We start from the raw sequence: 72,089 nt of genomic DNA, 5'->3' as shown, positions 1-72,089 counted from the left end.
AATCAAAAACGACGTCTTGGTGGCCCTGGACCGGCTGTACCAGCTCGTGAAAGAAGCTGAAACCGGGGCAAAAAAGGAGGCCGATGCCGATACAAGTAAAGGGAAACTAGTAGCAAACAGGGAGATGCCCGAGGACAACAAAGAGGCCACAAATAACTTGGCCGTGGCAGACACCGACACCTTCCTGTTAAAACTGGAAGAGCAAACCAGGCTCATCAAAGAAAACAATAGTAAAATGGATGAGCTGAAGGCCTCGGTGAAGACTCAACAGGAGACCCTCGAAAGGATGGTGACAACGGTGACATATGCCGGCGTGACAGCGGGACCGCCCAGTGCGGTCCCTAAAGTCAGACCGGAAGTAAGAGGCACCTTACACACCGTTGTCATCACCTCCAAAAACGAAACTGAAACAGGTGAGGAGGTCCTGGACAGAGTAAGAAAAGCGGCTGACGCCAAGGAGGGATGGATAAAGGTGGAAAGGGTAAGAAAGGCGAAGGACAGAAAGGTACTTATGGGATTCGGGACCAAAGGAGAGAGGGACAAATTCCGAGAAAGGATGGAGAGCCAGGGAGTCGACCTCAACGTCGAGGAAGTGAAAAACAAAAACCCGCTTCTGATAATGAGAGACGTGCTACAGATAAATAGCGACGAAGACATAATAAGGGCCCTCCAAAATCAGAATCGGGATGTTTTCCATGGCCTCGACGAAGAGGAAAGACACCTGGAGATCAAATACCGCAGAAAAGCAAGAAATCCACTAACTTGCCACGTCGTTCTAAGGGTATCCCCCACAATTTGGAACAGAGCACTTGAAGGAAAGCGCCTGAGGATAGATCTCCAGAGTATCCGCGTAGAGGACCAGAGCCCCCTAGTGCAATGCACGCGCTGCCTGGGCTATGGCCACAGTCGGCGATTCTGCAAAGAGCCAGCAGACCTGTGCGGCCACTGCGGTGGACCGCACTTAAGAGAAGCATGCCCGGAAAAACTCACAGGAGAAGCAGCAGCGTGCATAAATTGTACTCGGGCCAAAATGGAAAACTGCGCCCACGATGCATTTAGCAATGAGTGCCCAGTCAGGAGAAAGTGGGACACATTAGCCCGGGCATCCGTGGCGTACTGCTAAGGTGGCCCCGGAGAACAAAGGATACCAATGTATGCAGGCAAACCTCCAGCGCAGCAAACTGGCTACTACCGAACTCTTGCTGGAAGCCAAAAAGCGCAAAACGGCCATCGCGATGATTCAGGAGCCCTATGTGGGGAAGGAAGGAGAGATGCAGGGATATCCAGGGGTTAGGATCTTTCAAGACAAAAAAGTGGAAGAGGGACCTGTGAAAGCGGCGGTCATGATCTTCGATGATGATCTCGACGTCACACAATACCCTGACCTCACCACAAAGAACATCGTAGTGGTGAAAGCCCGAACAATAGCCTGGACAATAGTGATGGTGTCCCTGTACTTCGAGCCTGATAAACCCATGGTGGAATACCTTGAACACCTCAAAAAAGTGCATAAGGAGATGGGTCAGGTAAAGATCATCGCTGGAGGCGATTTCAATGCCAAAAGTACCTGGTGGGGAAGCCAAATCGAAGACGAGAGAGGGAAAGAGCTGAGTGGACTGCTAGAGGAACTAGAACTCCAGATCCTGAATACAGGTACAACTCCAACATTTGATACAATAAGAGGTGGAAAAAGGTACAGCAGCTATGTGGACGTAACATTTTGCTCTGTTGATACGCTCGAATTAGTCGAAAACTGGCAAGTGAACGAAGGCCTTACAAGTTCAGACCACAACGGTATTACTTTTAAAATAAACCTAAAACCATCGAAAGGAACTAACATACACAGAACAACACGCATTTATAACACGAGAAAAGCAAACTGGGAGCAGTTTCATGGGAAACTGACCCAAGCTTTGCAAGACACTCTACTCACTACACAACACCTGGAAAATGTACACAACACAGAACAAATAGACGAAATATTAAACAATTACACACAAGCCATTACGAACACATGTAAAAGTACTATACCAAACAAAAAGAACGCAAACACACTCACCTTGCCATGGTGGTCCCAGGAACTTGCAGAGAAGAAAAGAAGCGTAGCCACCAAAAAGCGCAGAATTCGCAATGCCGCGCCCATCCGGAGAGCAATGGTGATCGACCTCTACCTGAAAGAAAAAGAAGAATATGAGAATGCTGTACGAATTGCACAGACGGAGAGTTGGAAGGAGTTTTGCTGTAAGCAGGATCGGGAGGGAGTGTGGGAGGGGATATATAGGGTGATGGGAAGAATTACTAAGCGAGAGGAAGACCAGCTGTTACAGAACGAGGGAAAAACGTTGGATGAACGAGGATCGGTGGAGTTACTAGCCAGAACCTTTTATCCCGATGACAGCGAAAAAGAGGATACGATGAACCATCGTCGCATCAGAGACTTAGCGCAAAAAGTAAACGTGAGGCATCATGATGAAAAACATGACCCCCCGTTTACGCAGAGCGAGCTTAATGCGACGATGAGGTCATTTAATCCAAAAAAGGCACCAGGATCCGACGGCTTCACCGCCGACATATGCGTCCAAGCCATAAAATGTAGTCCCGACTTCTTCCTGGCACTATTAAATAAGTGCCTCGAACACTATTACTTTCCAAAGATATGGAAAGAGGCCACAGTGGTAGTACTCAAAAAACCCGGTAAGGAGTCCTATACTTTGCCCAAATCTTACAGGCCGATTGGGCTTTTGCCTGTCTTGGGCAAGATATATGAGAAGATGTTGGTGGCCCGCCTCAAGCACCATATACTACCAAAAATCAGTCCTAAGCAGTACGGTTTTATGCCCCAAAGAAGCACCGAAGACTCCCTCTATGACCTGATGCAGCACATACAAGGTAAATTAAAAGCAAGAAAGCTGCTTACCATGATATCACTGGATATAGAGGGAGCCTTCGACAGCGCATGGTGGCCTGCCATAAAAACGAGACTGTCAGAAGAAGACTGCCCGATGAACTTGAGACGGACCATCGACAGCTATCTAGAAAATAGGAAAGTAACAGTGAGATACGCTGGACAAGAATATAACAAAGGCACAAACAAGGGGTGTGTCCAGGGATCCATAGGGGGACCCATTCTGTGGAATCTCCTCCTGGACCCTCTGCTGAGAAAACTGGAGCAGAACGGAGTCTTCTGCCAGGCGTTCGCGGATGATGTGGTGTTGATTTTCGATGGCGACACGGCCCTAGACATAGAAACGCAGGCAAATGCGACCCTCGAACATGTTCGGACGTGGGGCATCGACCACAAACTGAAATTTGCTCCACACAAAACATGCGCAATGGTAATTACTAGAAAACTAAAATTCGATGCACCACGCCTGAGCATGGACGGGGTGAACATAGCCATGTCAAACGAAATAAAAATACTGGGCCTCACCATCGACCACAAGCTAACATTCAACCAGCATGTGGCGGGCGTCTGTAGGAAGGCTCTTAATATGTATAAAAAGTTGGCCCGGACGGCCCGTGTAAGCTGGGGGTTGCACCCGGAGGTCATCCGCACTATTTACACGGCGGCAGTGGAGCCGGTCGTTCTATATGCCGCAAGCGCGTGGGCACCCGCCGCCAAAAAACTGGGAGTGATAAAACAGCTTAACACCGTACAAAGAGGTTTTGCCCAAAAGATATGCAAGGCATATAGAACAGTCTCATTAAACTCAGCACTGCTGCTCGCTGGGATGCTCCCATTAGACCTCAGAGTTCAAGAGGCGGCTTCTTTGTACGAGGCAAAGAAAGGAGTGCCCCAGTCGGCACTGCTGGATCGGGAGGTAGAACGGATGTCTTCGGCCATGGAAGCACCCCACCCGGCTGAGCACAGCGACCTGGAAGTCATAAGTCTGGTAGACCAACAACAAGTAGACAGCTACAGTAATTACCAAGTTCGCATCTTTACGGATGGGAGCAAGATTGGGGGCAAGGTTGGGGCCGCGTTATCCATATGGAAAGGCGAAACTGAGATCAAAGCCCACAAACTTGCTCTCTCCGAACAATGCACAGTCTACCAGGCTGAGCTCTTGGCGCTGTGCAAAGCTACGAGAGAGATCACAGCGAGTAGGGAAAAGACATTTGGAATTTACAGTGACTCAATGGCGGCCCTCCAAACAATCCAAAATCGAAAATGTTTCCACCCTCTAGCAGTAGAAGCCAGGGATAACCTTCGAACCTCATCCCGGCAGGGCAAAATGGTAACCTTGCACTGGATAAAGGCTCACGCCGGACTGGAAGGGAACGAGAGGGCGGATGTGTTGGCAAAGGAGGCCGCCGTTGGGTCAAAGCGAAAACCAAATTACGACAGGTGTCCGGTTTCATTCGTAAAGCGAGCCATTCGAACGGCAACGATTGAGGAATGGAACCGGAGATATGTCGATAGCGACACCGCCTCTGGAACAAAATTATTTTTCCCGGACGCAGTAAATGCCTACAAAATGGTACGGAAAATACAGCCAACAGGTATAAGAACCCAACTGATGACGGGCCACGGCGGGTTCTCGGAATACCTACATCGATTTAAATGTAAAGAGAGCCCGTCGTGCATATGTGACCCCGCAGTCAGGGAGACGGTGCCGCATATCTTGCTGGAGTGTCCTGTCCATGACCAAATGCGGTTTGACCTGGAAATGAAATTAAACTTAAACTTAAAACTAGCAAATATGAAAGAGTTAATAACATCAGCTAACAGAGAGGAATTCTTAAACTATTGTGAAAAAATTTGTAAACAAGTAGCAAAACGAAACGAGAGCTCATAAATTATGTTTACATAATATAATGATTATATTAATGTTAAGCATAAAACTTTATATAATGCAATAAAAAATAGTACTAAGAACATGTAATAAATATAGTTTAAGGGAAATAGATGTAAGAAATGTGACAAAACTGTAAAACAATAAAAGATATGTGTATGAGAAATTGATTCACCCACCCATCCCGAATCTCATGAGAAATGAAAATAAATAAATAAATAGAATATATATAGTATAGATAGAGATAGAGATAGGTGGGAATCCCACCCACAAAAAAGTACGAAAGATGATGAATGCAAGAAAGAATTGTATGTAGAATGAAAGTGCGAGAAGCAAATAAGCGAGAACTGGCATGAAAGAGAAACCAGAAAATACAGGCTCCGATCATGTTGGAGGTAGAAGCATAGGAAAAAAAAAAAAAAAAAAAACCTAACCTAACCTAACCTTTTTTTTTTTTTTTTGACGGAGTGGGGAATGCTTTTACGCATCCCTCCCAGGCCTTGAGAAAGGCCATAATGGGGAGGGTATGTGGGACTCACTCTTTCGGCTCCCTCTCCTAGCGAGAGGGAGGGAAAGAGAATACCCACTAAACCCCACTCCGGCGTCTCACCCTCTCAGACGTTGTATGGGGGCATCATGGGCTCGCGCAGTCATTCTTCCATGATGCCCCCCGTCTCTTCCCGGCATTAGGCCGGGGAACCCGCAGCAAAGGAAGGGAGAATCAGGGACGCTTCTGATTCCCCCTTCAGCCGTGTAGGGCCGTGCAATGTGGGCCTTAACCCACTGGCCCTACCGAGGGAGGACGCGGTTCACCGCAGCGAACTGCGCGCGTCTTCTACCTCTTCGTCTCTGCCGAAGCGGGTGTGCGTCGGCCGCGTCTTCGCGCTCCCGCTCCGCTGCCTCCTTCTGCGAGATGACCTCCTCGCAGAAGGAGACTACCGCCTTCCATTTTCTCTCGCTGCCCAGCATGGCCGCAACGACGCTGTGCAGCGAGAGATCCGTCGTCCTTATTGCTGCCGTGAGAGTACGGCGCTCCTCATCCCAACGACTGCAGACCTCCAAGGTGTGTTGGGCCGAGTCATCAGGGTCACCGCATTCGTGACACTGGGGCCCTAATTCCCTCTTTATGTTGTGCAGGTAATGACCGAAGCAGCCGTGTCCGGTCATTACCTGCGTTGCCCTATATGATAGGGCCCCGTGTTTCCTCTTCAACCACTCCTCTATGTAAGGAAGGACTGCCCCTATGGTGCGTGTTCCATAGCGGGAGTCCTCCAGGCCGGCTTCCCATAGCTCTCGGAGCCTGTCCTTGGCCTCTCGGTCTGCCCGCTCTACCGCTTCTGGGTCCAAGTTCTCTCCTCGAGCCCTGGCCTCCGCCCTCAACACGTATCTCTCCGCTAGGACCTGGGCATCGAGCTCCCACGGAGGAGTGGATGCAAGGAGACACGCCGCCGCATGGGATACTGTTGAGTAGCCCCTAATTATTCTGAGAGCCACCACCCTCTGCGGCCGCCGGAGCAGGGATTTATTTGCACTCGACAGTCGGTCCGCCCAGATCGGGGCGCCGTATAGGGCCATACTTCTTACTACCCCCGCAAAGAGGCGGCGGCATGGGGCTCTCGGTCCTCCCACGTTGGGCAGCAGCCTACCTAGGGCGGAAGCCGCGCCCACAATTCGGGGAGCAAGTCGGATGAAATGCTCCCCGAAGTCCCACTTTCTGTCCAGGACCAGGCCAAGATATTTGATGTTGGCCTTGACCTGGACAGGTTCTCTATCCACTTGGATCGTCAAGTTAGCGGGCAGACACCATCCTTTTCCTCCGAAGACTATTGCCTCTGTCTTCGGGAGGGCTACGCTTAACCCAAGCAGGCGTATGCGGCCGATCGTCATTTCTGTGGCGACCGCCGCCCTCCGCAGGGTCTCCCCTAATTCTCTTCCCCGCACAGCCACCATTGTGTCGTCCGCGTAACATATGGTGGACATGCGGGGAAGCTGTGCCCCCCTTATGACCCAGTCATAGCCGATGTTCCACAGGAGAGGTCCTAAGACTGACCCCTGTGGAACGCCGCAGGCCATTTCGCGCTCGCGACGGCCCCCTCTCATTTCGTAGAGCACTACCCTTTCAGATAGGTAGTGCTCCACGATTGTCCTCAGGTATAGAGGCACTTCGTGGTACCGAAGTGCCTCCTTAATCACAGTATACGGGAGGGTGCCGAAAGCATTGGCGATGTCAAGTGACACCGCCACGACACCCTCTCCTCTTCCCGCCGCATCTTCACTAAATTCCCTCAGAGAGGAAAGTGCGTCCATCGTGGACAGCCCCGCCCGAAACCCGAACTGCCTGTCATTGATGTTCGGGCCGGTGTTTCTGAGGTGTTGGAGAATGCGGCCAGCGAGGATGCGTTCCAACATCTTTCCGACCTCGTCCAGGAGTACTATAGGCCGATATCCGGAGGGACTGTCCGGCGGGCGGCCCTCCTTCCTGAGGAGGCATAGCCTACCCTCTTTCCAGCATCTCGGAACCTAACCTAACCTAACCTAACCTAACCTAACCTAACCTTTTTTTTTTTTTTTTTTTATTATAGAGGGGAAATGCGTTACGCATACCACCCAGGCGCGGGGATGGGCCTGGGTGGTTATGTGGGACTCCCGTATAGGCTAATGAGGCCCACGGTATACCCACTAAAACCCCTCTTGGCCGACTCAACGCTATAGGGCGAGGTCACAGGGACACTGCGGCACTCTTCCGCAACCTCGCCAGCGGCCGTCCGGACTCCGGACACAACTCTGGAGGAAATTTAATCTTCCCCCTACCTCCCTAATTGCACGCCATTATTACGACGTGCTCGCCATCCCAGGGACCTTGTGTAGGCGACAGACGTCCCCGAGCCTATCGCCCACAGGAACCCTTAAGGGGGAAGTCGGCGGTCATATGCGAGCCGCCGCCGCCCCACGCGCTTGCGACGCATCGGCTGGGAAGCTGGATCGTCTTCCCTGCCGCGCTCCGCCATCTCTTTCTGCACCATGACCGCCTCGCAGAAGTCAAGCACAGCCTTCCACGACCTGTCGCTGTCCACCATGTTTCGGACCACGGAGGGCAGCGAGAGGTCTTGTCCCACTTCAGCGCTTAGAGTGCGGCGCTCTTCTTCCCAGGCTGGGCACACTTCTAGTGTGTGCTGGGCAGTGTCCTCCGGGCAGTCGCAGTGGTGGCATATTGCAGTTATTTCTCTTCTGGCTCTGTCCTTAAGATACCTCCCGAAACATCCATGTCCCGAGAGGATCTGAGTCAGTCGGAAAGTTAAGGCGCCATGTGTCCGGTCTAGCCACTTTTTAAGAACCGGGCGAACCGCTTCAATAGTCAGACGGCCTGCGCTAGGGTGCGCCAGCCTCTGCTCCCAAACCTCCACCATTTCCAGTCGAATGGCGTCTCGTCGTCCTAGAATTTCTCTCGGTGCTGGCAAGTCTCCATTGTGATGCGCCTCCTCGCGCCAACGGTAAACCGCTGCGAGGGCTCTCGCATCTAAATCCCATGGTAAAGTCCCTGCCAGCACACATACCGCTTCGAAAGAGATCGAGCGGTACCCTCTTATGGCTCTAGTTGTAATTGCCCTCTGAGGCGCCCTTAGTAGTGCTACCTCCTCTCTCTTTAAAATGTCGGCCCAGACTGGGGCTCCGTACAGGGCCATGGATCTGACGACCCCCATGTACAGCCGTCGACATGACGCTTTGGGCCCCCCCGTATTTGGGAGTATACGCCCTAGAGCGCCAGCTGCTCCCAGCAGCTTCGGCATCAGGCGCTGAAAGTGGGCGCGGAAATTCCACCGGCTGTCGAGTGTGAGGCCCAGGTATTTCATTGTGGACTCGACGCCGATCCGGGTTCCACCCACCACTATATGCGCATCCGGCGGTGGCGCGTTGCGGGGCCCGTGGAAGCACAAGGCTTCCGATTTTTGTAGGGCCACCTTTAGTCCCAATCGCCTGATCCGACCGACGACGTGAGCAACTCCTGCCGTTGACAGTATGGCGGCCTCCCTAAAGGTTTTCCCGCGAGCTGTCACCAAAGTGTCATCGGCGTAACAGGTGAGGTTTATGCCTCGCAGGTTTGCGCCTCTCAGGACCCAATCATATCCAATATTCCACAAGAGTGGCCCTAGGACCGACCCCTGTGGAACACCGCAAGACATTGGATATCTTGCCCACTCTTCCCGTCCCGGGTAAGTGACGGACCTGTCCGAGAGGTACGCGTCGACTGTCCGCCTTAGATATTCTGGTACCTGGTGGTACCGCAGCGCCTCTTTAACGCAGCCCCAAGGCAACGAGTTAAAGGCATTGGCAATGTCCAGGGACACTGCCAAGACTACCTCACCTCGGGACAACGCCTCGTCAGCGAGAGCCTTAACACGCTGAATGGCGCCCACTGTTGAACGGCCGCTGCGGAAACCGAACTGGCAATCTGCCACATCAGGTCCGACACGAGCGAGATGCTTGATGAGACGGCTGGCTATTATGCGCTCCAGGAGCTTCGCAATCTCATCAAGCAGCACTATTGGGCGGTAGGCAGATGGAGAATTTGCCGGGCGTCCTTCCTTTTTTATGAGAACCAGCTTGCCTGTCTTCCACTGCCGTGGAAACCTGGCTTGATGAAAGCAAGCTGAGAACATTTGCAGCATTCGTGATTCCAGAGCCTTACTGGCCAAGACCCAGGCGCGACCCGGTATGCCGTCAGGCCCAGGGGCTTTGTTTTTGGCCTTAAGTCTTAGCACAGCTGCTCCAAGTTCATCATCAGACACGTCGGATATCTCCTCCTCGTCACCTTCAATTTCAGCGGGGGGTGCCATTGCCGGCGGTGCGAAGTTATCGCAGGCCGGAAACAGCGCTTCCACCACATTTCGCAGTAGATCCGGCTCGAGACTTCGCGTTAGGGGGGGAGCCCAAGGGCGAAGTTTGTTTCGGACCATCTTATATGGTCGCCCCCAAGGATCGTTATTTAACATATCGAGCATTTCCCGATATGAGCCCTCCTTTGCCTGTTTTATAGCGATCTTCAGGCTTTTTGCACGCTCTCTATATGTTGCATATAGTTCTGTCTCCCGAGCAGGATCTCGGAGCCTGCGCCTTCGCTGATGACTATAAAGGCGTCTCGCCGCAACACATGACTCTCGGAGTTGCGCGAGCTCCGGAGACCACCAGTAGACCTGACGTTTAGGAGGAAGAGGCCTGGCTCGGGGCATCGCTGCATCGCAAATGTTCGACATTGCTTCGCCGAGCCATTTCGCCTCCTCGTCTACATCTATGGGATCCGCCGGAGTCGGGTTCCATGCCTGGACCTCAGCAGCAAGAACCAATGCCTCTCTGTCTAGGCGTTTTAGTGCCCATCTTGGACCGTCACCTGGCAGTGACTGACTAATTGGACCGCTCAGAGTACCTGGGAGTGTGGAGACCCTGAACTGTATGTAACGATGGTCGGATAAGGACTCTACACTCTCAAGTACCTCCCAACCTTGAATACGACGGGCCAAGGCAGCATTAACAAAGGTTACATCGACAATGGAACCACCCTGTTCTCGAACACATGTGTAGACAGAACCCCGATTGACAGCCACCAGACCAGCCGCAACTGCCCACTCCTCTAGTTCCCGCCCACGTACATCCGTTGCTGGGGATCCCCATACGACGGACTTGGCGTTAAAATCACCCGCAACAATCACGGGACGCGGATTACAGCGACCAATAACCGCTCCTACTTCTACTAGAAAGGCTTCAAATTCAGCCACACTCCTGTTGGGCGAGAAATAAACACTGACTACTGTGATGCCACCAAGAAGTGCGGCCACAAATCCCTTCCCTTTTTCCACCTTTTCGAAGGGCGGTGAGCCGGCAGCTGTTTGAGTTATAATCGCCGCCGTGCCATCGTGGTCCCCAGCCCAATTGTCCCTTTGGGGGATGTGGTATGGCTCAGAGAGGATAGCCACATGTGCCAACCACTGCGCCATGCTCTGAAACAGGAGATCCTGAGCATCGAGGCAGTGGTTGAGATTCACCTGCACAAATTTTAACGCCATTATTATGTGGTTTCCATTGGCGCTGCCTGCTCACCCTCGGCCGCATCAGGCGCGGGTTGGTGGACGGATTGCGAGGGGGCTCGGGAGCCATCGCCATTCTTCTTCCCCTTCTTATTGATTTTGGAAGCAGAGCACATCTTGCTTCCAATTGTGTGTCCTGCCGGCTTATTGGCCGTCGCGCAAACAGCGCAGTGCGGTGCGGCAGAGCACGTTGCAGCCTTATGGCCGGACTGGCCGCAGCGGTAGCACAGGGCACTGCGGTCCTCTTGAGCCTGACACTGCGCGCGAACATGGCCTGCTTCAAGGCAACGGAAACAACGCATAGGTTTTTTATCCAGCAGTTGGACCCTTGCCGATACCCATCCAACAATCAGTCGACCGCTGTCTGTCAACTTTTTAACCACCGTAATTGGGCAGCGGACCCAAATGGAGCCTAGGCCTGAGAAGTCCTGGCGGATTTCGCCACACTTTATTTGGTCTAAGTGGCACTCACCCACTTTGACTACGGCTTTTCTCACATCATCAGGCGTGACAGAGTCGTCCAGCCCTGAGATGCGGACTTCAGCGGTTTTTGTAGGCCTGGAGACTTGGACAACCTCATTATTTAATTTCTCCCTCAATTTATCAGCGAGAGCATCTGCTTTCTCGCTGCTTGTTGCCCCGGGGACCTCTATAATGGTAGCTCCTGTGACTGCTCGTTTGAACCGGACTCCCTCGATCTGTAGTTCCTTTAGGTCGATTTTAGATCTAGCCTCCTTAAGGATGTCCCCGTAGGTAGTTTTACCTCCATCAGCTTCCGGCTTTAGCGTAAGGACAATCGCCGCTGAGCGTGGAGGGCGTAGTTTACGTGCCTTCTTGGGGACAGCTTGCTGCGTTGGAGGACTTGTTGCCTTCTTTTTTATGCCCTTTTTAACCACCTTTGTCCAGGTCTCGTCCACGTTAGCAGGAGCAGGCGGTAATGGACGAGGCTCGCGCGGTGGTTCCGCAGGTTGAGCCGTCTTTTCCTTCTTCTTCTTGCCCTTCTTTGCTGCCGTTTTCTTCCCCTCATTCCCAGGAGCAGAAGATGGTTGCAGACCATTGGGTGCCTTCGATTTATTTAGCCCACTAGGTCCAGCGGTAGGTTGTACCGTCGGAGCTGGGCGAGGTGTTGCAGCCTTCCTGTTGTCCTTCTGAGATGCAGGTTGGGCCATCTTTTTTGTTTTGTCTGCGGCCAGCGGTGGCCGCACAGTCTTAGCTGGAAGGAGCCTGTCCTCTAAGGCTTCCAGGCGGGCGTTCACCATTGTGCCCACATTTATCATCATCGTGCGCTCGGCCTCCTCTTGGGACACGTTAGATGGTGCCACAAGCGACTGCTGCAAGGCCGGTGTCAACGGGGACGGGGCTGCTCTAGCGAGTCGCAGCTCATTTCTGAGTTCTTCATGTTCCTTTTGAAGGTCCGCTATTTGTGTTTGCAGACGGGAGACAGTCCGCTGTAGAATTTTGGTCTCATCCGTGGTGGTGCGTACTAGCATCACTTGGGCGAAATCAGTAATCGCAGTGGCCGCTTCCTTTAGCTTCCGCTGGTAGGTGCCCTTTAAGTTCCCGGACGTGGCTACCACTTTTTTAACCACGGCCACGCTATCAAGAACTTGCTTGTTAAGGTCCGACATTAGCTGGTTCTCTATCTCTGTACCAGACGCCGCACTTTGCTCCACAGTTGGCCGCATACGGATGGTCAAGTTTTCCAGCTCCGCCTCAGCCTTTTCCGCTTCTTGCAGACGGTATTGCTCCTTCGCCGCTTTGTAATCTTCTCGGGTCTTGGCCATACCCGCGTACTTGCCAGTGGTTATGGCGTGACCACGACCCCGCTTTGATGTGGGCTGCGTCTTTTTTTCCTCGGCAGTCCTGTCTGACTCCGACCCAGAACCGCTCAGATTGCGTTTCCGCCAAAGCCGTCGGCCACTGTCACTCAGTGAGTCGCAGCTCATGGCCGAGTCTGACTCAATTCGCTCATCTCTGTGCCAGTCTATCAAAGCTGACTCTTCTACATTTACCTCGTTTTCACCCCCACAGGCTTCCGTCTCTTTTTCTTTTACTGACGCAGTCTGCGACTGCGTGCAGCTATTCTTCGGAGCTGGAGAGTCACAGCGGGTTAAAGACACGCGGATGTCTGGGAGTGATCTCCGGCTCCTCAGTCGACTCCGTAACCCTGTACTCGTTGAGAGCTCCAAAAGTTCACCCTGTGCAGGAGTTACCGTAGTTGGCAACTCCGCCGTGGCTGCTCTAGAATCTTTTGGGGTCAATTCGCTGTCAGAACGACACTTTTCTTCTCGCGACGGCGAACCACCACCCCTCAGTCTCAATGCGCCCAAATTACCATTCGAGCACTCTCCCGCGTTCACGCCAAGGTCATTGGTGTTGGAGTACGACAACAGGTCGCAGTCCTTCACCACCCATTCGATCAAGTCCTTATTCCACGTAGCATCAATGTCCATATTCGTTTCGCCAAGGTTGTGTTCACGGAGACCGGCAACCTGCCGGCCTACGAGGCGATTGTTGCCCACCCCTGCATACGGAGGGCAGCCGGTCACCGAAGTGAGCGGACGGGATTCCTCCTTTTGGAGACCCGCCAGGGGACTTTTTTCGCAATCAGCCTTCATTGTACTTTACCAATGCTCCACATCGTCGTCTCTTTTTTCGGGGGTGAGCTCCCCCGCACGCTTGGCACTGGACTCCCTCCAGCCATGCATCCCATCGGCACGGTCCGCTCACCTTGGGATTGGGGATTTATTATAGTGGTTTTCTCCACGCAGCGCTACTCTCAATGAGCAGCGCCCCCGGCCCGCTCAGTGCGGGTTACGGGTTGCCCGACGGGGGGCCGAAACCCATCTAGCAGCCGCATGACTGTGACCGCCAGACCCGCCGCGCCGCAAGCCTTGAAGGCTCGCCATCCCACGCCACCAAGCGGCCGCTGGCCCTGAACCGGGCCCCGACAACAAACGATGCAAACGCACCACCTCCAAGACGGCTGCATCCCCTGACACCTCAGATTAGCTGAGGCATCTCGGGAGCAGCCATCCACAACAACACGGCACTAAAGCCAACGCAGGAGAAGACTCAACTGCCATAACCACTCTGTGACTGGTAGTTCGCAGGGGGAGAATAGCAAGCGCGCAACTGAGCGGCTATCCTCCCCCTCCCAGGGTGCACCACGAGGAGGTCTACCAATCCCGCACCCCAACCTAACCTAACCTAACCTAACCTAACCTAACCTAACCTAACCTAACCTAACCTAACCTAACCTAACCTAACCTAACCTAACCTAACCTAACCTAACCTAACCTAACCTAACCTAACCTAACCTAACCAGTCACGTGCCACTGGGCGTCGTAGCAGCATCGTTTTCGAAAAGCTCCGCTCTAAAAAATTCGTGGACGTGGACATTTTAGCCCGATCGGCCCCAAACAAAAACCGGCGTGTGTGGAACAGTGCGCGCTATCCGACGGATTGCAGTGTGTGAGTGGCGGACGTCCCAAAAAACCGCAAAGTTCAAAAAACAGTGAAAAGTGAGGTTAAGTTGAACTTTAAAGCTATCTGCAGTGCGATAGGAGATCGCAACACACAAGTGCGATACATCAACGGAAGCGCCGAATTAAGGTCTACACGCCGACATCCTCAGCGCCTCGATACCATCATCGGCTGAAGTACAATCACCAAAAAAACAAAAACCACGTGGTGGCGTGGTCAGCGATCCAGAGGCGTGCGGCAAAATCGGACAATACACAAAGAAGCGGCTTAGTACCTGGAGTGTTAAGGCATTTAGAACAAAATTTTTGGACCTTTCATCAGTGAGTAATTGACTTTTTAAAATTCAAAATTCAAATTGAAATAACTTGGAAACTTCAGTCAGACTGTATACTTTTTAAAGCAAAATCTGGTGCGCGCTAGCTGGGACAACACATCTGCGAAGTTTAAAAACTTTCTGGACCTTTTTAGTTAGAAAACTTTTAAGTTTTTCAAAATTTGTGAAAAATACCGATTGTGAATATTTTCTGTATTGGACCATTACAGCTTATTATTGTGTGTGATAGATGTGTATTTTATATTAATTTTAAAATTTTTTGCGCAATTTTACGTCAAGCGGTTCCGTAGATATTCATTTTTAACCCTTTTTTGGCCATAAATTCTAAATTAATAATAATTATAGTTTTTTCCCACTTAGTTTAGATATAGAACAGGTATTTCACCCCGGGAAAGCGGAAACGCGGACCCCGTAGCATTGAAATCGACCGGAAACCGAAAAATCGCCATTTTGTTTTTTCGGGTATCAAATTTCAAATTGTAATTTCTCGGTAACCGCTTGTCGTAGAAAGTTCGGATTTTCACCTCAGGTATTAACTTTAGGACAGAAACCAACTTTTCCTGGTTTCAGGTGAAAATCCTGAAAAAATTTTCTAAGTGTTGGGACCACTTTTATTTGACAGAGGGGATAAGGAAAATAGCAGGGAAGAAAACCCGAAATCTCTCCGGCCACTGGTTCCCGAGATATTGGCCCTCAAACATCAAGTTTGACAGTTCGGCGGCCATCTTGCCGTTTTTCGAGCTGCAATATCTCGGCAACCCGGGGGCCTGGAGACTCGCGGTTTCTTTCCTGGAGGATAGAGCAGGCACATCCACCACCTTCAATTCTTTTCAGGAAGTTTCGGGCGTTTTTGAGTCCGAAAATTCCTGAAAATTTTTGAGGCCTGAAAGTGGTCTCACGCGACAGTTTAGGTTAAGATTAGCGTACCAGCCCAAAATCCGGGTTTTCTGCGACCCCGGGAACGGGAGATATCAGCGGTCAAAGTTGAACTTTGACAGTTCTCGCCGCCATCTTGGGAAAGTTCAAACCACGATATCTCCCAAACGGAAAGTCGTAGAGGACCGGGGTTTTTTGCAGGGATATAAACACGAGCTCCACTGCGTGGGTACTCACACTTCAGAATTCTTCAGAGCTTTCAGGAATAAAAATTTTTCAAAAAATTTTTAGTCCTGAAAGTTAGCCCAGGGGATAGAGCTCGTCGAGCACAGTAAAACGAGCCCAGGCACGGCAAAATTGGGCCATCGGTTCCCGAGTTACAGTAAGATACCTGATTTGAAACCGGTTCTGGAGACCGATACCAGAAACTTTAAATCGCCACTGCTCGGGAACTCCTGGGACTAGGATAGCCGTGTTTGGTATCGCTGGAAAGGGCTCGGGGAGAGCTACCTCTTGAGCATAGAAATTTGGCTCTAGATAGAGCTCAAAAATTTTTTGTAAAAATTAGTCATATCTTAGATTTAAGTGATTTCTGTGTTTATACATACAGTCCTAGTAGTTTAATTTGATAGTAGAGTCTGCGACTCTACACCTGTAAAACAAAAATTTTGACTCTACATTTTTAATTTTCCTTTTATTTTTACTTATTTTCTCTTTTAATCTACACTGACGGTAAGTAAAATTACCAGAGCGCCGCCTCCCTTTTACAGAGGCGGAAAACAATTAGTTGACAACTATACTTTGAGTGTAGAGTGTAGTAAGATTAAGTATATTGGGTTGGTCCCTATTGACTGACACAAATACCTCGACATGATCCTCGGTAGAAGCCCGGTCAAACAGACGGGGGACTCAGCTCCCCCCAAACAAAAAACCCCGGAGAAGAGCGTGAGACGGAGCATAGGGGAGTGGGAAGCAGCGAGCAGCAGTGAAAATGGCCCCACTCAAGCCCCCAATGCCAGTACAACAATGCAGGCCGGCCAGGCAAAGCAAAACGAAGCTCTGGCACAGGAGAACAAGGTTACAACTATAACCACAGCCACCTTAGGCCTGAAAATGGCAAAATACGATAACTATATCACCAGCGAAAAAGCATACCGACGCACCTACAAAAACAAAAAAGGTCTACTCGAGCAGGACGGCAGAGGCCCGGGTCCTCCACGACATGGCGACCAAAAGCATAAAAGATGGGAAAAATGTCAAAACGTCAATCAAAAACGACGTCTTGGTGGCCCTGGACCGGCTGTACCAGCTCGTGAAAGAAGCTGAAACCGGGGCAAAAAAGGAGGCCGATGCCGATACAAGTAAAGGGAAACTAGTAGCAAACAGGGAGATGCCCGAGGACAACAAAGAGGCCACAAATAACTTGGCCGTGGCAGACACCGACACCTTCCTGTTAAAACTGGAAGAGCAAACCAGGCTCATCAAAGAAAACAATAGTAAAATGGATGAGCTGAAGGCCTCGGTGAAGACTCAACAGGAGACCCTCGAAAGGATGGTGACAACGGTGACATATGCCGGCGTGACAGCGGGACCGCCCAGTGCGGTCCCTAAAGTCAGACCGGAAGTAAGAGGCACCTTACACACCGTTGTCATCACCTCCAAAAACGAAACTGAAACAGGTGAGGAGGTCCTGGACAGAGTAAGAAAAGCGGCTGACGCCAAGGAGGGATGGATAAAGGTGGAAAGGGTAAGAAAGGCGAAGGACAGAAAGGTACTTATGGGATTCGGGACCAAAGGAGAGAGGGACAAATTCCGAGAAAGGATGGAGAGCCAGGGAGTCGACCTCAACGTCGAGGAAGTGAAAAACAAAAACCCGCTTCTGATAATGAGAGACGTGCTACAGATAAATAGCGACGAAGACATAATAAGGGCCCTCCAAAATCAGAATCGGGATGTTTTCCATGGCCTCGACGAAGAGGAAAGACACCTGGAGATCAAATACCGCAGAAAAGCAAGAAATCCACTAACTTGCCACGTCGTTCTAAGGGTATCCCCCACAATTTGGAACAGAGCACTTGAAGGAAAGCGCCTGAGGATAGATCTCCAGAGTATCCGCGTAGAGGACCAGAGCCCCCTAGTGCAATGCACGCGCTGCCTGGGCTATGGCCACAGTCGGCGATTCTGCAAAGAGCCAGCAGACCTGTGCGGCCACTGCGGTGGACCGCACTTAAGAGAAGCATGCCCGGAAAAACTCACAGGAGAAGCAGCAGCGTGCATAAATTGTACTCGGGCCAAAATGGAAAACTGCGCCCACGATGCATTTAGCAATGAGTGCCCAGTCAGGAGAAAGTGGGACACATTAGCCCGGGCATCCGTGGCGTACTGCTAAGGTGGCCCCGGAGAACAAAGGATACCAATGTATGCAGGCAAACCTCCAGCGCAGCAAACTGGCTACTACCGAACTCTTGCTGGAAGCCAAAAAGCGCAAAACGGCCATCGCGATGATTCAGGAGCCCTATGTGGGGAAGGAAGGAGAGGTGCAGGGATATCCAGGGGTTAGGATCTTTCAAGACAAAAAAGTGGAAGAGGGACCTGTGAAAGCGGCGGTCATGATCTTCGATGATGATCTCGACGTCACACAATACCCTGACCTCACCACAAAGAACATGGTAGTGGTGAAAGCCCGAACAATAGCCTGGACAATAGTGATGGTGTCCCTGTACTTCGAGCCTGATAAACCCATGGTGGAATACCTTGAACACCTCAAAAAAGTGCATAAGGAGATGGGTCAGGTAAAGATCATCGCTGGAGGCGATTTCAATGCCAAAAGTACCTGGTGGGGAAGCCAAATCGAAGACGAGAGAGGGAAAGAGCTGAGTGGACTGCTAGAGGAACTAGAACTCCAGATCCTGAATACAGGTACAACTCCAACATTTGATACAATAAGAGGTGGAAAAAGGTACAGCAGCTATGTGGACGTAACATTTTGCTCTGTTGATACGCTCGAATTAGTCGAAAACTGGCAAGTGAACGAAGGCCTTACAAGTTCAGACCACAACGGTATTACTTTTAAAATAAACCTAAAACCATCGAAAGGAACTAACATACACAGAACAACACGCATTTATAACACGAGAAAAGCAAACTGGGAGCAGTTTCATGGGAAACTGACCCAAGCTTTGCAAGACACTCTACTCACTACACAACACCTGGAAAATGTACACAACACAGAACAAATAGACGAAATATTAAACAATTACACACAAGCCATTACGAACACATGTAAAAGTACTATACCAAACAAAAAGAACGCAAACACACTCACCTTGCCATGGTGGTCCCAGGAACTTGCAGAGAAGAAAAGAAGCGTAGCCACCAAAAAGCGCAGAATTCGCAATGCCGCGCCCATCCGGAGAGCAATGGTGATCGACCTCTACCTGAAAGAAAAAGAAGAATATGAGAATGCTGTACGAATTGCACAGACGGAGAGTTGGAAGGAGTTTTGCTGTAAGCAGGATCGGGAGGGAGTGTGGGAGGGGATATATAGGGTGATGGGAAGAATTACTAAGCGAGAGGAAGACCAGCTGTTACAGAACGAGGGAAAAACGTTGGATGAACGAGGATCGGTGGAGTTACTAGCCAGAACCTTTTATCCCGATGACAGCGAAAAAGAAGATACGATGAACCATCGTCGCATCAGAGACTTAGCGCAAAAAGTAAACGTGAGGCATCATGATGAAAAACATGACCCCCCGTTTACGCAGAGCGAGCTTAATGCGACGATGAGGTCATTTAATCCAAAAAAGGCACCAGGATCCGACGGCTTCACCGCCGACATATGCGTCCAAGCCATAAAATGTAGTCCCGACTTCTTCCTGGCACTATTAAATAAGTGCCTTGAACACTATTACTTTCCAAAGATATGGAAAGAGGCCACAGTGGTAGTACTCAAAAAACCCGGTAAGGAGTCCTATACTTTGCCCAAATCTTACAGGCCGATTGGGCTTTTGCCTGTCTTGGGCAAGATATATGAGAAGATGTTGGTGGCCCGCCTCAAGCACCATATACTACCAAAAATCAGTCCTAAGCAGTACGGTTTTATGCCCCAAAGAAGCACCGAAGACTCCCTCTATGACCTGATGCAGCACATACAAGGTAAATTAAAAGCAAGAAAGCTGCTTACCATGATATCACTGGATATAGAGGGAGCCTTCGACAGCGCATGGTGGCCTGCCATAAAAACGAGACTGTCAGAAGAAGACTGCCCGATGAACTTGAGACGGACCATCGACAGCTATCTAGAAAATAGGAAAGTAACAGTGAGATACGCTGGACAAGAATATAACAAAGGCACAAACAAGGGGTGTGTCCAGGGATCCATAGGGGGACCCATTCTGTGGAATCTCCTCCTGGACCCTCTGCTGAGAAAACTGGAGCAGAACGGAGTCTTCTGCCAGGCGTTCGCGGATGATGTGGTGTTGATTTTCGATGGCGACACGGCCCTAGACATAGAAACGCAGGCAAATGCGACCCTCGAACATGTTCGGACGTGGGGCATCGACCACAAACTGAAATTTGCTCCACACAAAACATGCGCAATGGTAATTACTAGAAAACTAAAATTCGATGCACCACGCCTGAGCATGGGCGGGGTGAACATAGCCATGTCAAACGAAATAAAAATACTGGGCCTCACCATCGACCACAAGCTAACATTCAACCAGCATGTGGCGGGCGTCTGTAGGAAGGCTCTTAATATGTATAAAAAGTTGGCCCGGACGGCCCGTGTAAGCTGGGGGTTGCACCCGGAGGTCATCCGCACTATTTACACGGCGGCAGTGGAGCCGGTCGTTCTATATGCCGCAAGCGCGTGGGCACCCGCCGCCAAAAAACTGGGAGTGATAAAACAGCTTAACACCGTACAAAGAGGTTTTGCCCAAAAGATATGCAAGGCATATAGAACAGTCTCATTAAACTCAGCACTGCTGCTCGCTGGGATGCTCCCATTAGACCTCAGAGTTCAAGAGGCGGCTTCTTTGTACGAGGCAAAGAAAGGAGTGCCCCAGTCGGCACTGCTGGATCGGGAGGTAGAACGGATGTCTTCGGCCATGGAAGCACCCCACCCGGCTGAGCACAGCGACCTGGAAGTCATAAGTCTGGTAGACCAACAACAAGTAGACAGCTACAGTAATTACCAAGTTCGCATCTTTACGGATGGGAGCAAGATTGGGGGCAAGGTTGGGGCCGCGTTATCCATATGGAAAGGCGAAACTGAGATCAAAGCCCACAAACTTGCTCTCTCCGAACAATGCACAGTCTACCAGGCTGAGCTCTTGGCGCTGTGCAAAGCTACGAGAGAGATCACAGCGAGCAGGGAAAAGACATTTGGAATTTACAGTGACTCAATGGCGGCCCTCCAAACAATCCAAAATCGAAAATGTTTCCACCCTCTAGCAGTAGAAGCCAGGGATAACCTTCGAACCTCATCCCGGCAGGGCAAAATGGTAACCTTGCACTGGATAAAGGCTCACGCCGGACTGGAAGGGAACGAGAGGGCGGATGTGTTGGCAAAGGAGGCCGCCGTTGGGTCAAAGCGAAAACCAAATTACGACAGGTGTCCGGTTTCATTCGTAAAGCGAGCCATTCGAACGGCAACGATTGAGGAATGGAACCGGAGATATGTCGATAGCGACACCGCCTCTGGAACAAAATTATTTTTCCCGGACGCAGTAAATGCCTACAAAATGGTACGGAAAATACAGCCAACAGGTATAAGAACCCAACTGATGACGGGCCACGGCGGGTTCTCGGAATACCTACATCGATTTAAATGTAAAGAGAGCCCGTCGTGCATATGTGACCCCGCAGTCAGGGAGACGGTGCCGCATATCTTGCTGGAGTGTCCTGTCCATGACCAAATGCGGTTTGACCTGGAAATGAAATTAAACTTAAACTTAAAACTAGCAAATATGAAAGAGTTAATAACATCAGCTAACAGAGAGGAATTCTTAAACTATTGTGAAAAAATTTGTAAACAAGTAGCAAAACGAAACGAGAGCTCATAAATTATGTTTACATAATATAATGATTATATTAATGTTAAGCATAAAAGTTTATATAATGCAATAAAAAATAGTACTAAGAACATGTAATAAATATAGTTTAAGGGAAATAGATGTAAGAAATGTGACAAAACTGTAAAACAATAAAAGATATGTGTTGAAATTGATTCACTCACCCATCCCGAATCTCATGAGAAATGAAAATAAATAAATAAATAGAATATATATAGTATAGATAGAGATAGAGATATAGGTGGGAATCCCACCCACAAAAAAGTACGAAAGATGATGAATGCAAGAAAGAATTGTATGTAGAATGAAAGTGCGAGAAGCAAATAAGCGAGAACTGGCATGAAAGAGAAACCAGAAAATACAGGCTCCGATCATGTTGGAGGTAGAAGCATAGGAAAAAAAAAAAAAAAAAAAAAAAAAAAAAAAAAAAAAAAAAAAAAAAAAAAAAAAAAAAAAAAAAAACCCTAACCTAACCTTTTTTTTTTTTTGTCGCAGGGGAAATGCGTTTATGCATTCACCCCCGGGCTGGGGACGCCCATCGGGGGGGTGATATGTGGGACTCCCTCCTCCCGTAACTCCCTCTGCTAGTCAGAGGGAGGGGAGAAGAATACCCACTAAAACCCCTGCGGCGTTTCCGTCTATGCCGTAAGGGGGGTGCAACGGGGTCGCAAGCACGTCACCACGACACCCCCCGGCAGTCCTGGCCCGGTTAACGAACCGGGACTACACACCAGATTTGGGAAGAGTCAGCAAACGCATAACTAACTCTCCCCCCTCCCGTGCAAGGCAGTGTTATGCGGGTCCCCTACCCGCTGCCCTACTGGGGTATGGCACGGTTCCTAATGGCAAACCGCCTGCGCCTCCTCCCCAATCGTCTGCGCCGGATTGGAAGTGCATTTGGGTCTTCCTCCCGCTGCCTCTCCTCGGTCTCCTTTTGCGAGACAACAGTGTCGCAAAAGGAGACCACCGCCTCCCAAGATCTCTCGCTGTTCAACATGGCCGCCACAACGCTGTGCAGCGAGAGATCATCCGTCCCAATGGCAACCGCCAGCGCGCCACGCTCCACAACCCAGCGATTGCACACCTCCAGGGTGTGCTGGGCCGTGTCGTCCGTCTCACCACACTGATGGCAGGCCGGGGTAGGCTCGCGACGTATCATGTGCAGGTAGTGACCGAAGCACCCGTGTCCGGTCAATACCTGCACCAATCTATACCCCACCCTGCCGTGCGTCCTATCCAGCCATTTGTCTAGCGACGGGAAGATCGCCCCTATGGTGCGGGTTCCATAGGGGGAATCCTCCAGGTCTGCCTTCCATCTTTCACGGAGCCTTCTCAACGCCATTCTGCGCTCATTCCTTACTTCTTCAGGAGCAGGGAAATCACCTGTCTCTCTGCTCCTGATTCTCCGCCTATGCGCATCGGCGAGCACCTCAGCATCCAGTTCCCAAGGTGAGGTGCCCGCCAGTACGCACGCTGCCGCCCAACTTACTGTCACATAAGCCCTACAGACACGTATGGCAATAACTCGTTGGGGCCTCCGCAGTAGGGCTTTATTCTCCCGATTTAGTTTGTCAGCCCAAATCGGGGCCCCATAGAGGGCCATTGATCGGGCCACTCCGGCATAAAGCTTCCGGCAAGCGTGGGAGGGTCCTCCCACATTAGGCAGCAGCCTACCCATCTCCGAAGCTGCCGTCACTATTCGGGGAGCAATTTGACGGAAGTGCTCCCCGAAATTCCATCTCGTGTCTAGTGTAAGGCCGAGGTATTTTATATGGGGCTTCACCTTAACCTCCTCGCCTGAAATTCTAAGGGAGGCACCCTCGGGCACCTTCCATCCTCTCTTCCCGAAAACTATCGCATCGGTCTTCGGGAGGGAGACCATTAATCCTAAGAGGCGGATTCTAAGTATTATTAGGTCAGCCGCCACTTCCGCCCTCCGCAATGCCTCTCTCAGCTCCTTGCCTCGAATGGCCACCATTGTGTCATCAGCGTAACACATGAGGGCCATTCGGGGGAGTAGCTCTGCACGGATGGCCCAGTCAAAGCCAATGTTCCATAACAGGGGTCCAAGCACCGACCCCTGTGGAACACCGCAGGCCATCCGTCTCTCCAACCGTCCATTAGGAGTGTCGCAGACCACCACTCTATCTGACAGGTAGTGGTCAACGACCCGTCTCAAATATAAAGGCACCTCGTGGTATTTAAGGGCCTCCCGAATCACCGAGTATGGGAGGGTACCAAATGCATTGGCGATGTCCAAGGACACCGCAATGGCTCCCTCCCCTCTCCTTTGGGCATCCTCACAAAAGGCCCGAAGTGCCCCCAATGCGTCCATAGTGGACCTGCCATAACGGAACCCATATTGGCGGTCCGAAAGATTTGGACCCGTCTGATGTAAGTGCTTATTGATCCGGGAAGCTACTATGCGTTCGAGCATCTTCCCGGTTTCATCTAGTAGCACTATGGGCCTCCATCCAGAAGGGGAATCCGCCGGCCTAGTCTCCTTCCGGAGGAGACACACTATTCCCTCCTTCCAGCATCTTGGAAATTGCCCATCTTTTAGGCATTGATCAAAAATGGACTTGAGGCAGTCTCCAAGGTACTCCATCACTATGGGAATAATTTTCCCATGAACCCCGTCTGGGCCAGGGGCTTTTTTACCCGACTGCGCGACGCAAAGGAGGGTAATGTGTTTATCAGCCTATATATGTATGTATGTATGTATGTATGTATGTATGTATGTTTGTTCCTATGTGGCACTCCAGAGACCAAACGCGTGAACCGATTTTGATAATTCTTACGTCAATCGAATCGTCTTACTCTTGCGTGTGTCACTAAAGACATGACAGTAATCAAAATTCAATATGGCGACAACCAAACGCCAAAATTAAAAAAAAAAAGTTTACGAAATATGTCGAGTGGGGTATCACTGAATAGGCATTAAAAAATCAGTTATAGGTTTCTTTTACAGTTTTTAGGGTTCCGCACCTCAAAAGGAAAAAACGGAACCCTTATAGGATCACTCGTGCGTCTGTCTGTCTGTCTGTCTGTCCGTCTGTCACAGCCGATTTTCTCCGGAACTACTGGACCAATCAAGTTGAAATTTGGTACAAATATGTATGTTTGTGACCCAAATACGGACATGTAACGTAAACAAATGAATTTTAAACATGGGGGCCACTTTTGGGGGGTAAATGAAAAAATGAAAAAATTAAATTTTTCAAACTATATCATGTTACATATCAAATGAAAGACCTTATTGTAAGGATCTCAAATATTTTTTTTTATAATTTTCTAATAATTTATAATTTTCTAATAAACAGTTTAGAAGTTATTCAAGAAAATAGACAAAAAATGACCATTCCCCCCCCCCCCCCCTCATCACCGAAACTACTAGGTCTAAAATTTTGAAAAAAATACATAAATAAAATAGGTCTATACCTATAGATGACAGGAAAACCTATTAGAAATGTACAGTCAAGTGTGAGTCGGACTTAATTATGATCCGACATCTACGGATTTTTTTAACGAAATTTCACTCACGTTTCACATTAAAAATACATTGTTAACAGTGCCGGATTACTTAGAGTAGTAGTTTTCTTAGAGTAATTGGTGATAATTTTCTGATAAGATAATCATTTTAAATATTTAACGGTCTTACCTACTTACGAGTAATTGTAAGGTCAAATTAAAAATAATGAAAAAAAAAAAGTTTAATTGAGAGCTAGCTCAAAGTTTTTTGTACTCGTCGACTTTAATGGTTGAACTTGTAACCAGACTTTGTAACCAATAAGCAAAACAAGCACGTGCTTAGGGCACCATGTTCAGGGGGGGGGGGGGGGGCACCAAAATGCCAGAGTGAAAAAGGTGAACAAATTTTAAAATTAGGGACAGACACACGATTTTTTTAGCTGTCCAAAAGCTAATTTGCAATAATGGCGCGTAATTCTTTAAGAAACAATCGGTAGCAGTAGAAGAGTCGTGATTACATGCATAGATTGGATTTCAACCCACTCTTTTGCGGTTCGGCGTTAGGTCTTATGCGAGGCCTTCTGCCTTACGGCAAAGTTGATCTTCTGCCTTAATTACACTTGGGCGTGGATCCAAATCCAAGCTTTCCTCTTTCGCAGCTGGGCCTACTGCCTTTCTCACACTTCGCCAATTCAATTCCAAGCTCTGCTTTCTTGCATATTATATGCATGTAAACAACCTCGCTGAGACCCTTAAATATCGAGCCCTATGCGAAGCTAGGCTGATAGAAAACTGTCCCATCCCTTCTCTGTATATAATCCTGGATTTGCGCCTGCTTGGGACTAAAAGTAAAATTGCGTTTTTATATCGAAAAATTTTCGCGCTCGCTTCGCTCGCGTTTTCTTTAACTTTATAAGGTATGATAAAGATGACATTCGGGTGGCGACTGCAGCAACATTACTCTGTTGCAACGTTATTGCTGCAGTGCTGTCAACTTCCGTGATAAAATTATGTGACTGATTTCCATACTAAAAGTAAAAATGTACAACTGTCTATCATATTGCGTTTTTATATCGAATAATTTCCGCGCTCGCTTCGCTCGCGTTTCTATTACTTTCTAGGCTATGATAAAGGTGACATTCGGGTGGCGACTGCAACAGCATTAGGTACTCTGTTGCAACATTACTGCTGCGGCACTGTCAATTTTCGTGATAAAATGATGTGACTGATTTCCATTCTCAGCTGCAATGCGGCAATGAACTTCTCTCAATTTACCAAAAATTCAATGTAATCTTGATGACCCTAGGAAGAGGGGGCACCTAGAAATGTTTAGGGCATCAAAATATCTTAATCCGGTACTGATTGTTAAAAATTGTGTAATATACGGAACCCTTGGAACGCGAGTCCGACTCACACTTGGCCAGATTTTTCATTTATAATATACTAACTAAAAAGTGTTAAATAAAAAAAGATAATTTAGAAAATAAAAAAACCCGACTGCAAAAAAGCTATCTTTAGAAAAAAATTAAAAAAAAAACTGAAAAGAAAAAAACAAGTTCAGTAGTCGAGAACATTGAATCAGTTTCATGATTAATATTTCGTATGTCAATTTTGGACCTTGGAGTTTAAAAATAATGTCCAAATCGCTTGTGACGGATCCGGAACGAGGCATACGAATCGTTATGACACAGATAAAACAAACTATACATTCTTATACGAAACAGCAACTTCAACAGTCGGGACCCATTAAAAGTCTAGGCTGCGGCACTAATGTTGACGACAATAATGGGTCCCGACTGTTGAAGTTGCTGTTTCGTATAAGAATGTATAGTTTGTTTTATCTGTGTCATAACGATTCGTATGCCTCGTTCCGGATCCGTCACAAGCGATTTGGACATTATTTTTAAACTCCAAGGTCCAAAATTGACATACGAAATATTAATCATGAAACTGATTCAATGTTCTCGACTACTGAACTTGTTTTTTTCTTTTCAGTTTTTTTTTTAATTTTTTTCTAAAGATAGCTTTTTTGCAGTCGGGTTTTTTTATGTGTTAATTAGTTTCTAGTATTGTGGTCACTGAAGGCCTCTATATTGATTGCGTATGGTTAGTATTTCTATTTCTCATTAGATGGCAGTAGTTGTATGTTATTTCTGAGCAATTACTACATATATAGTGACTTAAAGAACGTCTATTAAATAGCCACCTGTGATGCCATATTTATGATATTCATAAGATATAATACCGCGTTCTTTGCGTGCTTTCTGACTAAGCCACTTTAGTTTTATACATGTAAGTAAATTCTGTCAGGTATGTATTACTATTTATGACTGCTTAACGTAATTTTCGACTTTCCGTGTCGCACATAATAAAAGCATAACATAATTGATGCATAATAAAAGCATTTTAGGAATGTTCTTATTTATTGGCGCCACGTAGTTTATAGTTGTAAACTATTTCTAAGAGCTCATACGTCAAGTCAAATTTTCGAGTTTGAAATTATAGCAGTGGGTGGCAGTATGCATGAAAATGTAAATATATTTGAAGTCATCTACAAAGTTAACCATCGATGTCGGTCTTCACTATTTACTAGGCTCCGGTTAGGGTTTCGCTAACGTAGTCTGTAGGGCGTGCGTGACGAGAATTAGAAATAAAATAAATATGGATACTCGAAAATAGTTTATTATTTCGGCCTATAGATCGCGTCGGTCGCGGTCGGGCGTCGGTGGTCGCTCGTCGGGTCGAGCGCGTCACTGGGCGCGGGCCCGGCCGGCGGCTCGAGCGCGCGCAGCTCGTCGGGCAGCGCGTGCAGGCGCAGGCCGCGCTCCAGCAGCACGTCGGGCAGCGCGCCGCCGCCGCCCGCCGCCCCGAGCGCCGCGCACCGCACCGTCAGCCACTGACCGACAGGACACACATTGTAATACGTTGCAAGCAACCGGATACTTGTAATTTGAGTCGTTTCTCTTTTACATCTATTCTATTTTTATGTAATCGGCAGTGTTGGCAAAAAATCAATTCGAATTGACGATTGACGATTGAGGATTGACCGATCAATCCGAATTGACGATTGACGAAACTAATTCTAAATCTACTGATTGAGGATTGACGATTACTAATCGTTAATTCGAATTGATCGGTCAATCCTCAATCCTCAATCGTCAATTCGGATTGACGATTACTTTGTATGTACCTACCTAATGTCCTTTTTATTTAGGCCATTTTTCGAAACTAGCCAAATACGTTCAAAAGCGGTGTCTGAGTTTACCAAAGGTTCCGAAACATGTTTCCGACGGCAATATGAAGGATGTCCTTTTTGGAACATTTTCGGGACTTTCCTTGAAATTAACCAATAGCGTTCAAAATCGATATCTGAGGTGCCCAAAGGTTTCGAAACTTGTTTTCGAGGGAAATATTGAGAGATGCCCTTTTTTGGGACATTTCTAGAAATTACCCGATTGCGTTTAAAATCGATATTTGAGGTAACCAGAGGTTTCTAAACATCTTTTCAACTGCAATATTGAAAGGTGTCCTGTTTTGGGACATTTTAGTGACATTCTTTGAAAGTGAGTACTTGCATTCAAAATCGATATCTGAGGTGCAAAACATGGTTTCAACGGCAATATTTAGATTCTACACTTTAGCCGCGTACTTACTTTACTACCTGCATTACGCCACCCTGCTGATAACAAGATGCGTTCTAAAAACGTACGAGTGCGAAAGAGATAGCATGATTCTAATCCTTTGTGTCCTGAATCTACTAGACTAAACTCAAAGTTAATATTACATTTCTTAACATTGTGCTAATGTTAAGAAATGTAATATTAACTTTGAGTTTAGTCTAGTAGATTCAGCAATTACTGTTAAAACATTCAAGTCACTCAATTTAAAGAAAACGGAAGACTTATGGGGAACATCCGTTAGAGTCATTAGTCATGTCTTGGACGAAATAGCGCCTTACTTAGCCGTAATTTATAATATTTCAATTTCACAAGGAGTCTTTCCAGATCTTATGAAATATAGCAAAGTCATAACTCTTTTTAAATCGGGTGATTCGAGTGATATGGCTAATTACCGTCCAATATCAATACTTCCTGTACTAAGTAAAGTTTTTGAAAAGTTAATGTTAAATGATCTACTGGGTCACTTCAACAGACATACTTTACTCATAAGCAATCAGTTTGGTTTCACAAAGGGCCGTTCCACGACCGATGCTGCTTCGGTACTTATTAAACATATTTATGATATTTGGGAAAATTCTTGTGATGCAATTGGCATATTTTGTGATCTTTCTAAAGCATTTGATTGTGTGGATCATGGAACGCTCATTTTGAAATTAGAACACTATGGTCTGTCAGTAAATGCCCTAAACTTTATGTCTTCTTACCTTAGCAACAGAACACAAACAGTTGTTGTAAACAAAACCCGGTCTAGCGGTACTGTAGTCCAATTAGGAGTGCCACAAGGTTCTATTTTGGGTCCATTCCTGTTTTTGGTTTATATAAATGATTTGCCATGTGTAGTAGAAAATCTTTGTGAAATTGTTCTTTTTGCTGATGACACATCATTACTTTTTAAGGTTGATCGTAAATCTACCGATTACAGTGTAATTAACAGCACACTCGTTAATGTACTAAACTGGTTTACTATGAACAATTTGCTTCTTAATGCTAAGAAAACTAAATGCATTCGATTTTCTTTGCCGAATGTTAAACCAGTCGATACTAAGATACTTTTGAATAATGAATGCTTAGAGATGGTAGATAAAGCACTGTTTCTTGGTTTAACATTAGACAAAAATCTACAATGGAGTCCTCATATAAGAACACTAGCAAACAAATTAAGTTCGGCCGCTTACGCTGTGAGGAGAATTAGACAATTGACTAATGTTGAGACAGCTCGCCTTGTTTATTATAGTTATTTTCATAGTGTAATGTCATATGGTATTCTGGTTTGGGGCAAAGCAGCTGACATACAGACTATATTTGTCTTACAAAAGAGAGCCATTCGTTCTATATACAGGGTGAAATTTAATTCACTGGCCAAATTGAAACAACCGAAAGAACTCGAAAAAATATTAAACACGTGTTTTTTCTTTTAATACCGCTCAGTACATTTTTTTCGAAATAACTCATCATCAAGTTGTCCTAAAAACCTCGTACGTTATGGTGAACCGACAACTACCCACATCCCCCCCTTCTCTCTTATCAGTTAAGGTCATTGACACCCTGCCCCTCCCGTTGTTTGCAATCGCGTCACCAATTATGAACCCTATTGCAGCGAGACTACCTACATAAGTTGCTAATTTTTCCTTTCATATTAAAACCATCAAAATGCAAAGGCAACCCATTTTTAATCTAAAATGTTATTTCTGACTAATGATTATTAACAAAACGTCCGTGGCTTAAAAACAATGAGTAAAAACTAGGTCAGGAATCTTTGCATTCAGGCGTATTTAAAAAATTGAATCAACTTACGTACATTTTATTAAAAATCGACGCAATTAACGAAAGTCCCACGAGATGGTACTCTTGGATTCAATCCTTGTCTGCGAAGGCGTGGAACGGATTCCATTTCGTATAATCTTTGTGCACCACGTAAACACTCACCACTTAAAATAACATCGTACCACTTCGTAATTCGCGGTTCGAAAACATTTTTTTTAACCTTAGTACGCGCGCGAGTTGGCGAGTGACGAGTGACTAATCATTTATGCTTACCGTTATGTTTACCGCTAGCGCGGAATGGTTTAGTTTAGACTACCCTCGAAATTGATTAACCTGCCTACCATCGCCAACACTAACTAGGTGGACCCTATTGCAACGATTATAAGGTTTAGTGAAGGTCAGATAAGGGTTTTGCTGATGTTGTTGTTAAAACCTACTATTAGGTTTGTTTACATTTGTGGTAATAGGGTGACCACGACTCGTGGAAAATATTTAAAAATTGAAAAATGAAAATTAAAAAAAAGTGTACTCTTTTTTTTCGCTAAATAGATTCCTTAAGTGTAACCTAGTGCCGGGAATGAATATGGCCAGTGAATTAAATTTCACCCTGTATAATTTAAGGGTGCGTGAATCATTAAGAGAACTTTTTAAAGAAATTAATATTTTAACTGTAGCTTCCCAATACATATATGATAGTATTATTTATGTTGTTAAGAATCTAGACTCCTTCACTAAGAATTCTGATGTCCATAACTATAATACTAGAAATAAAAATAAGCTTGCTATCAGAAAGTTTCGTGTTCGTAAAGTACAGAAGTCATTCGTTGGGCAATGCATTCATTTTTATAACAAGTTACCTGAGGATGCTTTAAGATTACCCTTTCCAGCTCTTAAGAATTACTTAAAAAAGTCATTGATGTTGAAGGCTTTTATTACAGAGTCGAGGACTACTTGACAGACAAACATGCATGGTCCAAACCAGAAACTGTAATAACGACAAGTAGCAATTAAAAACATTGTATTATGTGTAGAGTTAAAGGTGACAGCTCAGGTAAGAAAGCACATCAAATTGTATGAAAGCATCTCATAACAATCAGTTAGATTCATATAATATGTTTTCTCATTTCTTTTATTGATTTTATTTTCTTTTCCTTTTGTAAGATTTGATTTGTTTTCTGAAAGAGCTACGTATTTGTGATTTCATGTGCATATATGTTTATTTTTTATATCAAATTCTATAAAGTTATGTACTCACTGAGTATAATTGCATGAATTCTATAGTAACTTAAATTGTATTAATTACTCGTAATGCATGTTAATTATAAGATGTAATAATGTTTTGAAAAGATGTGTCCCGCCGAGTTTGTTGCCGGTCCCATATTGGGATACCCTCCTCCAATTGAGGGGGGATTTAAATCTTCTCGGGGCAGAGGTGTACGGTTGGAGCCGGTAAATTTATTTGACGTTCATAAGCGCATTGTAATATGCCTACTTGAATAAACTATTATGTGTTCCGTACTCCACATCGGATATCTTCATTGAGAGAGTAACGCGATCGTTGACCAATGAAGCCGCTAGCGTCTATGTAGTCGCTCCGCCCCACGCCGTGACGTAGTTCCGCTTCCACTTCCTGCGAACCGTTGCTCGCTTCCCGCCACTCGCCACCGCCATGACATTGTTTCGTCGACCGTCTTGACCGATGGTCCGCAAATATTTTTTGCGTATATTTTTGCAGCATGGTGCTTTAACATTTCCGATCCAAAGCTCGGTCGATTAAATAGTGAGATATGGCAGAGATCGCCACTATTAGTCTTTTGGCGGTCTCGCGATCGAAGTCATCGAACGGTGCTTTTCGATTCTACCCACTTTTTTCTTGCTAAATTAATTTTCACATTCCATGCTGCTAAAATCGTTACCGTTAACTCGCATTTTCGAGATCGAAGTAGGAAGTGCGCAAGTGGTTTTTGTTAACAAGTGGTAACAAGTCGCTCCGCATCGGAGAGGGAACGTGCGGTCATCGTGCCTGCGGCGGCGGCGGCGGCGCCCGGGCGGCGCGGCGGCGGACGGCCTGCGCGCGCTGCTTTCGGGTGCCGCGCTTCGCTGATAAGGAGGTTTGGATTGTCTCGAACCATCCGGTGAGCCAGTTTAAGATATTCTAATTTTATTGGCGTTCAGAAGTTACTTCGTCACTAAAGGAGGGTTCTCAGGCAGTAGCCTGGGAGTACCTCGTGTTGTTAGTTGCGGCGCGACCGGGGCGCCCCGTCCCCCGGCGCGGGGGCGCGGGCCCGGCGCCCGCCCCCGCCCGCGCGCGCCGCGTCTTCTGCTGTCGTCCAAGGTGACTCCGAGACACCGCGCCGCTGCGGGCCACGGTGGACGCCTCCAGTCCGCAGGACTCGGAGAGACGTCACACGCCCGCTCCTGTTGCTGCAGTCGCGGTGCGGACGCCTCCAGTCCGCGGGACTCCGAGAGACGTCACACGCCCGCTCCTGTTGCTGCAGTCGCGGTGCGGACGCCTCCAGTCCGCGGGACTCCGAGAGACGTCACACGCCCGCTCCTGTTGCTGCAGTCGCGGTGCGGACGCCTCCAGTCCGCGGGAATCCGAGAGACGTCACACGCCCGCTCCTGTTGCTGCAGTCGCGGTGCGGACGCCTCCAGTCCGCGGGACTCCGAGAGACGTCACACGCCCGCTCCTGTTGCTGCAGTCGCGGTGCGGACGCCTCCAGTCCGCGGGACTCCGAGAGACGTCACACGCCCGCTCCTGTTGCTGCAGTCGCGGTGCGGACGCCTCCAGTCCGCGGGACTCCGAGAGGCGTCACACGCCCGCTCCTGTTGCTGCAGTCGCGGTGCGGACGCCTCCAGTCCGCGGGACTCCGAGAGACGTCACACGCCCGCTCCTGTTGCTGCAGTCACGGTGCGGACGCCTCCAGTCCGCGGAACTCCGCGAGACGTTACACGCCCGCTCCTATTGCTGCAGTTGCGGTGCGGACGCTTCCAGTCCAGCGGGACTCCGAGAGATCCGCGTGGCTCTGCGAGACGTCACACGCCCGCTCCTGCAGCTGCGGGCGCATCGCGGGTGGATCGCGCCAAGGTGAAGGCGGACCGCTTCTGCGTCCCGACTGCTCGAGCGGAAGGAAGGTAAGTTACGTGTAAGCAGTGGAAATGCTACGAGTACAGCGACGATCGCCGCGTTGGTTGCCGGCCGTCATGACGTCGCTGGTGACCTACGCGCCGGTGGTGGCCACCACGATGGCACCGCCGAGGGCAACAGCGTCGCCGTGATGATGCGTGCAACTACGAGCCTAGCCATCGGCGCCTCCCGTGCCGGTAACGTCCGTCACGCGCACCGGCGCCTGTCGAGCTGGCCGCCACGACGGCGCCTCTCGCACCTGAGCCTGGCGACGGTGGCCGCCATGATGGCGCCGCCCGCTCGATGACACCGCCTGCCCCCCGAGCTGGCCGCCACGATGGCGCCTCTCGCATTACGCATCGACGCGGCGGCGGCGGCTGCCACAATGGCGCTGCCCGCCGCGATGATGCCGCCCGCCACGATGGCACCACCACCTGCGCACTGGCGCCTCTCGAGCTGGCCGCCACGATGGCGCCTCTCGCCTCACAGCAGTGCCTCCCAGACCAGCCAGCCAGACGGCGACCGCCTCATGCACCGGTGCCTCCCGAGCTGGCCGCCACGATGGCGCCTCTCGCCGCACGCACCGGCGCCTCCCGAGCCGGTGGCGGCGGCCGCCACGATGGAGCCGCCCGCCTCACGCGACAACGCCTCTAGAGCGGGCCGCCACTATGGGTCCTCGCCTCACGCACCAGCGCTTCCCGAACCAGTGGCGGCCGCCGTGAGCCGCCCGGCCTCAGGCACCGGTGCCCCCCCCCCCCCCCCCGAGCCGGCCGCCACGATGGCGCCCCTAGCTTCACGCACCGGCGCCTCCCGAGCGGCGGCGGTTGCCACAATCACGCCGATGCTGTCCACCGATGCTGCAACTACGACGATGTCGTCCCTTGCTCGCTGGGCGCCACAGTATCAGTTTTGTCCTGTCCACATGGTTCCATTGAGGTACGCAGGCGCCTATAGCTATGGTGCAGGTATAGGTATGGTATGGTACAGCACGAACAGACCGCTAAGCTCTTGGTTTCGGTTAAAGAATCCTCCGGTGACGGCAGACAAGGTCGTAAAGAGCCCCGTCCTAGCGCGGCTCGACTGCCCGGAGTTGAAAGCGGTAAGATATGTCGATACTCAGAGGAAAATACGTCGTGTTCCCGGGCTTCATAAAGGTGCTGATCGACTTCGCTGTGTCGCTTCGAAGCTCCTACGACTTCTCGAGGCCATGGAGTGGTCCAACCGGAGAACAGCTAGCGACAAGGCCCTGTGCGACCGCTCGAAACCGAGGTGAAAGGCATCGAAAAGGTCTGCAGACTTCACATAATTATCTCTGCTTGCTCGCGCTCTCCAGCTTAAGTTCCGTCTTACAAAGACGAACTCGTGCGAAAAGCCATAATAAACAAAATGGGACAAATAAACCCGCTGCGCCTGAACAAGCTTGAGTTTCCGGTGCTAAGAGAAAGGGGCCAGGAGGACTCCAGCAGTTTCCATCTGTCTGTATCCGACTTTATCGAAACAGTTTTGTTACGCAAAGCGCCAAAATCGATTTTAGACTTGATTTCATCAGTTCGATTTCCTTAAAAGCATGCTACTAACTCGATGCCCTATACTAACTCGATATAGGGTGTCTCTTCGGATAAAGCGAATTAGACCATCACGCTCCTAGACATCTCGTGGGACACGCGGCACAACACACCGATTGAAAGTTTTCTTTTTCGCGACATACAGGCCTGCATTGCTGCAGAGTTTCTCGCAGAAATGAGACTCAATGCCTTCTGTTCAGTCTCAAATTCGCAAACTTTAGTTCATGGAGGAAGGTGAAGCCTTCGCAGTCCCCAGCAACACGGAGCTGCCGAAAGCCTCGCACCACTTTCTTCCTCATCTTATGCAAGCAGTCCGTTACAATCTCCAATATTGGTAGACAATGTACGAGGTAAGGCCCTTTCAGCGAAGAGTAACCGTTAACGGGCCGCATCTGCAGCGCTGACGACAGAAGTGTAAACATACAACCGCACCGGTACAGTATGCATAAAACGACGGCGACACTACATCCCTTCCGTTACTACGGCTGTCGCAAAAACTGCTGATGCCAGCAGATCGTCTACAGGTCGCGCTGGTTGCTTGCTACTTGCCAGGTCGGTACAACCCCCGAGGGCAACGGTTTATCAAGAAGTCACTGCGCGCCCGAGTGGCAGCTGCGCCCAGCAGCCGCCGAGACTGTCTTCACCTGACAGGCGCCTTGTTGGCCGGCCTCCGCTTTCGAGAGCCCTCGCACTGTGCCACGGTATTTCTTAACAGACTCATTGAACTGCTACCACGACCTTTGACAGCTGCCTGTGAGACTTGGCATCGATGTCTCCACCTCCCAGCCTAGTCTGTGTACTGCGACGGCGTGATAAGGAGTCTTAAAGCAGCTGTGGTAAGCTTGCAATTTACTGGCGGTCCTAGTGAACACAACGTCAGACCGCCCTCCCTTACGAGTCAACGACCTTAAGAATGAGGCGTAGCTCCTGTCAGATAGGACGCTCCAACACCGAGCTGGCGGGATCAGGAGTGACGTCCGCTACTGGCGTGACTGGCGCATGCATATAACATGCCAAGGTCTAACGCTACGTAGCGAACGAAACGCAACTGTCACTGTCTCACTAATATGGAAGAACCGGATATTCCCGATTCCGGTACTGTGTTTGTATAGAAAACAGTAACGGGAGCCCCTAGATCGTCCCCTTGTCTAGGCTGCATGTACGGCCACAATGTAGAAACGGTCTTTATGGTGCATCAAAAATAAGATCAACTGCCAGGTACCTCTATCCAGTGAAGTAGCGAGCTATCTCAGACGTCTATTTCTATTATCCATGTTAGCTTTCAGAACGATACTCGTTCATAAGCCTCTCACAAGTGCTGTGTATGAACCACTATCGGACACTATGCCTTCTTCCAACGCCATTAATAGCGAGACCAGCGCCTCCCAAAGCACCAGCTTGGGACGCGAGACATCTACTTGCCCTAATTTAAATAGCCCTACAACGTTAGGTACGTTAGAAGAAGTACGATAGAATAGCTGCCGCACTTTTGCTGTTAGCATCAGGCAGCAGGGTCAATGACCTTACTCTACTACACTGTAGCCCGGGCAATTACATAGATAACTTTAACGCTATTATTTTGTGTCCGAAATTCGGCTCTAAACCAGATAACGTGTCTTACCGACTGGACTCTTAGAAGCTCCGGAATAAAGTATAGACCCAGTATAAGTAGGTAGTCTGGGTACGTCACCTTGCGAGAATTACACAAAATGTTAGGGGACACTTCGCTTATTTCTTTCAGCCACAGTCTCATCCAAGCCGGCCTCGCCTACGATTGCTTTTGATCCACGATGTACTTAATAACTAAATTGGCTGGAAAGCTATTCACTTAGCGATATTTTCGCTTATGTTAATTGGGAACATGACTCGCCGAGATTCTGCGGATCGGATGCGATTTCGAATGAGAATTCTCTTAAACCAGTTTAACGTCAGATTCGAACCTGAGATTACAATTTCAATTCTCAATTTCCTGTAATTCACATTATAACGAGTCACTGTGATTTCATGGGTTGCAATATGGTGTATACATATTTATTCGTTCTCTGAGTTCTATGACAGTAGGTGTAGCCCTATCGCTTGCGCGCCCGCTAACTCGCCACCAGGAGATAATAAACAGGTCTCAATGAAGATATCCGATGTGGAGTACGGAACACATAATATAAAAATTTTACCTTCCAATAAAATTATTATTATGTTTCCTATCCACATCGGATATCTGAGTAATGCCTTCCTGGCAGGCTACTAGGCTACTTTTATGCCGACGGTACTTCTCCTCAACAATGACATGGCGGTGGCGAGTGGCGGGAAGCGAGCAACGGTTCGCAGGAAGTGGAAGCGGAACTACGTCACGGCGTGGGGCGGAGCGACTACATAGACGCTAGCGGCATCATTGGTCAACGATCGCGTTACTCTCTCAATGAAGATATCCGATGTGGATAGGAAACATAATAATAATTTTATTGGAAGGTAAAAATTTTATATTTTTTATCTTTATCTTATCTTTATCTTTTATTGTTCTAGTGGTGTCCAGTTTGAGTCCAGTAGAGATAAAACATTCGGTCTTCAACCCTTGTTGTTTGTTGGTGTGTGACTATGTGTGTTTGTTTTAAATTGGACTGTGGATTTTCTTTTGGCGTTGGCTTGTTATACGGACTTTTGGATTTACTTCTGGACTGTTTCATACGATTAACTTGGCGTGACTTTGAGGATTGGACATCGCAATTGTTCTTACGGTAAGTAACATTTACCAACTATTATTTGTCGTAAAGGTTAACATTGAATATCTATAGGTACATTTTTTTATTCTAGAACAATGTTATGTGGGTTTAAAAATTTCACTTTGTTATTTTCGTCTGCAAGATTAATGGATAAAAAATAATTATGAGAATACATCTGTAAGATAACTTCTATACGATATTATAATTATGTCTAAATCAATAAAAAAATATCATATTTCGGGCTCCCTTCGATTTTATTTGATGCTTGTTATGTTTTTATGACAGATTGTTATTGTGAGATAAATGAATAAATAATATCCATAATAACAAGTAAAGTTCAATATATAAAGCCTAGCCAGTATTACAGTGAATACCGGGGGATATCCCGATACTTACTGTAATACTCGCAAGGCATTCAATAAAAATAAATCATTCTTTTGGGAAACCTTTGAGCACCTCAGATATAAATTTTGAACGCAATCGGTTGGTTTCAAGAAATGTCCCAAAATGTCCCAAAACAGGGCATCTCGGAATATTACCGTCGGAAACATGATTCGGAACCTTTGGGCACCTCAGATATCGATTTTGAACGCAATCGGTTAATTTTAAGAAATGTCCCATAAATGTCCAAAAAAAAAGGAAACTACGTCTGTATTGCCGTCGGAAACATGTTACCTACCATGTGAACCTTTGGAAATCTCAGATATCGTTTTAAAGTGCCAACGAATAATTTAAAAAAATGTCCCGAAATGGAAGGGACATCTTTCGGGACCTATGGTCGACATCGATTACGAATATGAACGTAATCGGCCAATTTCGAAAAATGTCCCAAAAAGGGACATCAGTCAATACTGACATCAGGAACATGTTTTCGAACCTCTGGGAACCTCAGATATCGACTTTAAGTCCAGTAAGTAAGTCCCAAAAAAGGACACCTTTGAAAAGTAATCTTAGGGATTATGATTAATCTAGATTGAGAATTGATTTAATCCGAATTGAGGATTGATGCGTTAATTCCGATTGATTCAATCGGATTGACGTGTCAATCTGAATTGAATCAATTCGAATTGATCAATCCGGATTGATCAATTCGGATTGACGCGTCAATTCGATTGATCAATCCGGATTGATTTAGTTCAGATTGATGCCAACACTGGTAATCGGGTACTATAAGTTTACACTATTTTATACATTTGTAAATTATCTTTGTAAATTAGGAAACTATAGATCTATACCTAAATTAATTCGTAGCCACCGGCTAAGTCGCTCATATGTTTATTTTAAGACCGTTTGTGTCTCAATAAAACAAAAAAAAAATTAAAAAAAATCGGATACAGTTTATAGACGACAACGATCAAACGAAACAGGTCGGGGGCGGGGCGCACTCGTACCTTGTGGGCGGGCAGCGCGTCCATGGCGTTGTGCGCGACGCACTCGAGGCGCGGCCGGGGCGCGCGCGCCTCCGCCTCGAGGCGCAGCGCCCACGGCAGCGCGGCGGCCTGCGCGCCCGCGCCCCCGCGCCGGCGCAGGCGCCGCGCCAGCGCGCCGGCGGCGGCGGCGGCGGCCGCGGGCGCCGGCGAGGCGGCGTCCAGCAGCGCCGGCCACGCGGCGCCCAGCGCGCGCGCCGCGTCCGGGCCGCAGTCGCCCGCCGCCGCGGCCGACCACAGCGGCGTGCCGCTCGACACTAAATAAATAAATAAATTACTCGTTTCGTTTTTATCCTAAACGTATGTAAACGCGCGTGAATCGCGCATTCATTTTTAGGGTTCCGTACCCAAAGGGTAAAACGGGACCCTATTACTAAGACTTCGCTGTCCGTCCGTCCGTCCGTCCGTCTGTCACCAGGCTGTATCTCATGAACCGTGATAGCTAGACAGTTGAAATTTTCACAGATGATGTATTTCTGTTGCCGCCATAACAACAAATACTAAAAATAGAATAAAATAAAGATTTAAATGGAGCTCCCATACAACAAACGTGATTTTTGACCAAAGTTAAGCAACGTCGGGAGTGGTCAGTACTTGGATGGGTGACCGTTTTTGTTGTTTTTGCTTTTTTTTTGGTTTGTTTTTTTTTTGCATTATGGTACGGAACTCTTCGTGCGCGAGTCCGACTCGCACTTGTTATTTAAATTTTCCACACGATATATATACCTAAGAAAGCAGTAATTCCGTCTTAAAAAAAATACATTGTATGAAATAGTACCGACCTAGGGCCAGCACCGCGTTGTTGGGGTAGCGCCGCGACAGCTCCCTCGCCGCCGCGGTGCCGTGGCGGGTCCGCAGCACCAGCGCCGCCGCCTGCTGCTCGCGCCAGCGCGCCGCCGCGCCCGCGCCGGTGGGGGAGGCCTGCCGATCGACAATGAAAGCTCAAAATTGCTACCCCAAATCCGCTAATAGACGCCGGGCGGCGGCGGGCGGTCTCACCAGCAGCCGCTGCAGCAGGCGGCGGCGGGTCTTGTGGTCGGCCAGCAGCGCGCGCGCGGCGCCCCACTCGGCGGCGGCGGGCAGCAGCGCGCGCAGCAGCCGCGCGCCGCACCCGAGCGCGGGCGGCGGGGACTCCTCCGAGGCCGACAGCTCCTCCTCGATGGCGGCGCAGCGCCGGTCGCACTATGTGAAAAAACAAAAAGACGTATTTCAGGTCGCGTTTGTTCAGATTCATAGAATGCACCCGTAGGCCCGTTTACGCATTGATTAGTGTTCGGTGCGAGTTTATACATTCGCTACTTGCGTATCGACTCGCACTAAACTAAGCGATGTGTAAACGGGCCGTAAATGAACACATGTTTTTTAAGCTATAAATTTTCTGTTGAATAGTACTACTTGTTCTGAGTTTTCAAGAAATAGATCATTTTAAAAGAGTACATCGGCAAACAAAAACCGGGCATGTGCGAGTCGGACTCACGCACGAAGGGTTCCGTACCATAATGAAAAAAAACGGAAAAAATGCAAATAAAAACGGTCACCCATCCAAGTACTGACCACGCCCGACGTTGCTTAACTTTGATCAAAAATCACGTTTGTTGTATGGGAGCCCCATTTAAATCTTTATTTTATGGTTTTTAGTATTTGTTGTTATAGCGGCAACAGAAATACATCATCTGTGAAAATTTCAACTGTCTAGTGAGATAGTCGATAGATGAGTCACGGTTCGTGAGATACAGCCTGGTGACAGACAGACGGACAGACGGACGGACGGACGGACGGACAGCGAAGTCTTAGCAAGTTTTATTCTTTGGGTACGGAACCCTAAAAAAGAAGCATGAAATTCCTAAGTGACCGTAGCGCGCACCTCCTCCCTGGCCTCCCGCAGCAGGTCGGCGGCGGCGGCGGGGTCGGCGGGGTCGGCGGGGTCGGCGGGCAGCGCGCGGCGCAGCGCGGAGCACGCCAGCGCGGTCGCGCCCGCCGCCGACAACACGCCGCTCGCGCCGCCGTGCACCTCGTCCACTATTCTGCCGTTCCAGGATAGGATTAGATAATTTATTATTTTATTGTCAAAATTGTGTACAAAGTATAAATAAAATAAAAATAAAATAAAATAAAATAGCCTTTTATTTCGACCTTAAATTTTTAAATGGTACATTTTGTCATATTATTGGATATTTGTCAAATTATTCATATTAGTCAAACATATTACACTATTATTATTATTATAACAAAGTATAACATGTTTTAAATACAAAGGTATCGACAATTTTGTCCATTTCGAGCGTACAAAATCTTATATTTTACTAAATTCAATATCTAAGAAATACTTAAATATAGCTGGCCTAAATTACAAAAAATACTCATTTAAATCGTAATACGTAACATATATACAGTAGCCAATATTTCAACCTACATTTAAATTGCACTCCATCCGATGACTTAACATAGACAAGTGATTGTATATATTTATTTGTTTTTTTAGCAAATAAACAAATTTCATTTAATTTTTAATATATACACATATACACATGTCAAGGTCAATACTCTATAATGTCTAAAGAAAGGTCCAAGAGATTCCATTGTGTTCATTTTAAAAATAATTCACAGACACTTTTTTTGGAAAATAAACGTTGATTTGACATTTACTGAGTCACCCCAGAATATGATGCCATAGGTTAATAATGAATAAACATTACCATAATATGCTTGCTTGGCAACCTCTGTCGTTGTTATTTATTTATTTATTTATTTATTTATTTACATAAGGAGATCCAACAGCTAACTAAATGACAATGGAATCATAAATAGATATATAGAGCCAATTACAGGAACTCGCAAATAGATATGTAGTAAAAACATATACTTAAGTAACACGCATCACACACACACACACACACACACACACACACACACACACACACACACACACACACACACACACACACACACACACACACACACACACACACACACACACATCGCACACATGAAAGAGATAAGACTCAAACCAAAACTAACAACATTCGCTTACATAATCAAAGCCTACTACCGGTGACAGGACACCAATTAAATAGTGTAAAAACAAAGAAAAAAAAACTGAAAAACTAAGAACAAAATAAAGTGTTATGTTATAACTTAGATACTACATATACAAAGCACTCACTTACGAGATAAATAAAAAGTGCCTAATTGAAACACATTTCCGTCAATTTACGCCTCACGGAGGGAATGTCGCAATTAAATATATCAATGTCAAGCTCTTTCGTTAGCTTATTCAAATTACGGCTCGCACGGTTAAGAAAACTATTACGTCTGTAGTTGGATGATGTTCGCTTTAATGAGATAGGAGGAAAGTGTCTTTTTAACCGAGAAGGGGTTACGAATGAGATCTGCTGGAGCAATTCCGGGCAATCTATTTCACCAGTTATGATTTTAAGGAGGAATATAACATCAGCAATTTCACGTCGTTCGAATAATGGTACCAGATGCTGTTTCCTGCAAGTAACTAAGTAATCAGTTCGATTAGAGGGGCACTTAAGTTTATGGCTCAAATACTTTAGAAATTTTTTCTGCACACGTTCTATCCTATCTATGTACGTATTATAGCAGGGGTTCCAGATTTGGGATGCGTATTCAAGTTTACTTCGAACTAGAGAGCAAAACAAGATTTTAAGTGTTTTAGCCTGAGTAAAATAAATGGAACTGCGCATTATAAAGCCTAGCGTTTTCAGGGCACTACTTACAATACCGTCAATATGAGTATCAAATAGAAGTTTAAAATCATGTACCACTCCCAAATCTCTCATAGATTGGACCTTATTCAATAATTGGCCTTTGAGTTTATATGTGGTAGGAATTATGTTATGTCTACGCGAAAATGTCAGGAAGGAACATTTCGATGGATTCAAATCTAATTTATTATTTAAACAATATTCGTCGAGTCGCGTGAGGTCAGATTGAATCAGCAGTGAGTCATAGGTCGTATTCACTTTCCCAAAGATCTTCATGTCATCAGCAAAACAGAGTAGTTTAGAATGTATGAAGCACTTACTGATGTCGTTAATAAAAATGTTAAAAAGCAGTGGTCCGAGCAGGGAACCCTGGGGGACGCCACTAGGAATAGTCACCCACCCTGAGATGTAATTATTCAGCACAACTGCCTGGGACCTATTGTCGATATAAGAAGAGAACCATCTCAGTAAGTCGCCACAGATTCCGATGTCATACAACTTGGATATCAGGATAGCATGGTCAATACGATCAAAAGCCTTGCTGTAATCCGTGTAAATGACATCAACCTGGGTGCCATTATCCATCGCACCAGTAACATACTCATTGAGAAGGACAAGGTTGGATACTGTCGATCTGCGCTGCAAAAAGCCATGTTGGTTCGGGCTAAAAGAACTTTTCAAGGAAGAATAGACTTGGTTATATACAATTTTTTCTAAAACTTTCGATAGTATACATAATTTGGAAATAGGTCTATAATTTTTGATGTCAGTTTTAGGTCCTTTTTTATGTATTGGTGTGATGAAGGCCGACTTCCACAATGGCGGGACAATACCCTCTGCGAGTGAGCGCTTAAATAACAAGGAAATGGGAACCGCCAAGCTATCAGCACAATTTATCAGGAACTGGGCAGGTAGATCATCGGGGCCAGCTGACTTAGACGGGTCTAGTTTAAGTAGCATGTTTCTGACTATACCAGAGCTTACACCAATACGCGTCAAGATAGCTGTAGAATTAACAACATTACTAGGATTAGGAACAGTGTTATTGGAATTTATTGGTTATGTTGGTTAAGATAGATATCGCATAACAGTCACTGGCGATTCTTTTGTTTATTTTCTCTATATGTAATTTCCAATTTAGGCCGTAACGCCGGCGCCGATTGGTCGGCGCGGAAATGAGCATATTTAAGAACAGCAGCGCCGAAAAATGCCAAGAAACACGTGCTCGATGTTGTAGTCACCTGGCGATGTACAGCAGGTGCGTGGTGGGCACGCTGGCGTCCTGCAGCGCGGCCCGCAGCGCGACCACGGCGGCGCGGCGGCCAGCGTCCGGCTTCCCTCCGCCCCCGCGCGGCGCCGCGGCGTGCGAACAGCGCGAACGATGTCATCGTTGTGGTTACCTGGCGATGTACAGCAGGTGCGTGGTGGGCACGCTGGCGTCCTGCAGCGCGGCCCGCAGCGCAACCACGGCGGCGCGGCGGCCGGCGTCCAGCTTCCCTCCGCCCCCGCGCGGCGCCGCGGCGTGCGCCAGGCGCGCGAACAGCGCGAACGATGTCATCGTTGTGGTTACCTGGCGATGTACAGCAGGTGCGTGGTGGGCACGCTGGCGTCCTGCAGCGCGGCCCGCAGCGCGACCACGGCGGCGCGGCGGCCGGCGTCCGGCTTCCCTCCGCCCCCGCGCGGCGCCGCGGCGTGCGCCAGGCGCGCGAACAGCGCGAACGATGTCATCGTTGTGGTTACCTGGCGATGTACAGCAGGTGCGTGGTGGGCACGCTGGCGTCCTGCAGCGCGGCCCGCAGCGCGACCACGGCGGCGCGGCGGCCGGCGTCCGGCTTCCCTCCGCCCCCGCGCGGCGCCGCGGCGTGCGCCAGGCGCGCGAACAGCGCGAACGCCAGCGCGTGCGCGCCGCCCCAGCGCTTGAGGGTCGCCTGCGCCGCGTCGCGAATGCGCCGCGCCTCCACCGCGCTCTCCGGGGACTCCTAAACAAATATTATTTTATCAACGACTGAACAATATTATCATCTCGCTAATCGATAAAAAACCGATCAACGTTTTCAAGTATTCGAGTACTGATTCTATCCATGTCCCGATCGAACCGATGTATACGTCCGTTACGTACGGGCAGCAGCAGCAGCTGCGCGTGCAGCCAGCGCAGCCGCCAGCAGAGCAGCGCCACCGCGCCGTCCGCGCCCGCCGCCACCAGCGCCGCCTCCCATAACGCTTCCACCCAGCTGCGGTACCCTGCACACCACGCATACAGATCACACACGATCACACTAAATATAACACAGATATTTAGTGTGAAATAAATATACACGAAATGCAAAGTAGGTATGATTTATAAAAGTCTATCACAAGTATCACTACTATTCTACGTCACTTCACAGTTCACACCGGTCATCGATGACCCGACACATAAATCCTAAACATAAACGACGTCCTAATGAGTCGCACCGCTCCACCGGACTAGATTAACAATTTTTTTTAGCCGTCATAGCCGTCACAGACACTAACCGGCATCGACAACTCAACATGATATTCAATGGCCCCGGACGAGTAAACGTATACCGGTACGAATCACACGGTAGAGAGAGACGGCAAAGACGAGGGACGAACCGTAGTCATCGCTGAAGTAGTGCGGCGGGTCGACGGCGAGCCTCAGCAGCGGGCGGGGCGCGCCGGGCGCGGCGTGCGCGGCGTGCGCGGCGGGCAGGCGGCGGGCGGCGGCGACCGGCGCCAGCAGCGCCTCGCCGCAGTCCCACTCCGAGGCGCCCGCGCCCGCCGCCGAGTGCACGTACTGCGCCCCGGGCAGCAGAGGAACCTTCGCTAGACTGCAAACGGAATATTCTTATACCCATTGTCGGTTCCGACTCACGGGTAGGTACCTAAACTTAGTGACGGGTCGGCTTAAGAGCCAACGGGAGTGGTCATTCCTCCATACAAACGTAGTCCTCGTTTTCCTCCGTGGTTTTTGAAGCTAGAGCAATGATTTTTTCAACACAGATTAATATTGTCAATATCTGTGTCGGACCGTTTTGCTTTTTTTGATATTTTTGTTTTTTAAGGCGCTAGAGCCCTTCAAAAATGGCCAAAATGGCCTAATTGACTATGCCGCAATGAGAGGCGTGGTATTCAAAACTGATATCAATTAGCCAAAAAAGCAAAACGGTCCGACACAGATAATTTCATAATCATTCAGATTTCTAAATTTGGTTACGATTGGTTAAGATTTGGAGGAGGAAAAAGAGGACTACGAAACCTCGATTTTTGACATTTTTACGCAGGATTTTTCGCCTAAGCTGCAGTTGTCCCTATCGCACTAATTTTAGGGGCGGGTTCAAGTTTCTAAATACGTACACAGACAGAAAAGTGATGGGCAATAGTCGACATGTAATATCGATAATCTAGTGATGTAAGAAGTTATCGATAAACCATAACAAAGTCGCGATTTGCGTCTTAGTAGGCGAAGTTAGTGAAGTAAGTAATACCTATTGCACTTTTGCCTCAGGGGAAACCGTTTAACACTATTATTTCTTGGTTCATACAAAGCTGAGTAGACGCACTTTTATTTAATAATAATTTTTGATTTCATATCTGTGGTAATAAACGCTTTGAATACATTTTTCTATACATCATTCCGAATCCAATGAGGTATCACACCTTTGAACTTGTACTATACTGTTGTCCCAAATTGGGGTTTCGTATTTATTCCGACCAAAATCAGGAGCTCCTCAAACATAGGTACCTAAATGTATCCAAATCTGACTCAAAAATAATAATCGGCTGAGAGCATGTCGGGCCATGCTTAGTGTAGAGTTTCGTAGTTACCGTTCTGTCAAAATAGGCCAAACCGGGGCGATAAGTCAGTATCATACGTTTACAAGGGAGTACAGAGCGTTTTACGTATTTTTAGATTTTTACTAAGAACAGAAGATTTTTTGCAATAACTCAAAACCGACTGGAGTCCGGTCATATTCGCTATATAGTTTTCATTGAAAGTAGTTATTAAGCTTTTGTTGATTTTTTTCATGATTTTGGACCATGGTTCAAAAATTAGAGGGTGGTGGCTGGTGGGGATATTTTTTTTTCTTTCGGAGCGATTATTTCCGAAAATATATAAATTTATCAAAAAATGTTTTAAGGAGACCTTTATTCGTTTTGAAACACCTATCCAAGGGTACCCCCTTGGATAGGTGTTTCAAACTACACACTATTGGGACTAAGCAAATAAAAATAAATATATATACCTTTGAGTTCAATTGGCGTAAAGGACATTTTAGCGAAAATGAGTTATATATACAGTTTTAATACCTGGCTTAACAACCTCAAAGCTGTACTCTGATTGCCTAATCATGCATGCCATACGATTAAATAAATAAATATACAGTTTTGTTCAGAATTCCAAGCGCTTTTGTTCTGTATAGTTAAAATTTCGATATCTCGTAAAAAGTTGCCTTTACGACCCAATTTTTACACTATGAGCTTGCAAAAACAGCTTAGCTCAAGGGGCGTAAATGACCAGTTATTTTTTCTTTTTTTTTGTAATTAAATTATGTTGTAAAGGACTAACAATACTAACATGTCCTTTGTCGTCATTTAGCCCTTCATTTGTCATGATAATTTTTCATATCGTGTGGTCAAGATGGTCGTAAAGGACATTATTTGACAATTGAAATTATTTTACTTGCCCTTTACGACCCGTCCTAAAAATGATTTTACCTTAAGTATACGAGGCGAACAAATTGTAAAGGACTTTTCTAACTTTTGTGTCGTTTAAACTCCAAATTGCAAACAAATAACATGGACGTAGCAGTATGTAGACTATCAAAAAAGTCGTTTTCTGGGACCTTTATTACTATAATGTAATGTTTGCCGTCAAATTTGAAAGCATTTACGCAAGAGTTCATGCACGTAAAGGTCTATAAAGCCAAATTGATAAATAGTTTTATGGGTCCTTTATTACCAAAATATAAGGTTTGCCCTTCAAATTAGAAAACTCAGCTCAGTGTTTTTCCGCAACTATTACTGTGTTTCTCGCAGTGGAATCTCTTATAGTCTTGCGACAATAACATATGTACTAGCCTGTGCATAATACACTCTGAACCTTTCCGACTCGCATTTCTTGTTGATTAGGAGAACGAAACAGGTACAAAATATAAATTTCTTTATTTCATAAAAAACTGTACATATAATTTGAGGGATGGTGTCTCCTGGTAAGCAATATACCTATGCCTGTGTTGGAAGGCACCGCTCTTCCGTTATTATTGAAATCTAACTAATACTAAGCTACACTATTTACAAGTCACAAAACATTTACTACCTATACTATTTACAAATAATAATTATATACTAATTACAAGCAATACATTAATTATAACTATTAACCTTCGAGCAACACCGGCTTCCGACACGTCGGAAGGGAGGGGCCCAAGCGATATCTCACCGTACAAATCTTTCTGCCATTTTTCGCGGGGGGAAAGGTGCACACAGACGCACTTCTCACACACTTACATACAAAATCCAATCTGTAATGACGACACAAATACATAGAAAATGACGCACGTCAAAGACAAATCTTGCAAACCTCGATCTCTTTTTGTGCACGGGCGAGTGACTAGTGTCACAACACGCACACTAACACATTTTCGTTGAAGTATGTCATTGTATTCTGAGAGATGAGAAGTCGGATTTGTCGCTCGACCGATCCGCAATTTGTACTGAGCGAGCAAAATCGATAAATCCAACAATTACTTGAGACTAAAATATAATAATTGTATTTAAATGTAATTTAACGTATGATATGTAAAAAAAAAAATTACATGAGAAATGTAACACTTTCTTTTTGTAAATTTGATGTCCCCGACCTCTTTTTATAACAAAAAACCGAGCAAACAGGCATTTTTGTGCAGCAGTGTTCACGCGCGCGTCTGGACTCGGTCTAGTGAAAAATCCAAGTGCAACTAGTTTTATTACCCGCGCTAGATTAGATTGACGTGCTAATCTTGTACCTCGGCAGAGGGGAAATAGTGCGAATGCCGCCTCCCTTCCGTGTTGCTCGAAGCTATTAACTATAAGCAACATAAAGACAACAATAAAATATGTGATCAGAAAAGTACTCAAGCCTGCACGCGTGTGTGTGTGTGTGTGTGTGTGTGTGTGTGTGTGTGTGTGTGTGTGTGTGTGATGGTACTTATCGTAAAAGGCTCTCTGTTTTCTCATATGTTTTAGTTTTGAGCCATTTGGTTACAGTAGACTTACATTCATGGGATTGTTTAGGGGTCACCCATTAATTACGTCACACGAATTTCTAGGTTTTTTGACCCCTCCCCCCTCCTTGTCACACTTGGTCACGTTTGGCAAACCCCTCCCCCCTAGTGTGACGTCACATTTTTTCTACGAAATCGCCAAATCGAATTAAGTATTTTAAGTAAGTACCTAAGTATTATTAATATTTTATCAAAATATTTTTTACGATATAAATATTAGTAATTTTATAACCCAAAACTGCTTAGGAAAGAAAATTAAACGAATAAAAAGGATTATCGTTTTAAAAACTTGTTATTTAAATGTACAGCGAATAAAATAAATTAAATAAATTTTCGGTTACTGATGAAGTTAAAGTGACGTCACAAAGTTTGTGTCTCCCCCCTCCGCCATGTCACAATATATCACATTTTCTTGACCCCTCCCTCCCCCTAAACGTGTGATGTAATTAATGGATGACCCCTTAGGGTAAATGTTTAGGATTTTATTGATTTTATTAGTGTTCCGTACAAAACTTTGTTTACGGAACACTTATGGGATCACTTCGGTCTTGCAAATCAGTTAAATACGTTTTTCTCAGAGACCGTTTGACATAGATACCTAAAATTTGGAACAGTTATAGCAATTACCACCACTCATATTGTAAATAAGTCAAAACTGCTTATTTCTTATTAAAGGGGGAAATTTGGGGGGTTGAAAGGGGTAGGCTGAAACTTTTTTCATTTGTAAGAATCGTGTGGGGTACCATTAGAAAGCTTGCAAAAAATTGAGTCGATGGACTGATTTTGACTTCATTTTAGACTGCAATAGTTTCGTCAAAAAATGCATTTAAAGTTGCAAGTTTTCATACAAAAATTTTCACCTCTGTCCTGGCGATTTTCGCGAAAACTATAGCTAACAGGCAGCTGACCAGTCAATACCCAACTTAAAGAAGCATGGAGACGGCGGGAAAATTATAAGCTTAACTTTATCTTTATTAGTTTTTCAACTGCAGCTTGACCTTTGGTTGCTTAGGGCTAGCTAACTGATGCTTACACTGGTCAATTCATATTAGGCGAGAAACATCCTTAGTTAAGACTTTGGCATTGAAATTTATGACTTATGTCTTTGACACAAAGTTTAATTCTGCTTGCTTATTTTTGTGGGATATTTAATTTTATCTCAATAGCCTACTATAAGTATGAGAGAGATCTACAAAATACGACCTTATTATATTGCAAATAAGGTTCAATTTCGAACGGGCTTTCCAACCAATGGACTCTCAAAAACCTGAAAAATTCAAATTAAGAATTCCGTTCTTGACTGTCGTTGTGTTTTTTTTTTCCACAATAGGCATGTTGTCATGAATCGCGAATATATAACATGTTACGTTTTTACCATAGCAGGGAATATTAGAATGCTGAAAATCATATTTTGCAAGTGTAAATATGCGTAATAAATTAATTAAAAATAAGCAAAAGTATTTAAAATAATGCCCAGTATCACGTGACTGCAAACGCCAATCGGGGCGCGTGACGTCATGACATGAGAATCATCACAGACTAGTCGTCAAACCTGACCGTAATCCATACGACACCGCCAAAGAGTTTGGATGTTCAAAAACTGTATGTATTTTTTATTTCGACAATAGACATTTATTACGTACAAAAAATATTATTACATGATATAAAAATATATACTTATTTGTTATTAAATAAATAAAATGTCATATAATATGATATTTCACCAAAATCTTTTTAATAATTTGGCTGAATGGAACTATCATCGCCATGTTGGCTGTCGGAAACAAAAAAAATAAAATTTAAAAAGTTATATTTGCGTTTACTATATTTGCACTCACAATTTCAGTTGTATCATAATAATTCATCTTAAATTGTAACTGTAAGTGTTTTTGTGTGAAATCAGTTATTGTGATTCATTTTTGAAATGGTTTTATCATCGCTGAACGTAATATGTATACATATAGTTCGCAAGTAACAATATCATTCAAGTGAAAATCCGTAACTGCAACGCAAGTATCATTCAACAAATATTTGTTTTATACTCTAGGGTCTTGATTGTTGTTCTTTTACATATAGGCACTGCATAAGACATGTAAAACTTGTTATTCATTATTTTAGCTTATATATTTACATAATACTGATCTTTTAGAAAGAGATATAAATTAAATACTACAGCTTTTGATCTACGCTAGGACTGACATTTTGGCAGCAGTTTGTTTATTTATCTGTTCGTGACGTCACGTGACAGCTTGGAGCGTTTAGGCTCAAACTTTAAACACTAAACTAATTAAGCTCTATTTAGTATGTAAAACTAATGAATAAAAATTTTAAATATTTTTTTTTTAATAATTACGTGTCTATCTATAAAATGAATACAGTTTTAAAAATTTGTCAACATGCCTATAGGACACATAGAGTTAGTAAGGCGTATAGAGATAATAAAGTCATTTAATATTTATGAACAGCTTTGGCCTCATGTATAGATTTTATTGAGAGTATCTGATTCGTCGAAACAATATACACAATATTCCTTTTCATTAAGTACCATTACATTTCTGTATTAATTGTATAATTATAATATCTATTAATTATATTCAGTACTTATGTATATTTTTGAACGGATCGGTGAGCAACAAGATTCAGGGCTATAACCGCGAAAATAAAAGTTCGCAAATTGCGAGCATTTTTCTCTGTCACTCTAATTACGCCTTCATTGGAGTAAAAGAGAAAATCCCCGCAAATTGCGAATTTCGGTTTTCGCGGTAGCCCCTCAGTCCTGTTACGAGAAAATAATTTTGGAAGACATTAATTGTATATGACAGTTAAATATCACAGTTTTTAGAAACAAAGGTAAAATTGACGAAATATAGCTGGTCAAGCAAATCGTGTCAGTAAAAAAAGGCGCGAAATTCAAATTTTCTATGAGACGATATCCCTTCGCGCCTACATTTTTCAAATTTGCCGCCTTTTTCTACTGACAAGATCTGCTTGACCAAGTATATTTAAAGTAAGCCGATCTTGTTTTTTAGCAGTTCTAAATAATATTAAAGTCTATATATATGGCATAGAACTAGAAACAAATTCAAATAAAAAATAATAATGAGTTCTAAATTCAAATTGAAGGAGTATACATTTAAGGTATTATAGGCCAAGCGCGCACCACGATATTAATTTTTGCGACACGATTTTAGAATCGCGCTGTAATATATCTCAGAAAATTCGCGCAGTGAACTGCGATGAAAAAGTCGACGATTTGCTCATTCTCAACATGGATTTCGTACCAGTCGCTTGTCATGAAACGTGTCTTTAATATGCGATTGCTGTATGACTTTGAGCATTTATAACACAAAGGTGATCCCCGTCTATTTCCATAATTAAATGGTCAACATCTAGCGTCTCATTTTGAGACTCCATTGGAGATGCAGGTGCCGAGATGTTGGGGTTTGGAGAGCGAAATGCCGACTGAGGTCCGGCCGGGGTGCGATTTTATTATCATAGTGCGCGCGGGGCCATACAACTCCGCATGCTGCAATTCACTTTGCGACAATCGCGTCGCGAACAATCGCGGAAAAATGTGACAAATCACAATTTTAAAATCGCTGCGATTTTTTTGTCGCATATGCGCGCACTAACATATAAACACATACGTTGCATTTCTGCGACAAAATTATCGCAGGACAAAAAATCGTGGTGCGCGCTTGGCCTTACTCTAAATTATTATAATACATCAAGCATTCGCGAGATGCTCGACTTCGGTATTCAAACACAAAGCAATAGTACAAGAATCTAACTAAATGCAAAGGCCGAAGGAGCGATTCGTAGATCCGAAGCGTCCGACAGACGCGCGCCTCCCGTAACTTTTCCAAGTATTTTTAAGTACAAGTGTCTAAGTCGCAAGATCCAAAGGCTGAAGTCGCATTGGGCCGAAAGCCCGAAGCATCCAGGAGGTCAGTTCTAAACACAGGTAATTAATACAAGTGTCTAAATGCGAAGGCCGGAGGCCGAGCTCCGCGTAGGGCCGAAGGCCCGAAGCCTGCAAGATGTCAGTGGTTAAACACAGAACTGACAGCCTGGACGCTTCGGGCCTTCGGCCCTACGCGGAGCTCGGCCTTCGGCCTTCGCATTTAGATACTTATACTATTGTTCTGTGTTTAAGTACTAACATCTTGGACGCTTCGGGCCTTCGGCCCTACGCGGAGCTCGGCCTTCAGCTTTCGCATTTAGACACTTGTACTATTGTTCGAAAATTTAAAGAGAAAATTAAGCCGCTATGGGATAAAAGCTAGTGCCCTTGACCTGGTCTCATCGTACCTTTCGGATAGAACTCAGCGAGTAGTTATTAATGGAACTCAATCGGCGGGGTCCCCGGTAGCCCTCGGAGTGCCTCAAGGTTCAATTCTTGGTCCCTTCCTGTTCTTGGTATACATTAATGACTTACCAAAAGTTGTGCAAGATAGACATGATATAGTGTTATTTGCAGATGACACTTCCCTTATATTTAAAGTGGACAGAAAGGAAAATAGCTTCGAGAGCATTAATGACGCGCTATCTACCATTGTAAACTGGTTTACGGCAAACAATTTGCTTTTGAACGCCAAGAAAACCAAATGCATCAAGTTTACGCTACCTAACGTCAAGCAGGTAAATAACAGCAAGATTAAAATAAAAGGTGATACGCTGGAATTTGAGGACCGAACTGTTTTCCTGGGAGTCACTCTAGACTCCAAACTGCAATGGCATGCACATATAGGCACTCTAGCCGGAAAACTTAGTTCAGCAGCCTATGCAGTGAGGAGAATCAAACAGCTGACAAACGTAGAGACGGCCAGGCTGGTATACTTTAGTTACTTCCATAGTGTTATGTCTTATGGAATTCTGTTGTGGGGAAAAGCGGCAGATATTCAGACAATATTTGTGCTGCAAAAACGAGCTGTACGTTCCATCTATGGACTGGGCGCTCGAGTATCCCTAAGAGAGAAATTCAAAGAAGTTAACATTCTTACCGTTGCATCTCAATACATACTAGAGAATATTATGTATGTTCGGAAAAACATCCACGAATTCAAGGTTAACAGTGATATCCATAACTATAACACTAGAAACAAACATAAACTTGCTGTGCCCGCCCACCGCCTCCGTAAGGTTAGTACGTCTTTCGTCGGGAACTGTACACGTTTTTATAACAAAGTCCCCACTGATGTAGTGAATTTACCACTTCATAAATTTAAGTCGCACATTAAGCACTCCTTGTTACGTAAGGCGTACTACACTGTAAATGATTTTATAAACGATAGAGATGCTTTTAAGCCGGTAGCTTGATTTCATTAGTATAATAAGAATTAAATAAATATTGTTTTTTTTTACATTGTGAATTAAATATGCTAGTGTCCAGTAGAATTGACACATGAGACAATGATGTTCTCGCTTGATTATATTGTTTAATTTAATTTTAGTTTTGGACACTTGGAGACCTTATACATCTCTAAGTACATATTTATTTATTTGATTTTTATTTTTGATTGTACATACTTACCTATATTTTTAATGTTTCTGACACTTAGAGACCTTTACATCTCTAAGTCAACTTAGGCTAGTAATTATGTGAAGCTATATTACTGTCTTTTTATGTAACATATGAGCACAAAATGCCGTGTCTTACAGCTACATGTTATTACTATTTTAATATTAATATAGGCCGGTAGCTTGAACATGTCATGCTCGCTTAAAAGTCTTTGCTTACGGTGGCGTTGTTGATCGGGTCGCCACTTTCCCGAATGAAGGTTGAGGGAGGCGATGGCTGAGATACGCGTCATACTCGTGAACGGGTGCTGTTTGTGGAGACTGGTCTGTTAAGCTAACACGAGCTATTATACTTAGTAACTTTTATTAATTAATTACAGTGAGACGCCTCATTCTGTTCTCGTATGTTTCTTTTCTTTTAATGAATGTATTAATTATACAGGATATTGACTCTTGGAGACCTTATACATCTCTAAGGATAACTTGATAAACTATATAATCTTATAGTTCTGACACCTAGAGACATTTACACCTCTAAATATTATAGATTTTTTTTGTGTGTTTTTTTATCTGTATTTTGTATGTAATTCGACATTAAGAGACCATATACATCTCTTAGTAATTGTAATACGTTAGATTGAATTGTTAGTTTTATTTTATAAAATTGTTGATGTTATTATTTTTGCTTTTATGTAAATTCAATGTTGACGTGTAAAAGTGCCCTTGTGGCCTATTTGCTGAATAAATGTTGATGTTTGATGTTTGATGTTTGATGTTCTGTGTTAAAGCACTGACATCCTGGACGCTTCGGGCCTTCGGGCTACGCGGAGGACGGCCTTTAGCTTTCACATTTAGACACTTGTACTATTGCTCTGTGCTAAAGCGATGACATTTTGCTAAAGCTCGGCCTTCGGCCTTCGTACTTAGACACTTTGTACTATTGTTCTGTGTGTGTAGTTGAATACGGTATCCTAAAAACAGGGAAACAACCTCTGTAAAATGTAACGATGCGAGCGGTACGGCTACCATCAGTTTGGCATTGACATAAACGCTACCGTGGGCGTGAACGTAATTTACTTTCTATGTATCTCGCTCGTACTGACATATTAGTGCGAAAGAGATATACCTATAGGAAGTAAATTACGTTCACGATATCGTTTATGTCAATGCCAAACTGATGGTAGCCGTACGGAACACTGAATGCCTCGAGCTATCTCGGACTTGGCCAAATTATTATTATATATGAAAGCGGATTTTGTGTTCATTTGTGAGTTCGCAAAGGTTGTTCTAGTATGAGAAGATCTCGCTACATTAATTAACTACCGTTTGATACATTTTTAAGCTTCGTTATAAACTATGCTGAAAACAGTTAACATGTGTAGGTACCATGGCTGGTAACTAATACACCCCAAATTTGGAATAAAATAGTCTCAGAATGTCACTTACGACCCTACTAAACAAGATACACTATAAACTGAAATAAATGTCATATACTAAGAAAAAGTGACCAAGGCCAAGGAAAAGCAAGCAAGCAAGCAAGGGGAAGGCAAGGGAAAGATACACTATATTATCAAAAAACGCAGCATGGGTGTAAAGGACATTCATAGTATTTTTGACCAATTCTATAGGACATTAACTTCTTTCGTTTTTAATTTATAGATATGATTGCAATTCAGGTTAAAGAGACTAACATTTTGAGTACTTTTTTAATACACATCAAAAATATAGCTCCATAAACAACAAAAATAAATCAACATTTAAAAAAATCTCTGTCTCCTGAAAAATAGCATTTTGTCCTTTACGCCAATTGAACCCAAAGGTATCGAATATTGTATGGGAGGTCTCAGGTCTGCAATTCTTTTTTAATAGTTTTTATTTTACCGTTCCGTCGCAATGCGTGATTCATGTATCCATGCCAATAAGTTGCCAACTTGCAGCTTTTTAGCACTTACGATCACGAAGCAAAGCCTCGGATCGGACAGACAGGCAGACAGACGAACATGGCGAAACAATAAGGGTTTCTTTGGTGACTACGCAACCCTAAATATCGGACCACTAATAAAACAGTTATTAAGATTTTAATTTGATTGCAGGTTGTAGACGGATATTGAATTCAGTTAGGTACCTAAAGCCAAGAAGTTAAATCACAATAACAGGGAATATGATTCGGTCAAATTGTGTTCTAATGTATGGGGAAGACAAACAAATTATAGCCAGCATTCAATGAATGTAGTATGATACCTTGGGGTATGGTGCTTTACTTACGCACACTAGTGTCCCGACCCCTAAAATAAAAATAAAACTGCCAACCGGGACTTATTTCATGCTAAAAGGGGTGGGGGGGATTGCGTCAGGGGGAGGGGGTAGGACGCTTGTGTGCGTAAAGCACCATACCCAAAGGTATCATACTACATTCATAAAATACTGGCTATAGTTAGTTTTTCAAAAAACACAATTTGACCGAATCAAATAAGTAAACGCTTAGTGGCGGTAGCGAGCTAACGAGTTACCACTGAAGAATAAGTTTGTACTATAAGAAAAGAACTAGGTGTAGCAAAGCTATACCGGGTCGACCGCTTCGCGAGGCCCGTGAAGGCAAATGACGTGTGCGTCTGTGTGCGCGCACCACACACACAGGGATAGTCCTTCACTACGCAGCGCCGCCCCCGTCAGCGCGACGGCGATATTCACCTCAAAATCTCAAAACTGAGATCGGGCTGACGTCCTGTTTCGTCTTAAAGTGATGACAATTTTCGTTTTCGGAAATATAAAACAAGTGCGAGTCGGACTCGCCCATGAAGGGTTCCGTAACAGCAAAGTAACACAATAAAATTGCGGTTTACGGTTTATGACGTATTAAAAAAAACTACTTACCAAATCTTGTTCAAACCAATTTTCGGTGGAAGTTTGCATGGTAAAGTCTATTTCAATAGAACTTGCTAACTATGTAAACAAACAAAGTAACTTTGTTTTATCACTGTTTCTCTTTGAATTTTCACATCACTTCATCAAATACCATTGAAACCATACACATATACACTATTGAAACGGTCCGTTCCGTAAAATACATAAATATATAACTGTATCTTGGATATTTCATTAAAAGTTTAAAATGGTTTCATAAGTTAGGTTATTAGGACCAGATGGAATGATGACGGTTTTGTTTCTTTTAAATTCTATAATTGTCTATGATGGGTAGTGTTGTGACTAAAGTTTGTGATATAAACCCGCTACCCACTACCCAACCCACGCTATGTACCTACCGCCGCGGTTATAAAATACATCAATACATGATTGTTAAGTACTAATTTTGTCTTCTGATCGTGATTAAACAAATTAAAAATAAGTAACTACTTGTTTTTTACTTTTGGTATTTTATTATTCGATATGGTTTGATATTAGTAAAGTAGTAAGTAGGAGTCTTGCCCATCACTAGTAAATTCTTCATTCAGAGACAATTTCAATATGGCGGTTTGTTTACATAGTTAGCAAGTTCTATTGAAATAGACTTTAATGTACATCATATATTTTTTTTAGTTTTATCATACTCTTATTTTAGAAGTTACAGGGGGGGGACACACATTTTACAACTTTGGAAGTGTCTCTCGCGCAAACTATTCAGTTTAGAAAAAAATGATATTAGAAACCTCAATATCATTTTTGAAGACCTATCCATAGATACCCCACACGTATGGGTTTGATGAAAAAAATTTTTTTGAGTTTCAGTTCTATGTATGGGGAACCCTAAAAATTTATTGTTTTTTTTCTATTTTTGTATGAAAATCTTAATGCGGTTCACAGAATACATCTACTTACCAAGTTTCAACAGTATAGTGCTTATAGTTTCGGAACAAAGTGGCTGTGACATACGGACGGACGGACAGACAGACAGACAGACAGACAGACATGACGAATTTATAAGGGTTCCGTTTTTTGCCATTTGGCTACGGAACCCTAAAAAGACAGTAGGTAGCTATGGGTTTTCGAAATTTTACAATGACAAACGAGAGCATATTTTAAATTACTAGAAAACATCTAGACACGCGGCAGCGTGTCAAGCCAAGTTCAAGCAAAGGAACTGGCTAGCCAGCGCCAAGTGTAATATTACACGAACCACTTGGTGCCACTTTTGACCCTTCTATAACTCAAAACATCTTTGACGTAAACACATAAAACTACGTGTGTTTAATTATATCTATAAGGATATCTAGAAGCCCAAATTTCATGAAGCTAGCTCAAACGGTTATAAAGGTATGAAGGTCAAAAAGTCGTAAATTTTAAGACTGACTTATGACTTATAGTACCTAAACCTAACCTACTTCCAGATGACCTAGAAGGATGAAATTTGGAATCCAGCTTGGTTATTGTGTGTAACCGTAGGAAAAAATCTAAAAATAAAATAAAGTTAAAAAATAGGGGGGGTCCCCATACAAAAAAACCACTTTTTATTGGGACTGACATATAAGTACCTAAACCTAACCTACTTCCAGATGACCTAGAAGGATGAAATTTGGAATCCAGCTCGGTTATTGTGTGTAACCGTAGGAAAAAATCTAAAAATAAAATAAAGTTTAAAAATAGGGGGGGTCCCCATACAAAAAAACCATTTTTTATTGGGACTGACATATAAGTACCTAAACCTAACCTACTTCTAGATGACCTAGAAGGATGAAATTTGGAATCCAGCTCGGTTATTGTGTGTAAGCGTAGGAAAAAATCTAAAAATAAAAAATGTTAAAAAATAGGGGGGGTCCCCATACAAAAAAATATTTTTTTATTGTAGCGTTGGAACCGTTACAAGCAGATATTTGAAACTACCTCAATATATGTATTATTATATTTGCTATATTAAAATAAAGTTTAGTCAAAAAATAAGTGGTGTCCCCATACAAAAAACTTGTAATACGCTCGAAACAACCGGCCAACGGTGTGTCGTCGGCGGCGCGCGGCACCACATAATTATACAAAGAACAGAAGTAAAAACCATACAGCGGAAACACAAAAAAAAACATTAAATCTCAATACCTGCCTAGTTTTCTTTACAAAAAGTATTGATATCCCACCAAAAACATAAATGTAAAAAAGGAGAGCCAAGTTCAATACAAAAATTATGCTTGGCTGTGGGGCTCGCCGCAAAAAGAATGGAGATCTAAATGAGTGCCACTGCCAAGTTCTATGCAAAATCCAAATATGTATTTATAGGAACAAAATAACATTATAAACAAGTATTAAACTCTATTTATAGCCAAGCATAATTTTTGTATTGAACTTGGCTCTCCTTTTTTACATTTATTTTTTTGGTGGGATTATATATACAATGACGTCTCCCACGTCCGGTTTCTCATAACTATGTTCGAACCCTCTGCGTCATACTTTGGACAACGTTTTATTCACATTCCATAACTGTTTTATTGCCGTTTGTTTTAATTATTTCGGCATATTAGCTTGTTATCTATATGATGCCATCATTCACAATTGCTAACTGACTAAAAATTTTCATGAAATCTGCAACTGATTGATATTTAGAGAAAATTGTTTATGTATCATATTTTGGTAAAATGTATGCAATGACATTTTTAACTGGTTTTAGGCTCTCGCGGAAAAACGACTAAACGTTTCCAACCCTAGAATATCCCCAAGACTTAAATCAATCGAAGAATTTTGGCAAATATTATATACTTTGATATGTATGTTGCGATAGTAGGCAAAAATATTTTAGAATAAAATAAATTTTACCGTGTAATTACAAAACGATCAGTCAGAGAGTACTTGGTAGTTTGTCCAAAGTGAAAAGCAAACGGTCAGAAGCATGTTACGTAAATTAACACAACGGAGGCCAATTACTTCATTCTTGAATTTGGTTCTAATGTTGGATATTGCATAGTTCTTCAATATAACATCTAGAAATCCATGGCCATTGTCTTTTTGTTTTTATGTCCGAAAACAAAAATTCTCATTACTTTAAGCCAACCCGTTATACCTGTATTATGTGCATAGTTGTGTCAAAAAGTTGAAATTCGACGTGACATACCGTAACGCATTAACCAGTAAGAGGAACAGTGCGGCGGGGTCGGCACACGGCAGCACGAGGTCGGCGACGTCGGCCAGCGCCGGCGCGCGCTGCGGGTCGGCGTCGGCGTCGGCGTCGTCGGCGCGCGCCGGCCGCCAGTGCGCCGCGCCGCGCGCGCGCTCCACGCGCGCCCACACCGCGCCGGACGGCAGCCCGCTGTTCACCACCTGACTCGGTACCGACCAAATTAGAGAGCGACTTGTCAACGGAATCCCTGATCCTATGTACCACCGAGCTAGTCACGGACCTTGTCCTCGTAGTCTTGCAGGCGCCGCTCGGCCGCCTGCTCGCGGCGCGGGTCGCGCGGCGGCGGGAAGCGCGCGGGCGGCGCGGGGGGCGCGCCGGGCGCGGCCGCCAGCACCAGCTCCAGCAGCAGCACCAGCGTCTCCCACAGCCCGGCCGCGCGCACCACCGACCCTACACACGTTACGGTATTATTACCGCTACCAATGATTATTTATTCGCAATAACCAAGCAAAAGTAATAGTAGTCGTTACTTAAAGAATTACATATAGCTACGAATTCTACGGCACGAAATCATAATTCCTAACTTCCAAAATTATTTCAAGTACTTAAGTACGTAAGTACTTGTGACACTAAGTACCTAAAAATATGAGGATTCAGGGGTAATGAGTGCGGCAGGTCGGGGTGCACTGTGATCGTCAGCACTCACCGTACGCGTACAGTATGTTGGGGTAGGCGGCGGGCAGGCGGCGGGCGGCGCGCGCGGCGGCGGCGGCGGCGGCGGCCGCGCCCGCCACGCCGGCCGACGGCTCGCACGCCAGCGCCGATATCAGCCGACACCACAGCTCTGCCGATACGGACGGATCCTTCTCTATGGACACAACGCATTACATCGGCATACAGACACATCATCTTTGTGTCGATTTTATTTAAAAACGTGGTTAATTATATGTGTATAATAGTATAAATGTAGTAAAAAAAAATGTGTGGTAAGTGTAAAACAAATAAATTGGTGTTTGGAAGCAATAACCATGTATTAAACGTTTGTTTAAGCTTCCGTAGCTAAAACGGTTTAGCTGGTAAGGTGGTAAGCATGCGTATTTAAATTATTTTCTTAATTTCAAGCGGATATTTTGTTTGAAGACTGTCTTCCACGTTTATTACTTTCGCTGATCGTAAACGCCGACTGGTTTTAACCGGCGCGCAAACATATTTATTTATTTTTTCATATCGTGCACACAAAACGTACTGTATAATCGTGGTACCTTGCGTGAGCTCGTCGCGCAGCCTCGTGACGTAGTCCTGCGCGGCTTCGGTCCGCTGCAGCAGCGCGAGCCGCCGCGCGCGCAGCGCGGGCGCGCCGGGCGCGCGCGCCGCCGCCGCCTCGCTCGCGGCGCGCGCCGCCTCCGCGCCGTGCACCCATTCCTACACAGGATAACTCTATTACTCCTGCTACATCCTCAGTTCCTCTCTATTGCTCACCGAGACTCGGTGTGTTCGGTGGGTGGAATGTTACCTGCTTTGGCTTGGTAAGAGTAAAAGTTAAGAAAATATTTTATTTTCTTTTACAAAATATCCTAAAAAATGTGGAGGGTATAATTTTTGTTAACTTGTCCTTCATTACAAATTTGTTATACAAATTTGTCAAATAGAAATACTAATTCAACAGCTCTTTGATAATATAAACTTAAGCCATTAATTTATTATCAAAGACGATTTTTGCCAGATTTTGACTCCTTATAAAAAAGAAGAAAGAAATATTGGGATGGGAATCCCACCCCCTGTAAGAGAAAATAAGTCACGGTCGACCACCTCCCCCCAAATTACCTTACGTAATAATAGTTATTTGTTTTACAAGGGGGTAAAGTTGCTGTTTAACCGCTCGTGCTAATATTGATACCTGAGCAAGGGAAAAGATTCCAAAATTGAACCATGAGCGTAGCGAGTGGTTCGAAAAATGGAATCTTGAGCGTTGCGAGGGTTTCAAAGCACGAGGGTTAAACAAAATTTGCCCCCGAGTGAAACACAAAATTTTTCACCACACCAACCCGAAGCAAATATAAAATATCAAACAAAATCAAACCAAATCAAATCCAAATGAATGTTATCAAATATTTTTCATCCAAAGTCATCATTTAAAAGTCTATTCTACCAGCAAACATAAGAAAACAACTCAAAATTTGCATTTGATTACTTTGCCTCACATGTGAATAAAACGCAACTTTGCTATCAGTTTTTGAAGTGCAAAGTAAGGCTTTCCGAGTTGGTGTGGTGAAAATAAATATGAATGGCACCTTACGAATTAAGATAGGGGACAAGAGGGTGATACCTGATAGTCGATGTACTGCAGCCACAGCTCGACGTCCCCCGGGTTGTCGACGAGCGCCCGGCGCAGCGCGGCGCCGCGCTCGCCCTCCCCCTCCGCCTGCGGGCCCTCCCCGCCACCGCCGTCGTCCTTCGCCTGCCAGTAGCGACGCATACGCTTCCTGTGCCCCGCCGTGCGCTTCAGACCGAGTGCCAAGTGGAACTCTGGGCTGTTGTATCTGATTAAACATATTTATTCCACATTATGTCTCTCTGCATCCATGTTAATCAAATTACACTTTAGGCATATTATTAAGGTCACACAGAACAACTTTGCCTATGGGACCCACCCCAAAATGATGAAATAAAACTTAACTGTTTCATATCTCGGTCTGGACATTGGATGATGGTAACATGACGTAGGAGGAAAAGGGGTCATTCAAAGCATGATTTTTGGATGATTTTAGGGGGGGGGGGTCAAAAATCGATGACGTAATTGATGGACAGCTCCATGCAGGTTCTGTCAGGAGTCAAAGAAAACTGCAGTGCACGTTCTCTGTAGTATCTCAGAATCAGAATCAGAATAGCCATTTATTAGATTAACACATGCTTGGTACATTTATTTACAGTATTTACATTCATTGATTGTATATTTAACGCAATAATTTTTTTTAGACTTATAATGGCCTCTCCTTCCAGGGAGAAGAAGGAGGCGTGCGGCCAGGGACCGAGATACATGGAACGAGCTCCTTTTTAATAAACGCATTTACCAAAGTAAAAAAATAAATACAGAAAATAATAAAAATAAAAATATATGTAATTTAATAATTTAGAATATAACGTCAAATAAATAAATGTAAATATATCCCCCAATATAAGTTTAAACACCTAGAAAACTCCTAGCAGGGCTGGTAACCCATGGAGTTTATTACCACGCCTCCTTCTTCTCCCTGTAGTATCTACTTAGTGGCTATTCATAAATATGTCATTTCAAATGGGGGGGGGGGGGGGTCTGGACATTGCATAATGGTAGCATGACGAGGAGGAAAAACGGGGTCACGGGGGACGTAATTTATGGACAGCCCCTTAGGGCACCACATTTGCAACCCTATGAGGTAAAGAACATTAAGGCCCAAAGAATCTGGAATTTCTGGATTCAATGGGCATTAGTAATGAACTGTAAAGGGCCGTCAAAATAGATCAATGCTTGGTTGTTGTGGCACTCAAAGCCCCATAACACCCCAATTAGACTTTCATCACAATATAAAACAATATTACCACCATTAATCATATTTATTTTACATTTTGCTATAACTTTACTTATTAACAATAACGGACTGTAAAATAAATGTGTATAAAACTGTTAGAATTAAAAGTCAACTAAATTTCGGACGGTAACAAAATACTGTGCAACATCTGCCAAAAGGTATGGAGAACCGGTTGCTGGCCCGAAGATTGGACTGAGTCTACTATTGTCCCCCTACACAAGAAAGGATCCTCTCTCAAATGCGAAAACTACAGGACTATTTCTCTCATATCGCACGCTGGCAAAGTTCTCCTTCATCTAGACACGCGGCAGCGTGTCAAGCCAAGTTCAAGCAAAGGAACTGGCTAGCCAGCGCCGAGTGTAATATTACACGAACCACTTGGTGCCACTTTTGACCCTTCTATAACTCAAAACATCTTTGACGTAAACACATAAAACTAGGTGTGTTTAATTATATCCATAAGGATATCTAGAAGCCCAAATTTCATGAAGTTAGCTCAAACGGTTATATAGGTATGAAGGTCAAAAAGTCGTAAATTTTAAGACTGACTTATGACTTATAGTACCTAAACCTAACCTACTTCCAGATGACCTAGAAGGATGAAATTTGGAATCCAGCTTGGTTATTGTGTGTAACCGTAGGAAAAAATCTAAAAATAAAATAAAGTTAAAAAATAGGGGGGGTCCCCATACAAAAAAACCACTTTTTATTGGGACTGACATATAAGTACCTAAGCCTAACCTACTTCCAGATGACCTAGAAGGATGAAATTTGGAATCCAGCTCGGTTATTGTGTGTAACCGTAGGAAAAAATCTAAAAATAAAATAAAGTTTAAAAATAGGGGGGGTCCCCATACAAAAAAACCATTTTTTATTGGGACTGATATAAGTACCTAAACCTAACCTACTTCCAGATGACCTAGAAGGATGATATTTGGAATCCAGCTCGGTTATTGTGTGTAAGCGTAGGAAAAAATCTAAAAATAAAAAAAAGTTAAAAAATAGGGGGGGTCCCCATACAAAAAAATATTTTTTTATTGTAGCGTTGGAACCGTTACAAGCAGATATTTGAAACTACCCCAATATATGTATTATTATATTTGCTATATCAAAATAAAGTTTAGTCAAAAAATAAGTGGTGTCCCCATACAAAAAACTTTTAATACGCTCTAAACAACCGGCCAACGGTGTGTCGTCGGCGGCGCGCGGTACCACATAATTATACAAAGAACAGAAGTAAAAACCATACAGCGGAAACACAAGAAAAAACATTAAATCTCAATACCTGCCTAGTTTTCTTTACAAAAAATATTGATATCCCACCAAAAACATAAATGTAAAAAAGGAGAGCCAAGTTCAATACAAAAATTATGCTTGGCTGTGGGGCTCGCCGCAAAAAGAATGGAGATCTAAATGAGTGCCACTGCCAAGTTCTATGCAAAATCCAAATATGTATTTATAGGAACAAAATAACATTATAAACAAGTATTAAACTCTATTTCTTTGCTTTATTGGATACCTATAACAATTGCTGTTATTTAAAAAAATATGAGATCTTAAAGTAGCTTAGATTTGGCTTGGCCAGGTTTTATCAGAATTACAATATATATAAAATGATTGATATAATGAAAACTGGCCAAGTCAAATCTAACCTACTTTAAGATCTCACATTTTTTTAAATAACAGCAATTGTTATAGGTATCCAATAAAGCAAAGAAATAGAGTTTAATACTTGTTTATAATGTTATTTTGTTCCTATAAATACATATTTGGATTTTGCATAGAACTTGGCAGTGGCACTCATTTAGATCTCCATTCTTTTTGCGGCGAGCCCCACAGCCAAGCATAATTTTTGTATTGAACTTGGCTCTCCTTTTTTACATTTATGTTTTTGGTGGGATATAATTAACAGGAGGCTCGAGCACTTTATTAAAAATCAAATCGCGAAGGAACAAGCTGGGTTTGTAAAGTGCAAAGGAACACGCGAGCAAATAATGAACATAAGGCAGCTCATAGAGAAATGCAGAGAATTTTGCGTACCGGTAACGCTCTGTTTTATCGATTACGCAAAGGCCTTCGACTGCATTAGCTGGTCTAAAATGTTCAAAGTTATGAAGGAAATGGGTATACCCGAACATCTAACTTTCCTTGTGCAGAACCTCTACTTGGATGGTAGCTCCAAAGTCCGAGTGGATGAGGCAGTGTCGATGCCCTTCAAACCGGAGAGAGGAGTCAGGCAAGGATGTATACTGTCTCCGCAACTGTTCAACCTTGTTGGAGAGCATATTATGCGCCGTGTACTCGATGGCTGGAGCGGAGGGATAAAGATTGGTGGCCGTGTAATCAACAACTTGCGCTTTGCAGATGACACGACCATTATTGCTTCCAGTGAGTCAGAACTCTCCGAATTGTTGCACAGGATAGAGGAAATTAGCGCAGAGTACGGGATTCTCATCAACCGGAGTAAGACCAAACTGATGTTTGTGGACAGAGCAGGTAAAATGCAAAGGACCCACGAATTGCGAGACCTGGATATAGTACAGGAATTCGTCTACTTGGGTTCACTCATCTGCAGCGACGGGGACTGTGATAGAGAAGTTGTGAGGCGTGGACAAATAGCCAAATCTGCAGTTAAGCGACTAGAGAAAATATGGAACAACCGTAACATCACACGCGGCACAAAAATATGCGCACACTGGTTTTTTCCATATTTCTCTATGCTTCTGAAACTTGGACTTTAAAAGCTCGGACCAAAGCCAGAATAGATGCGTTTGAAATGTGGTGTTGGCGCAAAATGTTAGGCATATCCTGGACAGCGCGTCGCACTAATGTGTCTATTCTGCAGGAGCTCAAGATCCAGACTCTTCCAGTCCAAATCCAGTCTTTCTGCTATTTGCCGTGGGAGAATGCTTGGCTTTTTTGGGCACTTGGCCCGGCGTGAACCTGATAGCCTGGAAAAGGCTCTGCTAGTTGGGCCTGTTGAAGGCGCCAATTCAAGATGTTACACGCGAGGGGTTCCAGGGTTCCTTAAGGAAGGCAATGAATCGGCCAGGATGGAGAGGGCTACAGCACAGAGCGACTTATGGTGGTCACGACCCTCAGACATGAGGATTCGACTAGGAAGAAGAATTGGTCCCAATAATACAAATAATATAACATTTTTTAATTTTGATATAATTATCAAAATTAAATTTTTTTATATTATTTAGTAAGGAAGTAGTGTAGTAAGGAATTGGCTACTCCTCTCACTATTATTTTCCGTAAATCGTTATCCGAGGGTTGTTTCCCTCTGTTTGGAAAACGGCTTTAATAACACCAATACATAAAAGCGGAGATAAACATGATGTGACACAATACAGACCCATATCTAAATTATGCATATTTGGCAAAATTCTTGAAAAAATAGTGACCTCCGAATTGACAAGTTGTATCATTCGTATAATTTCTCCTGACCAACACGGTTTTCTTCGTGGCCGTAGTGTCGACGCGAATCTCATTACCTTCACAGATTTTATTCTGAACGCTATTGACAACGGTCATCAGGTTGACGCCGTGTATACCGATTTCTCAAAAGCTTTTGATAAAATTAACCATACTATGTTATTACACAAATTATACGAACTCGGCATACACGGCGATCTCTACAGGTGGATTGAATCCTATATCCAAAACCGATGCCAGGCAGTATCACTGAGGGGCTATACTTCCAGATACTTAACCATTGATTCAGGAGTCCCTCAAGGCTCTCATTTAGGACCGCTGTTATTTATCCTATATGTTAACGACATGGGTTCATCATTTTCTAGTTCTAAACATCTAGTCTATGCAGACGACACAAACATTTTCAAAATCATAAAAACAAAGAATGACTGCCTGGACATGCAATGTGATCTTGATAGCTTTGCCACATATTGCGGTTATAACCAATTACTTCTAAACCCTGACAAATGCAACTGTATTACTTTCACTCGTAAACAAAGTCCGCTTCTTTTCAATTATAATTTTTCAGGAAAGGTCATAAATAGAGTCACAAAGGTTCGAGATCTTGGCATTATTTTAGATTCTAAGCTCAATTTCATTTCACACATAGACCACATCACCACGAAGGCCTACAAGAAATTGGGTCTGATACTTAGACTATCTCAGCCATTTAAAGATCCAAACACCTTAAAAGTATTATACTCCTCTTATGTTCGTAGCATTTTAGAATTCGGTAGCGTTGTCTGGACCCCTCAATATACCGTTCACATAAAAAGAATTGAAAAAATTCAAAACGAGTTATTAAAGTCGCTCCACTTCCGCCACGGTTTAAAACATGTCAGAGAATAGCACACACCGTCGTGGTCTTGGGCCACTAGAAAAAAGACGTGTATTTATAGATCAAATGTTTCTTTATAAACTCCTAAATAGCCTCATTGATTATTCCACTCTTCTTGAAAAAATTGTTTTTAAGTTGCCGCGTCGTATTCCCACTCGTCACCCCCAAACATTCTTATCAGCTTTTGTAGTTCTAATTTCGCCAAAAATACTTTCTTTAGACGAGCCTGTCAAAATTATAATGTTAACTTCATAAATCTAGATATCTTCTCATTGTCTTTCGGTAAATATAGTAGTGGTCTGCGGAGCCAAATATTTCCATAACAGTGTAATGTTATTACATACTTAGTTTTAAAAAAAAAGTCATAGTTTTACAGTCTTATGCAATGTATGTACTTACGTCTGTAAGCATGATCGATACTTGGTACTTTATGAGTTGTGTATCCAATTGTTACTTCTGTGCATCTTCCTATTTATAGGCAGAACCGAACTAGCCCTGTTTCTACTTATTATCAATATCATTATTTTATATTTAATGGAACTATAGGTCTTATTGTATATCTGCAAGCTTAAACATATTTGTACGCGACTGTTTGTTTCCTAAATAAATTAAAAAAAAAATTGTAATCACTTTTGAGTTTTAATTTATGGAAGGCTATAGTTCGTTTTTTTTAGCATTAGAAAGAACTCCACAGAAGTAAGCGTACAGTTTTTATCAGGCTCTTTAATTGTTAATAATTATTGAATTATCTAATGTAGCACGGTCAATACATATAATTTACTTCAAAGTATTACCGCTTTAAGTGCCGGATTAGGAACCACAAGCTTACTTCTGCGAAGTTCTTTCTAATGCTAAAAAAAACGAACTATAGCTAGAGGTTAAAAATGGTAAATCTATTTATTTTGCCATATTGCCATTTATTTGCTCAAATATTATTGTTTATCTCTTCTTTCAGAAACAAGAGTAGACTGACACAACACTGCACACACTGTGCTGATTTACACAGCAATAACAAACCCAAATTCTGGCAATATGGTTCAAATTTTGATTAAATTATTGTCATGTCTAGATCAGAAGCGGTAAGGAAAGCAATGTTGTGACATACTGTGGACGGCCGGGGTAGTAGATGGTGGAGACGCGCAGGTTGCCGCCATCGAAGCGCCGATCCACGTAGTAGTCCAGTTCGGGCTCAGCGCGCGGCGCCGGCGCGGGCGCCGTCTCCGCCTCGCTGTCGCTAGACTCTAGCAGCTCGCGCTCGGCCTCGCCGCAGGGCACCATCGCGGCATCGACCTCGGGCGGACTCGAGTCCGCCCAGCACATCGCAGCGCCGGCATCGGCCTCGCACGGGCTCGAGGCGGCGGCCTCCTGACTGTAAGCCGGGAACAGAGACATCGTCGCGACACTACCTATTACTGCTCTGCTTGTTCAATGCTGAACGTTGTCCTCTCGTGACGTGATATAAGTACTATCGAATTTTCGGTTCTTTTCGTTGCTCGTTTCAATAAACGAATTGTAGTTTCGAGTATTATGTAAATTATGTTGTTTTTTAGAGAAAAAACTGTGATTTATTTGATATAAACAAACATTTACTTTGCTCGACTTCACTGTCTTCACTTGACGTATATATCAAAGAGAATATAAATAATATAATCCATGATCCATGTACGTATGTTTGGTTCTCCAACCATTACCAACATGTACAACAAAGAACTGTCATTTGTCAAAGAACAATAGTACCAACATTACAGACTTAAATAGTGTAGTATACTTGCGTACTTTATCGATAAGTCATAATACATAAATATATAACTGTATCTTGGATATTTCATTAAAAGTTTAAAATGGTTTCATAAGTTAGGTTATTAGGACCAGATGGAATGACGGTTTTGTTTCTTTTAAATTCTATAATTGTCTATGATGGGTAGTGTTGTGACTAAAGTTTGTGATATAAACCCGCTACCCACTACCCAACCCACGCTATGTACCTACCGCCGCGGTTATAAAATACATCAATACATGCTTCTTAAGTACTAATTTTGTCTTCTGATCGTGATTAAACAAATTAAAAATAAGTAACTACTTGTTTTTTACTTTTGGTATTTTATTATTCGATATGGTTTGACATTAGTAAAGTAGTAAGTAGGAGTCTTGCCCATCACTAGTAAATTCTTCATTCAGAGACAATTTCAATATGGCGGTTTGTTTACATAGTTAGCAAGTTCTATTGAAATAGACTTTAGTTTACATTCTCAATATTATAAACGGAAATATTGATTGCCTTGAATTGTTGGCTGAGCTCTCTTTCAGTATTCCATCCAAATCTACAATTTTCGACCCCTTGCTGTTCCAAATGCTTCGCGTAACTATAGACAGAACAGTTTTTTGATACGTGCTAGTAAATGTCTAAATAAACTTACGAAGGAGCATGACATCGATATTTTCAACAGCAACATCCAAACTGTGCGGCGTATCCTGACAGAGGAGTTCTTTAAAAATGAGCGTGGCTTATTGGAATTTGAAATTTCATTGTGCTGTGTTTCTTCCTTATTTCTTTTGAATCTTCTTTAAGTTAGTAATAGGAATTCATAATTAGTTACTCTGCTTTTGGCGTTAAATGAATGTGTAGTGCAATAGTGCTAACCACCAATTGTCTTTCTTAATCTGTATTTACTGGTGAGAACCTGTAATTGGCTTTTTGTATCACATCTATAAAACCTATGAACATGTTAACAGCTGTTGGATCTCCGAATAGTTATTATAAATAAATAAATAAATTAGGGAGGGTTGAAACATGGGCCTCTGTTAACAAATTTCGTACTCGAAATCAGGTTAGAATCAAGTCCAAATTTAAGTCGTACATTATGTATAGGGTTCTTTGAGTGGAACAATACATGGTTGGACTTAAATGTGAACACGATTTTTATTTGTTGAAATAAAAATATGTAAAATGTTTTTTTTTTAATAATTTAATGAAATTAATTTTAAAATACATCCCGACGGTTCGACGGTCCACAGGTAACAGCGGAAAATGTGTGTTCACCAGATTAAATGATTTTTCTTTTTATACATTAGGGGTTGTGCACAAATCACGCGAGGTGTTTTCGGCTATTGATACCCCCCCCCCCCCCTATCCCACACAACCTCACGTGTATTTTTTTGTAATTTTTACCTAATTTTAAGAAAAATTGTATTGTATATAGAAAATCTTGTCTATTTTTCTATTTTCGTTAAACAGACTTGCTATTTTGAAG

General features: G+C 44.6%; 1 protein-coding gene across 1 annotated transcript; it reads right to left on the bottom strand.

Annotated features, from left to right (window-relative positions):
• Positions 1-44,864: 44,864 nt before the first annotated feature.
• On the bottom strand, positions 44,865-70,456 carry LOC134668368 (uncharacterized). Its single transcript, XM_063525848.1, has 9 exons — positions 69,944-70,456; positions 63,278-63,491; positions 62,214-62,373; positions 61,658-61,819; positions 61,232-61,401; positions 60,946-61,151; positions 45,745-45,959; positions 45,248-45,369; positions 44,865-45,107 (listed from the first exon to the last, which is right to left on the bottom strand). The coding sequence occupies exons 1-9, from the start codon at positions 70,228-70,230 to the stop codon at positions 44,865-44,867; spliced, it is 1,779 nt and encodes a 592-aa protein (XP_063381918.1). The 5' UTR covers positions 70,231-70,456.
• Positions 70,457-72,089: the final 1,633 nt, after the last annotated feature.

Source organism: Cydia fagiglandana, chromosome 10, assembly GCF_963556715.1.
Source record: "Cydia fagiglandana chromosome 10, ilCydFagi1.1, whole genome shotgun sequence".
In the NCBI taxonomy this organism is placed as follows: Eukaryota; Metazoa; Arthropoda; class Insecta; order Lepidoptera; family Tortricidae; genus Cydia; species Cydia fagiglandana.
This window is presented reverse-complemented; position numbering and strand designations above follow the sequence as displayed.

Coding starts and splice junctions, on each gene's coding strand:
- LOC134668368 (XM_063525848.1), bottom strand. CDS start 70,230: ATGTCTCTGTTCCCGGCTTACAGTCAGGAGGCCGCCGCCTCGAGCCCG. Junction 61,152..61,231: donor TGCAAGACTACGAGGACAAG/GTCCGTGACTAG, acceptor GTACCGAGTCAG/GTGGTGAACAGCGGGCTGCC. Junction 45,370..45,744: donor CTACTTCAGCGATGACTACG/GTTCGTCCCTCG, acceptor CGTGGTGTGCAG/GGTACCGCAGCTGGGTGGAA.